Below are 72,089 nucleotides of genomic sequence, written 5' to 3' on the forward strand. Positions count from 1 at the left end.
TTCATATGCCCCAGTGTCTCACCGTGGGGAGCTCCGGTACTGTTTGTAAAGAAGAAAGATGGGACACTGAGGTTATGTGTTGACTACCAGCAGTTAAACAGAGTAACAGTGAAGAACAAGTATCCATTGCCTAGAATTGATGATCTGTTTGATCAGTTGAAGGGAGCCGGTGTGTTTTCTAAGATTGATCTCAGATCAGGGTATCATCAGCTAAGGGTTAAGGATACAGATGTGCCTAAGACTGTATTTAGAACCCGGTATGGGCATTATGAATTCCCGGTGATGCCATTTGGGTTAACAAATGCTCCAGCAGCATTCATGGAACTTATGAACCGTATCTTCCATCCATACTTAGATCGGTTTGTAGTGGTCTTCATTGATGACATCCTGGTGTATTCCAAGGATAAAGCAGAACATGATGAGCATTTGAGAATTGTTCTGCAGACTCTAAAAGAGAAGAAATTGTATGCTAAATTGTCCAAGTGTGAGTTCTGGTTGAATGAGATTGCATTCCTTGGACAAGTAGTATCAGCTGAAGGGATTAGAATGGATCCCAAGAAGATTGAAGCAGTGATGGAATGGAAGCCTCCCAGAAATACAACTGAGATCAGAAGTTTCTTGGGGTTAGCTGGATATTATAGAAGATTTGTAAAGGGATTTTCTCTAATAGCTGCTCCAATGACCAAATTACTGCACAAGAATATGAAATTTGACTGGAATGATAAGTGTCAAGCCAGTTTTGAGAGGCTGAAGGCTATGTTGACAGAGGCACCAGTGTTAACACAGCCAATGTCTGGAAAAGACTTTGTAGTCTACATTGATGCCTCACACAATGGGTTAGGGTGTGTACTCATGCAAGAAGGGAAAGTGGTCGCATATGCTTCCAGGCAGTTAAGGCCACATGAAAAGAATTACCCTACTCATGATTTAGAGTTAGCAGCAATTATCTTCGCATTGAAGATATGGAGGCATTACTTGTATGGAGAAAAATGCTACATATACACAGACCATAAGAGTATGAAGTATCTGCCAACCTAGAAGGAACTTAATTTGAGATAGAGGTGATGGATTGATTCCTGAAAGATTATGATTGTGTGATTGACTACCACCCTGGGAAGACAAATGTAGTCGCTGATGCTTTAAGCATAAAATCTTTTGTAGCATTAAGATCTCTGAATGTCCAACTATCCTTAACTCATGATGGAGTTATTTTGGCTGAGTTGCAAGTGAAGCCGAATCTGTTACAACAGATACAGGATGGGCAGAAGACAGATGAGAAATTAATGGCTGTTATGGGCAAAATCACTAAGGGGAAGGAAACTGAAAATGAAGTGAAAAAAAATGGGTGCCTGTACCATAAAGATAGAGTATGTGTACCAGATGATAAAGAGTTGAAAACCAGTATTATGAAAGAAGCACATAACAGTGTGTATGCTATGCACCCATGAAGCATAAAAATGTACCATGACCTGAAACTCCAATACTGGTGGCCAGGTATGAAGAAGGACACAGTTGACCATGTAACTAGATGCTTGACCTGTCAACAAGTCAAAGCAGAACATCAAGTTCCATCAGGTTTGTTACAGCCCATAAACATACCTGAATGGAAATGGGACCGAGTCACTATGGACTTTGTCAGTGGTCTACCTCTCACTCAGAAGAAGCATGATGCAGTATGGGTGATTGTGGATAGGTTAACCAAATCAGCACATTTTCTGCCAGTTAGAACTGACTACTCACTGGAAAAGCTAGCAGAATTGTACATCAGTGAGATAGTTAGACTACATGGAATTCCACTTTCCATTATATCTAATAGAGACCCAAGGTTTACATCTAGATTTTGGAAGAAATTACAAGAATCCTTGGGCACACAACTCCATTTTAGTACGGCTTTTCATCCTCAGACGGATGGACAGTCAGAAAGAATAATCCAGGTAAATTTTGAAACTCATTGAGTTATTGTAAATAATAATTGAACTGATAATGATAATAATAACCGAATATATGTGATAGGTCCTCGAGGATATGCTGAGAAGTTGTGTTATTGACTTTGAGGGAAGTTGGGACAGATACCTTCCACTGGCAGAATTTGCATATAACAATAGCTATCAAGCTAGCATACAGATGGAAACCTATGAAGCACTGTATGGGAGAAAATGCAGAACACCTGTATGTTGGACTGAATTGGGTGAAGATAAGCTAGTGGGGCCAGACATGATAAAACAGACAGAGGAAAAGGTGAAACTAAGAAAGGCTAATTTGAAAGTTACCTCAGACCGACAGAAATCTTATGCTGACTTGAGGAGAAAAGACATTGAGTATGAAGTTGGCGAGAAGGTATTTCTCAAAGTATCACCGTGGAAGAAAGTTCTAAGATTCGGGAAAAAGGGAAAATTAAGCCCTAGGTTTATTGGCCCATATGAAGTTATTGAACGTGTGGGACCAGTAGCCTACCGATTAGCCTTACCACTTGAGCTGGACAATATACATAATGTGTTCCATGTTTCGATGCTCAGAAGATACAAATCAGATCCTTCACATGTCATCTCAGCAGAAGAAATTGTGGTACAACCTGACCTGACATATGAAGAAGAACCAATTAAAATCTTGGCACGAGAGGTAAAAGAGCTCAGAAATAAGACAATTCCACTAGTGAAAATCCTATGGAGACACCACAACACGGAAGAGGCAACATGGGAGAGCGAGGAGGCAATGAGACAACAATTCCCTCAGCTCTTCACATCAGGTAAATTTCGAGGATGAAATTTTTATTTAGAGGGGAAGAGTTGTAACATCCCCATTGCACGTGTTCTGTACGTTTTGTTGCTCCAGTAGTCAAATAACAGTCCAGGCAAGTCAGTATATCTGGAACTACACTTCGGTGATGGTGAACAGACATATAATGATGAAATAAATAAAAAGAAAATACAAGAAAAATCAAACAAAAATGAAAGAGAGAAAACAAAGCTAAGTTAAACGAGCCGGCACCGCAGCGATAGGTGACCGCACCGGGAAGGCCGTTGCCGGCCCCGGGACCGCAGGGAACCCTCGGAATTTAAATTTGAGACATAGATAAAGGTTTATTGAAATGTAATTGACACTAGAAATTTCAAAGAAAAATTAATAAATTAGTACAAAGAAAAATGAAAAATCGAGAAACAGACAAAAATCGGTGTTACCGAAAAATCGGGAATGTAACCCGAAGTGGGGTATTTTGGTCAATTGACACCTAGAGTTGGCTTTTGACCTAAATGTCCATTAAAAATAAATGATATTACACTTTATAAATGTCATGAAAAATTAAATGGTGACACATTATGTAAATAGTGAAATAATTGAGCTAAAGGTGCAAATAATGAAAGTTTAACTAATTAAACAATTAGTTTAGAGTTAGTGCTCCACTAACTCAATCCTTGGGACATTATCTAAGACATTAGTGGGCAGAAACCACTTCTTCTTCACCAAAACACAAACCAGCCGAAACAAAACCTCCATGGAAGTCCACCATGGCCAAACTTCCTCCATCAACATGCACCATTGATCAAGCCCTCATTTTCACTTGCTTCCTTCATTAAAGCTTGCCCATTCACCTAGGGAAAGATATTGGCAACAAGAAAAACCAGATTTGGTGAAGTTTTGATAAGCATCAAAAGTGGTAAGTGTCCAAAATCCCTGCCTTGCTTTGGTAAAGCTTGTGTTTAGGTTGAGGTGAGTGTTTTGGTGAAGAGAAATGAAAGAAATAGTGAGAAATGAATTTGTCCATTTTTGGCAGCCATGAACCCTTGTTGAGCTTGAGTTATTTTTACTTCTAATGAATGAAAATGAAGGTTGATTGATTCAAATGAAAGTTAGAGTAAGTTTGTGCAAAAGTATGTACATGTAGTGTTTAGATTAAAGGTGTGAAATGGAACCTTGAAGCCTTGAGCAAACTGCCATGTTTGGCAGCCCCTAATAGGATGAATTTGTGTGTGAATATATGGTTATTAATGATATATGTTAATGTCAATTTGTGGGTAGCAAGTGTAAGTGATGTTGAAGTATGAATATGTTGAAGTATATGTGTAATATTAACATTGAAGTATGTTGAATTTTGGTGGAAGTGAATGTTGAACTTAATGATGGATTGTGTGCATTGAGCACTTGAACATTCTACCCAGAATTGTTTCTGAATTTGTGTACAACATATGTATAGAAGTGTTGTTGATTGAATATTGTAGTAATGAGGAGGAGGAGGAACATTAAATTGGAAGTGTATGAGCTTTGTGCAGGTTGTGTATTGAAGGCAGCACCTAACTGAGGCCATAAGTGCCAACCTATGAACCCAATTGGTATGAGGCCAATATGGGGTGAAAATAGACACCAAATAGGCCAACTTTCATGTAGAAAGGTTGCCAAAATTCTGCCTAGAAACTGACCTTAAAAAGTGACCAAATCCGGATTAGTGCATTTGAGGCCTGAAAACTGACCATTTGGGAAGCAGTTAGTGTTTAGGCCATAACTCACTCAAAATAGGTCCAATTGATCTGAAATTTTGACCATGAATAGTTAAGACCTATATCTACAAGTCTTATGAAGACACCAAAGCCCAGAAATGACCAGAACCAAGTCAAATGGCTTGCACAAGTTCGGGCACAAAAACTGCCGAACCAAAAGTGACGTAAAATTTGACCAAATTGTGCACTAAAAGTGCAATCTGTCCAGCTTTAGCAAATTGACCGTATCTTGGTCTATACAGCTCAGAATGACCTGAAATTTTGCCCCGCATGCAATAAGACATAGAGCTACAATTTTTCTTCTTTGACCAGAAGCTAAAAACCAAAGGAAATAGGACTTTAAGCTAGACCAATCTAGCACACAAAAATTGAGAATTTGACATTTTGCATACAATGATGCTTGAAGCATTTTGGCAATGAATGCCAACTTGTAAAAATGGTAAATTGCACTATATTGGCAGCATATTGAGATATAAATTGTGACATATTGATGCTAGAAAGAACTTGCCATATTACCTAAAAAGGTCAACATACGCATTGACTTGTGAATTATACAATAGTTAGTAAACTCCAAAGATTGAAGAATTAAACAATTAATTTATAATGTGCCCTAGTTTGCCTAGTTGACTAGTATGGATAGGTTGGCATGCCAATAGGATTCTGACAGCTGTTCTGTAAATGGATTCATGCCACACTGTGTTTTTACGGCTTATTATGCCGCACTGTGACTTTAATAGCCTACGGCTATACATATTGTGTATTTATTTTTGGCTTATCGCCAGATTAACTATATGGCTTTTTAGCCACGCTATTTGCACACCGAGAGACACTTTGTGACCGATGGTGTGACGGCCCGAGGTACTAGGTACCTAGTGCCAGTATATCCGTTTATCCAGTCTGGTCAATATATAGGCTACACGGCCAGTAATTCAAGTACTATTAAATTCAAATACCTAAATCCAATCTACTGACATACAGCACCACCAAAAATTTGTAAACACTTTATTTACTTTATTTTAGTGTATATTTCTTTACATTTGGCACCACTAAGCAAAATTGCTTAGCGCGTTGCTTTTGTAACGCGTAGGTATTGGAGACACAGCTGGGGAGCCCAGCAGACCTACTACCGAGTGAGACATCAGATCTGCACAGGAGTCCAGAGTCATCTGCACTGCATTGCATACATGGTAGGACTTAGGATATCTTGTATTTTGTACTTTTGTTGTATATTTGAAATTTGGCCTTGTATTTTGTAATATTATGAAAGCTTTAAAGTTTGTAATATTTTGTACATATTAAATAACATGGAGATTTTCTGTATATATTTAAATTATTATGGACTGTATTATGGAACTGTTTAATGACTGTAAAAGTCTATTGACTTTACTGAGAAATAGAGACTGTGAAATATTTGAGATTTTGATATCATCATATTACTCTGTTTTCAACAGGTTTGGAAGGACAGTTTGTCCTAAATATAGACGGCACCTTGCCAAATTTTTATTACCAATCTTGAAACACTGATTTTATCAAAGTATGACAATAATATCAGCATGATATGAATATTACATAAAAGACTTCTTAAAATCAAATTGAGTTCAAGAAATGAAATAATCATAGAGTAGGTGTTCCGGCACGCCGTGTAGCACGCCTTGCTCGGCTATACTGTAGACGGGTGAGGGGTGTTACAGTTGCAACCTATATCCATACCAGAGTGGAAATGGGATCGTATCATCATGGATTTTGTCACTGGACTACCATTGATAAAGAGGAAGCATGATACTATATGGGTGATTGTGGATAGATTGACCAAGTCAGCTCACTTCCTACCAGTTAAAGCTGACTACTCACTAGAGAGGTTAGCAGAGATTTACATAGATGAGATAGTCCGGCTACATAGAGTGCTAACATCGATCATATCTGGCCGAGACCCGAGATTTACTTCAAGGTTTTGGAAGAGGCTACAGGAGTCTTTAGGCACTCAATTGCACTTTAGTACAGCTTTTCATCCACAAATGAATGGACAGTCAAAAAGGTGATTAAGGTATTGGAAGATATGTTAAGAAGCTACATCATTAATTTTGAAAGAAGTTGGGAGAAGTATCTTCCTTTGGTAGAGTTTGCTTACAACAACAGCTACCAAGCCAGCATAAAAATGGCTCCATATGAAGCATTGTATGGGAGGAGATGCAGGACTCCCTTATGTTGGATAGAAATAGGGGAAGAGAAAGTAGTGGGCCCAAACTTGGTGAGGCAGACTATGGAAAAAGTGAAACTCATCAGAGACAATTTGAAAGCCGCCTTAGACAAACAGAAGTCATATGCCGACTTGAGGAGAAAGGATATAGAGTATAAGGTTGGTGATAAGGTGTTTCTCAAGGTATCACCTTGGAAGAAAGTGCTAAGATTTGGTAAGAAGGGTAAGTTAAGCCCTAGGTTTATTGGTCCATACAATGTCATTGAATGTGTGGGTCCAGTAGCCAACAGGCTAGCTTCACCACCTGAGCTGGACAAGATTCACAATGTATTCCATGTGTTGATGCTCAGGGGATACATATCAGATCCTTCACATGTCATTTCAGCAAAGGAGATAGTTGTACAACCTGATTTAACATATGAAAAAGAACCAGTCAGAATCTTGGCACAGGAAGTGAAAGAACTCAAAAAAAAGAGGATCCCATTAGTAAAAGTCTTGTGGAGACACCACAACATATAAGAAGCAACATGGGAAAGCGAGGAGACGATGAGGCAGCAGTTCCGTCAGCTATTCACATCAAATAAATTTTGAGGATGAAATTTTTATTAGAGGGGAAAAATTGTAATGTAACACCCTCACTGTATCCATTATGTACATTCTACTGTTCCAGTGACCGGTGTCAGTCCGGACAGCTAGAACGTCTAGAAAAATATTTAAACTAAAGTGAGGAACCATAATTAACTCAAATATTAACAAACAATTTTAGTCTGCTAAGCCAAACGGAAGGCATTTTGGTCATTTTGTCTTCAGAGATAATTTTTGGCCGACTTGTGCAATTAAGTAAATAATTATTATGACATAAAATGTGAATAAATATTGGTAAAAATTAAATTGAAAATGAGTAGAGAAGAAAAGAAAAGAAAATGAAAGAAAATGTCAATTATGACATCACATTATGTCACTAAAGCACTCCCACCCAATCACATTGTGACAAATGTCCATAAACCACTTAAAAAGCATAAAATGGGCAGAAAAATTGAAGAAACCAATCTGTTTCTTCCCTTTCCCATTTCCAACCTTTACTCTCTCATCTTCCCTCTCCCTAATCCATTCCTCCATGAAAGCTTAAGGCAAGCTTGAGACAACCCACCAAATCACCTCTAAACCCTAACTTCTCTTCATGAAAAATTGTCCCTACCACTAGAGCAAGCCTTGGACAGTAATTTGAAGAGGAAAAGAAATGTTTTGGCAAGCTTGGGAGTAGCTCCAACAAGGTTAGTGACCAATCTCCTTCCATTCTTGTTTAATTCATGTTTATTAACATGAGATAAATGGAAATTGTAAGAAAAACAAAATAAAAATTATGTATATTCACCTCTACAATTTTGGCAGCTTAGGGGTGGTTAGGGTTTGATGAATTTACTTGAAGTAAAGTGTTTATGAGCTGCCCATAGCATGAGATGAGTGCTTGAACCTGTAAGAGTAAGTGAAATGCAAGTGTGATGCATGTATGAAATGAAAAAAAATTGGACACTTGAACAATTCTAGGGTTTGCTCATGTGATGGTTTATTAACCTTGTAATGGTCAATTAGTGACCATTTGAATGTGGGTGAGGAGGAAATGAAGTGAGTTGTGGATTGGTATTTGAGTTTGGGTGAGCTGCCTTGGCTGACCTGCAGGACTGAGTATGAGTCCAACAGGTTTGGGCAATTATAAATGGAGTTGTAGAGGTTCAATTGGTGCAAGGCTAATTGGACATGAAACTAGACACATAATGGCACAACTTTGGTGAAGAAACCCTTCCTAAAAAACTAAACCAAGTTGACCTAAAAATTGCCCTAATCTGGGTGACTTGCATTCTGCCTGGGCAAAATGACCAAATGAATAGTGTTTATTTATTTAGTCATAACTCAGTGTAGAAAGGTCAAATCGACCTAAAATTTACCAGTAGATAGCTGAGACATGGACCTACAACTTTCATGAAGAAACCAAACCCAAATTTTGATCATAACAAGTTCAAAAACTGACCTGCAGTCAGTGTACAAAACTTGCAGAATTGGTTCTGCCCAAAAAAATCTGGAAAATTTTAATCCGGCCAGTTATGGTGTTTAGGCCATAACTTGAGTTACAAAACTCCAAATGGAGTGATTCAAAAAAAGAAATGTAACTAGACACAATAAGGAACAACTTTTATGAAGACAATTTTACTAAATTCCTACTGTACAAATGACCAATGGAACAGTAAACTTAGTGCTTGAAATCTAAAAATTGTGAATAACTAACACTAAGCTTTGAAATGGAATTGGCAACCAATGCCAACAACTTTGGAATGCAAAATGTGGTATGTTGGTGATATTTGAACCAATATACCTATTATCTATGAAAAAGTCAACATTTTAGTTGACTAATGAAATGAATAGTAACCTTACATATAAAGTATAAATATTCAAGAAATGACTTTGTAATATGTCATAGTAGGCCTAATGTGATTGGTTTGGATAGGTTGGCGTGCCAATAGGGTTCTGATAGCAGTACTGCGTATGATGTATGGCTCCATGCCATTCTGTGATGATAGCCTATGGCTATACTGATTATGATGTTATACTTGGCTTTATGCCTTATTGCTTTTATGGCTTATTAGCCATTCTGTTTGCACACCGAGAGACACATTGTGACCGATGGTGTGACGGTCCGAGGTAACTAGTACCCAGTGCTAGTTTACCCATTTATCTAGTCCGGTAAATTTGTATACGTAACTTGGGCATGGAAAAGTATAACTATAATTGAACTGATTATTAAAGAAAATAAGGAAATGAAATATCAAGATAAAGATCAAGAGTGATTACAATAAAATATAAAGAAGCTCAAAATCATCAAGAAAACAATTAACAAAATGCATGAAGAAGTTAATATCATAAAATGTAATTAGCCTTCGACTAAACAATAAGTCAGTAAATATTCATTTCTTATGAACACAATAACTAGGAAATTTTTACTTTTATTTGCATATTATATTTTCTTGTATTATTGGCACCACTAAGCTTTATGCTTAGCACATCATTTTTGCAACGCGTAGGTACTGAAGATTTGGACAGAGAGCCCAGTAGACCACAGACTAGGTAAGGCCGTTCATAGTTCTGCTTAGTGTCCGTATCACCTCACAGGCTACAGTGCATTGGTAGGCCAATAGGTCCCATTTTGTATTTTGTAATTTTTGTAAGTTTTGTAATTAAACTCTTATCTTATCGTGTATATTTGAAACAAATATAATATAATTTTGTATTAATGTAAGTATTTGTAACTTGTGATTATAAATAACATATGAGAATTTATTTATGATTTGAGCATGATGATGATGTGGAATGAATGAATGACAAATAGAGAAATTATTAAGAAATTGTTGTAAATTGATGTGATACAAATGGAGTTTGAGAATGATTGGAAATTATTGGAAGTGTTTTTCACAGGTTCCGAAGAATTATTTTCTCCATTTTTAGTCAGCACTCTGCTAGATTTTCTAAAAAATTTTCGGAACTTTAAATTAATTCATAATTTCAATAAATAAATTAAATGGCATAAATTTCACTTTGTAACTAACAAATGAATAAATAAATAAATTATCAAAGAGTAAATTGTAATGAAATAAAATAGGGTGTTCCGGTACACTGTGTGGCATATCTTGCTCGGCTACACTGTAGACGGGTAAGGGGTGTCACATGTAACGCCCTTTATAATATCCCTATGCTCGGTAGTGCGTTCTACTATTCCTGTGACCAGTGTTGTCCGGACAACTAGGATGCCTAGAACTACACTTAAATATTGGTGAGGAGACATAAAATAATAAAATACAAGAAAAGAAAATATAAGAAAAACAAAAATAATAGCAATGAAATATAACCAAGTTAAACGAGCCGAGAACCATAGCGATGGGTGACCGCACCGGGAAGTTACGGCGTGGATCGTTGACTAGCCCTGGACCGTGGGGAACCCTAGAAAATATTTTTAAGACTTCAATAAACATCTATTGAAGTATAAATATCATTAGAAATATTAAAGAAAAATTAATTAATTAGTACAAAGAAAGACGAGAAATCGAGAAAACGACAAAACTCGGTATTACTGAAAAATCAGGAATGCAACCCGAACAGGGGTATTATGGTCATTTGACACCCTGAGTTGTCTTTTGACCAAAATGCCCATTAAAAATAAATGATATTAAACTTTGAAAATACCATGAAAAATTAAAATGAGATACATTATGTAAATAGTGAAAGTGTGGTGGCCAAATTGCAAAAATTAGAAAGCTTAACATTAAAATAGATTTTTAATCAATTACTGCTCCACTAACATCACTTAAGTGGATAGCCAACTCCACTAACTCCATCTTCTTCTTCTTCTACATACTTCTCCAAGCCAAACCAAATTCTCTCAAAAATTCTTCCATGGCTGCACCATACCACAAGCTCCATCTACCATGATTAAGCCATGGTTTCTTGCAAATTTCTTGATTAAAAGTAGTGTATACCTCTTGGGCAGATTATTGGGAGCAAGAAAGTTAAGTTTTGGTGAGGTTTTGAAGAACTTCAAAAGTGGTAAGTGAATTTTTTCAATTCTTGTTTCATTAAAAGTGTAACCAAGGTTGTGGGTAGTGGATTTATGGAAGAATTTTTGAAGTTTGATGTTTTAATGAAGATGTACATTTTGGCAGCCATAGAAATTCAGTATATGTAGCTTGTTTTTACTTGTTTATGGTTGTCTAAGATATTGTTATTGATGGCAGCATGGATATGTGTATAATGGTTTGAATTTGGACATGTAAATGAGGTATGTCATGTGGTTAATTATTGTAATTGGACTTGGGAAAATTCTGAGTTATAATGTGTTTGTTGAGATTGGTTACAAGCTGCCAAAATGACCAAAAATGTGAAGCAAAGTGTGTTAATGTTATGGTACAAATCAGAATTGGCATGGAAGAATTAATTTGGTAAGTGTTGGATGTGTAATTGGTAAGGATAAACAATGTATAATAGGGCAGTGTACATTTTAGCTTAGAACCTTAAGTGTGTGACTCTAATTGGTATGAGACCAATTGGAGGTGAAACTAGGCACAAAATGTGCCAACTTTCATGAAGGAAGCTTACTAAAATTCTGCCTAGAAGGTGACTTGAAAAATGACCAAATCCGAATTAGTGACTTGAAAGCCTGAAAATTGACCATTTGGGCAGTAGTTAGTGTTTTGACCATAAATCACTCAAAACAGGTCTAAATGACCTGAAATTTTTACCATGAATAGTTTAGACATATATCTACAATTCTTATGAAGACACTAAAGCCCAGAAATGGCCAGAACCAAGAAAAATAGCTTGCACAAATTCAGGTACCAAAACTGGCCGAACCAAAAGTGACTTAAAAATGACCTAAAGTTACCATTTTGGTGCATTCTGTCCAGCATTGGTAAATTGATCATAACTTGGTCTACACAACTCAGAATGGCCTGAAATTTTGCCCCATGTGCAATAAGACATAGACCTACAAGTTTGTAGTTTGGACCGAAACCCGAAAATTGAGGGAACTAGGTTGTCCGGCTAGGTCAAAATAGTATACCGAAATCCAGCAAATTGCAATAAAATGCAATATACTTGAAAGTGAATTTGGTAACATGTACCAACACTAAAAGGCTATAAAATGTGACATATTGGTAACATTAAACCTAATTCATCTAGAGTACATCGAGGGTCAATATTTTAGGTTGACTAAGGAAAATAATAGAATTCAATAAATTAATTATTAAGCCTTATTGTTAGAGACAGTTTAAATGAGTACTGTAATACTTCAAATTGTGTGTTTCAGTTAGCAAAGACTCAGGGGAGGGGAAGGAAACACTAAGTCAGGACCAAGAGACATTTATTAGAGGTTTGTGCACAACTAGTTTTTAACTGATTTTGTTTTGAATATTTCATATGATTAAATGACATATTTTTCTTATGTATTATGTTTAACAAGCATTGGATTTAATTCAATGATTATTGAAATTGTTATAGTATGTATGAATTTAGCTTTGTGAAATGGTATTTCCACAACTATTAAGAATTATTGTGAATTGAATAAATTATGTTTTTGGAAAATTGTGATAGAACATGTTTTGAATTGTGATGCAATTTGCATGGAAAAATGCAAATTTATGATTTGAATTGTGATGAGCATAAAAATTATTGGATATTGGAATTGACTTTGAATCGAATTGTATTGTGATTTATGCTCACTAAAAGGATTGTGATATTATTTTATATCTCACTATAGATGCTTGACTAGGTTATTACCCATCTCTCTCATTTGTTGAGAAGAAAATGGAGTTAGTTGTGTTTTGATTACCATGGTAAATGCACAGGCTTAGATTCTCCTCTTATTAGAGGTTAGATCTAAGTTTTATGTTATGGCCCTTGTGGAAGATTCATTATTGTGATGTGTACTGTGCACAATGATTCGACCTCCCCGACCATAGGGAGTTAGAATCCGATTCGACCTCCCTGACCATAGGGAGTTAGATTCACCCCGAATATGGCCCTTTCAGATTAGTCTTGCATAGTTAGTGAGATACAAAATGGTTTTTGAGATACAGAATGGTTTTTGAATAGTAAAGAATTGTGATTTCAATTATGATTTATGTATAATTGATTTTGTTGGAATTACCTTAAATGGTTAGTTATGATTTGATAAATTGAATTTCGAGATCAAAGTCATTTTATACAAATGATTTATATTATTGGCAATGAATATTTTGAGTTTTGGAATTTGATGAGTATTCATATTTCCAAATTATTTGCTGTAAATTTTGTCAATATATATTGTACTATGTTTTAAATTATAGTTGTGCACCACTGAGTTCATCACTCAGCGATAGCTTTGTATGCTGTCGTAGGTGAAAAGAGCATAAAGCAATTGAGTAAGCTTCTTTGAAGACACATTCAGATCAGCTCCAGGTATATCATAGGTATACCCATGTGCACAGGTTTTGATGTATGCATATAATAATATGTACGTATGTTATTTGAGCAGTTGTATAATAACTCTTGTCAAATATTTTGGTATGTAATTAAATGTAAATTATTGTAAATGTAAATTTGAGATTTCATTTACCTAAATAGTTTTGTAATATAAATTTTGAGTCTTGTAATCAATGAAATGTTTCTTTATGATGAGATTGGTTTGAAAATGAATTAATTGTTTATTGAGATTTGAATTGTAAATTGAAATGAAGTTATTGGAGTTGTATTTGAGAAAAAATATTGGGAGTATTTTCTTTTGCAGGATTGAAGAACTATTTTCTCAAAATACAGCTGGCATTTTGCCGAAATTTTTAAAAAAATTTATAACACCAGATTTTAATCGATGATTTAAATTTCAGGAAAATTGTTTTAAAATCCCTTGTAGTATATCTAATGGGTTATCGGTAGGCTAAGTACAGTAATTCATTAGGTGTACTACAGGATCATGTTACATCTTACGGGGGAGTAGGATGTGACATGTTTTGTGGTATCAGAGCAATGGTTTTAAAGTAAATTTCGAATTGTGAATTTGAAATCTTTTTATCGGTAACTACAACTGCTCAAATGTTTGATACATATAGTACATTTACATTATAAATATGAATTAATGAAGAGGAATCTCCTTGTGTTGGTTGTACAGGAATAGAAAATCCTGTGAAAAGATATGGAAGAGAAAAATAAGACAATAGAACAGTCTGTGAAGGCGAAAGTACAAGGTGAGGCCCCAGCCCTTCAGAAAGTTGGAAGTTCGACTTTATCAGCCCACCTGTACAAATTACTACACAAATGGCCACTTTCTTTCAACAAATGATTGATAATTTGTCAGCCCAAGCCCAAGTATAAAACCCAACCCCACAAGGGCAATGTGAAATAGAGAAGAGGGAGAAACCTATGAGTCAGAGCTCGAATAGTCATCTAGAAAATAAAAGCAAGACATAAAAGAACAATTTCCTTTTAGGAAATGGGGCCAAACAGTGGCCACAAACTGTCCAAAGTGATATGCAAAGTTAAAATCTCGAAATTGAACCTAAAGAAAGGTTCTTGAAAAACATTATTGGCTTATCCCTACTAAGTCACTATATACTAAATTACTTGAAACATATATGTGGGACCCACTTTCCCACTGTACATTGACATGGAAATTTTGTTATCACTACATGCTAAATCATATAAAATAGTGATGTGGGACCCACCTTTTCCACAATACATGGACATGAAGATTTTGTTAGACAATTGATAATGCTTAATTGCTCAAAGTAAACTTAGGCTTATGTATATTGTATAGATCAATTGGTATACCAATTAGGGATTACAGATAGCAGTACTGCCTACATGGAAAGTCATGGATTAACAATATATGGTTGATATGATTTTAAAAGACAATGAATATCGGTATCAGGGGGCTTGCAGGGATGGCGATACATAACGCCTGCAAAGTGCTCTGATAGGTACCACCCAAGGGCTTGCAAGGATGGCGATACGTAATGCCTGTAAGTGATTTGATAGGTACCCTTAATTGCCACCAAAGACAGAGAAGAGGCTTGTGGGGACGGCGATATGTAACGCCTGCAAGTGCTTTGATAGGTTACTTGAGCATAAATATAAGTAATGCATTTTAAATTTAAATAATTACTTGAAGAGACCACTGATATGACTTTAAAAGACAGAGAATGAAATAAGTGTACAGATAATATGTTAGAAAACCTAGTCCATGAGGTTATAACGTAGTGACTATATAATATTCTCGATGTTTGTATTGTAAGCTGCAGATTACAGTACCGACACGGGATTATTGTGTAGAGCTATGTGCTTTCTCGTGGTACAATAAAATAAAAATGTTTGTAAGTAATCTATAAATTGATACAGTTACGCCCGAATAGAGTACTATTACGGGAAATAAATGTGAAAATTTTAGTCAGAAATTTAAAACTTCAGAATTAGCCTGTCGAAAGACTATGATTGTTTAATAGACTATCAGCCAGGAAAAGCAAATGTGGTGGCTGACGCCTTAAGTCGCAAGACTATGGCAAGTCTCAGAGTTTCTCCTTTATCCATGGTACATGAATTAAAAGCACAGCATGCCAGTTTGGAGATAGATGATGAGGGATAGACAGTAGTTGCATGGCATCTACAGCCAGTGTTGATTGATCAGATCAGAATGGCTACTCAGAGTGATGAAAAATATCAAAAGCTACTGAAAGAAGTCCAGCAGGGCAAGAAACCTGAATTCTCTGTGAGAGATGATGGTTTACTACTACATCAGGGCAGAATGTGCATTCCTAATGATGTGGAATTAAGACAGATCATTATGAAGGAAGCACATGAGTCTTATCACACCCTACCCCTCTGTAAGGCATAACATGATCCCGTAGTATACCTAATGAATTACCAACTTCGTCTACTGATAACCCATTAAATACACTACAAGGGATTTTAAAACTTTTCTTACTTCTTTTTACAGTGGTGAGCACTATTTACAGGTGTTAAAAAATTTTTTGAACTGAATTGAAACAGCTAACACATTTGGACTATTAGGAATTTCTGTAAAAATTTTGGCGGAGTGCCCTCTGTATTTTGAATAAAACAGTTCTTCAGAAAACCTGTAAAAGCACTTCAAATATATTCCTCAATCTCAAACTCCAACATAATTCAACACAATATGTTTTTCAACTCAAATCCACAATAATTTTTCAAAGACTGAGATAAAAGAAATACAGTACAAATTTTACAAGCCAAAATAACTCATAATTTATTTTACAACTTCAATGTACAATTTTAATTTACAACTGCTCAAAACTAAGAACAATATATACATACAGTGAACATACATTACAGTACAAAATGCAAAATGTGGTATACTCAATATACCCGATGATTTCTCGCTGAATGTACTAGCAGCCTAGTCTGCTGCCCTGTCAATCTGTCTACCTGCGACAGCAATGAAAAGCTATCGCTGAGACAATGTCTCAGTGGTGCACAACATTAACCAAATACAACTTTAAATCACAATTCATAAATCATATAAATGATGGATACATAAAACCATAGTTAAATTCAAGACAATGAATGTCATAAGGAATTTAACACAATATCACATTAAATCTCAGTAATCAAAACATAGTTAAATTCAAAAGACCGTGAATGTCAATAAGAATTTAAACTCCATTTCACAATATCACAATAAATCTCAATAGTCAAAACATGGTTAAATTCAAAAGACAGTAAATGTCAATAAGAATTTAAACTCCATTTCACAAATTATCAAATCGCATAATAACACAATTTAGTCGAATAATTTAAGAATACAGTGTTGCCAATTCATTCACAACTTAAGCCATGACACAAAATTTCCGATCAATGCCGCGTTGTACACCACGACAAAGCAATCACAACCCCACTAATCGAAATCAATGAGGAAGGGAGCTAGCTATATAATGAGTACTCATCCGATCACCTCAACTGGTAAACCAGAGAGGAAGAAAAATAAACGATCACGACTCCATAAATGGAGAAGGAAAATAAACGATCACAACTCCATAAATGGAGAAGGAATGATATGATACTGTCATGCTAAGTGTGAACACAAAATCAATTCCAAACATTTTATTCAAATGATTCGTGAGAATCCAATAAATTTCTAAAGTCATAAATTCATTCACAAAATGGCAACACAATTCATAATTAACTTCAAATTTTCACAAATCACACTAAATCAATTTTTCCATAGTTTCAAACTATTTACAATGCTTTTCTAGCAATAAGTATCCATTCAACCACATTTCCATAATTGAAAACAATAATATACAAATAGTCATAATTTATTTCAATTGAAAAATTCAAAAGAAAAAACTGTTGTGCACAAACACAATTTAAAACAATAACACACAAGTAATCATAATTTATTTCAATTGAAAATTTCAAAAGGAATAGCTATTGTGCACAAACACAATTTAAAATAATAACATATAAATAATCGTAATTTATTTCAATTGAAAAATTCTAAAGAAATACTTATTGTGCACAAACACAATTTAAAACAATAATGTACAATAGTCATAATTCATTTCAATTGAAAAATTCAAAAGAAATAGCCGTTGTGCACAAACCTCAGATAACTGTCTCCTGGTCTTGACTCATTGTTTTCTTCCCTTTCCCTGAGTCTTTGCTAACTGAGAAACACAATTTGAGGTGTTTCAGTACTCATTTAAACTGTCTCTAACAATAATGCTTGATAATTAATTCACTGAATTCTATTATTTGCTTAGTCAACCTAATATGTCGACCCTCGATGCGTTCTAAGTAAATTAGGTTTTAATGTTACTAACATGTCACATTCGATAGCCTTTTAGGGTTGGTACATATTACCAAGTTCATTTCCATGTATCTTGCATTTTCTTGCAATTTGTTGGATTCCGGGATACTAGTTTGACCTAGCCGGACGACCTAGTTCCCTCGGTTTTCGGGTTTCGGTCAAAACTACAAACTTGTAGATCTATGTCTTATTGCATGTGGGGAAAAATTTCAGGTCATTCTGAGTTATGTAGACCAAGTTATGGTCATTTTACTATTGCTGGTCAAAGTGCATCAAAATTGGTTACTTTAGGTCATTTTAGGTTCAGCCAGTTTTTGGACCCGAACTTGTGCAAGCTGTTTGACTTGCTTTTGGTCATTTCTGGGCTTTGGTGTCTTCATAAGACTTGTAGATATATGTCTTAACTATTCATGGTCAAAATTTCAGGTCAATTGGACCTGTTTGAGTGAGTTATGGCCAAAATACTAACTGCTGCCCAAATGGTCAATTTTCAGGCCTTATTTGCACTTATGCGGATTTGGTTACTTTTCAAGTTACCTTACAAGAAGATTTTTGGTAAGTTTTCTTCATGAAAGTTGGCACATTTTGTGCCTAGTTTCACCTCCAATTGGTCTCATACCAATTGGAGCCACACTCTTAAGGTTCTAGGCCCAAAACACAAACTGCCCTATTGCATTTTGTTCATACTCATCAAAGATCACTTTTAACACCTACCAAACTCCACATTCATGCCCATTTCTGGTTTGTACCATAACCTAAACATATTTTACCACATATTTTTGATCATTTTGGCAGCTTACAATCACATTCAATATGCACATTATAGTCCAGAATTTATCAACTTCAATTTACACACAATTTAACTACATAACAAGCTCATTTACATGCCTAAACTCAAACCCTTGTACACATATACAATCTGCCATAGCAAGCACTACAATTCAACCATGCAATTTCATAAACCAACCCATGAAATAACAATTTTTTGGTTCACAATGCAAGCTGCCAATTCATACATCACACCCCATTAATTTCCAAGCTTCCAAATTCAAATAACATTCACAATATACTTAGTATACATCACCCAATTTATTCCTACACATATAAACACATAATCAACCCTTTAATCTACCATTTACAAGCAAGAATAAACTGCCCTCAAGTAGTTTCCATGGCCGCCAAAAATAAACATCTCCCTTAGAACATTAAACTCCAAAATTCTTTCTACAATTCAAGTACCCATAACCTCCTTACTAACTTTAATGAAGCACTAACCAAAAACACAAACTTACCACTTTGGAAACTCTTCAAAATCTCTCCAAAACTTAGTCTTCTTGCTGCCAATCTACTGCCCAAGTGGTGTAGACTAACTTTGATGAAGGAACTTAGGAAGAAATTGGCTTACTTCATGCATGCATGGAGTTTGGCCATGGATGGCCATGGAGGAACTTGAGAGAAAAAGAAGAATTTGGCTGGTTCTGGTTTGGGAGGTTGAAGATGGTAGTTTCAGTCCACTAATATGGGTCCCTTAAGAGGTCACTAGTGGAGCACTAACTTGGTTAAATAAGTCATAAATCTTAATTTCCTTAATTTTGCTCATTTGCCACTAATCTTTTACTATTTACATAATGTATCTCAATTTAATTTTTCATGTCATTTCTAAAGTGTTATATCATTTATTTTTAATGGACATTAAGGTCAAAAGGCAACTCGGGGTGTCAAATGACCATAATGCCCCTGTTTGGGTTGTATTCCCGATTTTTCAGTAACACCGGGTTTTGTCCATTTTTCGATTTCTCACTTTTCTTTGTACAAATTAATTAATTTTTCTTTGATATTTTTAATGGCATTTATACTTCAATTGATGTCTCTATAAGTCTTAAAAATGTTTTCCAGGGTTCCTCGCAGTCCAGGGCTAGTCAACGGTCCACGCCGTGACTTCCCGGTGCGGTCACCCATCGCTAGGGTTCTCGGCTCGCTTAACTTGGCTACATTTCTTTGCTATTATTTTTCCTTTGTTTTTCTTGTATTTTCTTTTCTTGTATTTCATTATTTTATGTCTCCTCAATCATAACGAAGTGTAGTTCTAGGCATCCTAGCTGTCGGGACAACACTGGCCACTGGAATAGTAGAATGCACTACCGAACATAGGGGTGTTACAATTCTCCCCCCCCCCCCCCCTAAATAAATTTCGTCCACGAAATTTTACCCAATAGCCATCTTACAATAGTCATACGTTTATTTCTCCTTTCTATACGATCGTATAATCTTCTTTTCCTCAAATTTGTATAAGACTTTTAACAATCTAATACAACGTTTAATTTGTTTGGATAACACCAATCTCCTCTTACTATTGTGCAATCTAATATTTCAGTTCATGTTCCTTCTTGAATGACCCTTGAGGTCATGTTATAATCATTTATCTAGTCAATGGTCCTCTGACCATTCTAGTCCATAGTCTTCCTCACATTCGTAGCACTTCTTTGTTATATCTGAACCAACTGTTTGAATTTTTACTTCCATAACTCTTTTTATCTGTCAATATTCTATAACTTACTTCCTTTTGTACTGAACTATAACCTTTCGATATTCTAACTTTTGAGTTTTAGATCCCTAAGTAGGATTTCCAAACTTATTCCTAACAATTAAATTATGTCCTGGCATAACTATACCAAAAGAGATGCCGTTGGCAACTATTCTCATCTAGGTGTACTATCGGGTAGTACGTAGCTCTACACAATAATCTCAAGTTAGCATCAGAATCTGCACTACAGATAAACATCAAGAACATTGCATAGTTACTACGATACATTCCAATAGATCAAACTTTCCTATCTTTTATCCTTTTCGAATTCACTGATATCCGAACTTATTCTTATTACAATGTCCATTAGCAATTACTAACAGTAACATCCTTGCCCTCATCTAGAGTAATTCTATTACTGCATCTTACTTTTACGTCCTCTTGCCTTACATTAAGTAGGCTCGCCAATTAGCTTTATAATTTATGGTGTGTCAGAAAATACTTTTCGCCGATAAACTCTTCCAAAACTTATTTCACTTATTATCACAATCCTTATCCTAAAGCACTAATCACTAATGCATCAAAATTTATTCCCCTGTAAAGGAATAACAACAAAACATATAATTCTAACACTAACATAAAAGTATTCAGACTCCTTCAACTCTGCTGGTGCCATTCTGTATGGTGTTATGGAGATTGGATCCACACCAGGCATAACATTAATTTCAAACTGCACTTCTTTCTGGAGGTAATCCTGGCAATTCATCAGGAAACACATCTGGAAAGTCATGTACTGTAGGGATGTCTTTCAATACTGGACTCTCCACTTGGGCATCTACCACATGTACCAAGTATGCTTCACACCCCTTTCTGATCATTTTTTTGGCTAGTGCAGCCGAAATGATGTTTGATGGCAATAGCTGCCTCTTCTCATGTATTACCACATCACTGTACTGGGGGAGACCAAAAGTGACTATCTTCAATCTACAGTCAATCATGGCATGATGCCTAGCTAACCAATCCATGCCCAAAATGATATCATAATCCCTGAAGAGCATTTCAATGAAATTAGATAGAAAAGTGTGTCCTTGGATCACCAAAGGACAATCCCTATACATTCTATTAACCCTGACCTCCTGTCCTAACGGACTTGTTACTAGCACCTCAAGGTCCATTTTTGTACATGGAACAGCAATGCAATCAATGATGCTAGCACTCACATAAGAATGGGTAGAACCCGGATCAAATAACACAAACATATCTTGGTTAAAAGTTGAGAAGGTACCAGCCACAACATCAGATGTCTCGCCCTCTTCCCTTTGTCTCATTGCATAGACTCTGACCGGAGCACTGTCTTGCTCTGAATGTTTCACTGTGCCTTGGCTACCTGCTGGGCTACCTCTACCCCTTCCTCTACCTCTACTAGGTGGTTGTGAACTTCTGGTGACAGGGCTCTGAACTGACCCTTCTGCAGTAGTAGGAGGTGGTCCAACTCTGCGACTACTGGTGCAGTCCTTGGCAAAATGTCCTGTGCCTCCACAGTTATAACAGGCTCCAATAGCCTTATAGCATACCCCACCATGATTTCTACCACAAGTTTCACATTGGCGGGGAGGGTAGGAACTTCTAGTTGTTCGATGACTGGACCTTGGTGGTCTCTGCCTTAATGATCCACCTCTATTATATCCCTGAGCTCGGGGCTCCTCATATTCTTTTCTCTTTCTCAAATCACTGCTTGAGCTCTGATCCATACGTTTCTCCCTCTTCTCTATTTCATGTTGCCCTTGTGGGGGTTGGGTCTGTACTTGGGCTTGGGCTGACAGATTATCAGCCATTTGTTGGAAGAAAGTGGCCATTTGCTGGGCCATTTGTGCTGTAATTTATACCGTTAAAACTGGTACAATCAGGCTTTCGACACTTTGTGGAGCTGGGGCCTCAACTTACACCTCAGCATCTATCGATTCATCGACTGAACGATCACCTTCTTCCATAGTCAATTCGAGGATCTTAGACCTCCTGAACAATTAACACAAGGAGATTTCCTCTCGTTAGTTCATATTTATAATGTAATGTACTGTATGTATCAAACAATGACATTGAGAAGTTGTACTATGAAGAAAGAATATTCAAATTATAGGTGAAAACAGAATTTAAAAACTTGCTCTGATACCACTAAAATATGTCACACCCTACTCCTCTGTAAGGCATAACATGATCCCGTAGTATACCTAATGAATTACCAACTTCGTCTACTGATAACCCATTAAATACACTACAAGGGATTTTAAAACTTTTCTTACTTCTTTTTACGGTGGTGAGCACTATTTACAGGTGTTAAAAAATTTTTTGAACTGAATAGAAACAGCTAACACATTTGGACTATTAGGAATTTCTGTAAAAATTTTGGCGGAGTGCCCTCTGTATTTTGAATAAAACAGTTCTTCAGAAAACCTGTAAAAGCACTTCAAATATATTCCTCAATCTCAAACTCCAATATAATTCAACACAATATGTTTTTCAACTCAAATCCACAATAATTTTTCAAAGACTGAGATAAAAGAAATACAGTACAAATTTTACAAGCCAAAATAACTCATAATTTATTTTACAACTTCAATGTACAATTTTAATTTACAACTGCTCAAAACCAAGAACAATATATACATACAGTGAACATACATTACAGTACAAAATGCAAAATGTGGTATACTCAATATACCCAATGATTTCTCGCTGAATGTACTAGCAGCCTAGTCTGCTGCCTTGTCAATCTGTCTACCTGCGACAACAATGAAAAGCTATCACTGAGACAATGTCTCAGTGGTGCACAACATTAACCAAATACAACTTTAAATCACAATTCATAAATCATATAAATTATGGATACATAAAACCATAGTTAAATTCAAGACAATGAATGTCATAAGGAATTTAACACAATATCACATTAAATCTCAGTAATCAAAACATAGTTAAATTCAAAAGACCGTGAATGTCAATAAGAATTTAAACTCCATTTCACAATATCACAATAAATCTCAATAGTCAAAACATGGTTAAATTCAAAAGACAGTGAATGTCAATAAGAATTTAAACTCCATTTCACAAATTATCAAATCGCATAATAACACAATTTAGTCGAATAATTTAAGAATACAGTGTTGCCAATTCATTCACAACTTAAGCCGTGTGTCACACCTTACCCCTCTGTAAGGCATAATATGATCCCGTAGTATACCTAATGAATTACCAACTTCATCTACTGATAACCCATTAAATACACTACAAGGGATTTTCAAAACTTTTCTTACTTCTTTTACAGTGGTGAGCACTATTTACAGGTGTTAAAACCTTTTTGAATTGAAGTGATAGAATTGACACATTTGAATTATTTGGAATTTTTGTAAAAAATTTGGCAGAGTGCCCTCTGTATTTTGGATAAAACAGTTCTTCAAAAAAACCTGTAAAAAGCACTTCAATATGTATTTGCAAATCTCAACTCCAATTGATTTCTCAACACAACATTTTTCTCAACTCAAATCCGCAGTAATTTTTTTCAAAGACTGAGATACAAGAAATATAATACAAAACTATTCAAGTAAATGAAATCTCAAATTTACATTTACAATAATTTACATTTAATTACATACCAAAATATTTTACAAGAGTTTCTATACAACTGCTCAAATAATTTACATACATATTATTACATGCATACATCAAAACCTATGTACATGGGTATACCTATGATATACCTGGAGCTGATCTGACTATATCTTCAAGGAAATTTACTTATCGCTTTATGCTCTTCTTACTGCGACAAAGATACAAAGCTATCACTGAGTGGTGAACTCAGTGGTGCACAACTATAATTTAAAACATAGTACAATATACATTGACAAAATTTACAGTAAATAATTTGGAAATCTGAATACTCATCAAATTCCACAACTCAAAATATTCATTGCCAATAATGTAAATCATTTGTATAAATGACTTGGTTCTAACTGTGTGAATTGTTGGCAACACCCTTAAATTGTGAATATTTTGAATAAAATGTGATTGAAATGAATGAATTACAATTATTGAAAATTGTGATTTCAGTTTCATGAATTGTGGTAAATTTGAATATATTTCAAATTCCTTGTTATGATTTGATAAAATATGTCTTATATTGTGTCTTAAAATTTAGTTGTGCACCACTGAGTGTTATGCTCAGCAATAGCTGTTTCATGATGTCGTAGGTAAGGAGAAAGAAAAAGCTGCAGAGTGAGCAGCGTGGAGCAATACTGGATATAGTTTTAGGTATATATTAGGAATACCCTTTTGTAGATTTATTTTGATGTAATTTGACCTGCATGTATATAGAAGGCAAATGAGCAGTTGTACAAAGGAAATTAAATTGTAATAATATTTTGTTCACTTTTGATTATAAATTTGTATAGAACATTTATTTTGATTTGTATATGAGAAATATATATTTCTTTGATGTTGGTTGAATTAAAGAAGATGACTTGAGTTGATTGAGTTTCAAATTGTGTATGATGTATTTCTATAAATTGATTTTATCTATTTTAGAAGAACTATTTTTATCTAGTTTTAGCCGTCACCACGTGAAATTTTCGTAAAATTTTAAAAATACTAAATTATTTCTAAATAAATTTTATGACATAAAACCAACCCAAAGACCCTTTAATAATTTTTTTTTATCCTCATTTTCATTTAAAATATGAAATGGAATTATTTTAAAATCCCTTGTAGTATATTTAATGGGTTATCGGTAGGTGAAGTTTAGTAATTCATTAGGTATACTACGGGATCATATTATGCCCTACAGAGGGGTAAGGTGTGACATGTTTTAGTGGTATCAGAGCATGTTTTTTAAATGAGTTTTGAATTTTGATTTTGAATTATTTTGATTAGTACAACTGCTCAATTGTCATTGATTGATACATATAGTATATTTACATCTTGAATATAGACTAATGGAAAGGAATCTCCTTTTTGTTGGTTGTTCAAGAGGTAGAAACTTTGTGATTGAAATGGAAGAAGGGGATTGTTCCATAAAACAATCAGTTGTGGCTGAGGCACAGGGGGAAGGCCCAGCTCCTCAGAATGCCAGTGGGTCAGCTGCCCCAATTCCCCCTCTGCAGTTTCCTGCTCAGTTCGCTCAGCTGATGGCTTCATTATTCTAACAAATGGCTGGCAATGTACTAGTCCAAGCTCCAGTACAAGCACCAACAGTGTAACTCCAACCCCAGGCAAGACAATATGACAAGTTGATTAAGTATGGGCCAACAGAGTTCAAGGGTACAGTAGACCCATTGGAAGCCGAGCAATGGTTAGAACGGATAGAGAGGGCATTCAAGAAGCTATACTACACAGATGATTTGAAGTTCGAATACTCAGTTTCTTTGTTGGAAGGGGATGTGTATGAATGCTAAAAGATCATCCCCAACAGTCTGGTAGAGCCCTCTATTCTGACTTAGGATGATTTCCTCAAAGAATTCAGGCAAAAGTACATCCCAGAAACATATGTTGATATGAAGCTTCAAGAGTTTTTGGGTTTGAAGCAGGGAAACAGAACTGTAGTGGAGTATGAGAGGGAATTTTCTCGCTTAAGCCACTATGCGGGGAACTTGCTTACCACCAGTAGATACCGATACCAGCAGTTTAAAGCTGCATTGAGGCCCAATTTGAGGTTACAAGTAGTTAGGTTCCGGCATGAGAACTTTTCTGAACTGATATCCTAAGCCCTTGAGTTAGAGAGAATAAAATCCTGAGAAGGGAATAACTAAAAAGGAGAAGAGTGAAAGACTTCAGGTCAAGCTTCTGGTAGTAGTTCGGGAAAGAGGAAATATTTTGGGGGATCTAATTCTCACAAATCTAGTAGAGGGAGCTTTTCAGGACAGAGGCCACCTAGATCCAGTTAGCAGACACCCAGGAGTTCCTTTCCTATTCGTCTCTGTGAGACGTGTTGCAAGACTAATGGAGGGTATGCTACAAGGCCATTGGTACCTTATAACTGTGGTGGTACGTGGCATTTTTCTAAGGATTGCACTAGTGCTCGCAGATCTGGGTCACCTACCACTACTGAAGGATCGATTCAAGGTTCTGCCACTAGAGGTTCATAGTCAGCCAGCAGAGGCAAAGGCTGTCACACCTGATCCCTTTGTAAGGTATAATATATTCCCGTAGTATACCCAATGAATTACCAAACTACACCTACCGATAACCCATTGAATATACTATAAGAGATTTTAAACGGATCATAGCATTTTATTGTATTTTTATATTGTGGAAAAACTGCATGGTGATGGTTAAAACTTAGCAAAACCCAAAATTTACAACCTGTTGAAAATGTAATATAAATTAAGTAAAAGATTTACCCTCAATCCATTTCACAAGCATAATGACGATAATTCATTAGAGATAAGAAACTTAATAGTACAAAAATTACATTTACGTAAGTCTCAAAATAATATTACAAATATTTACAATCTCAAAATGTTATAGCAATGTAATGCTTTTTTTTAATACAACTGCTCAATGTCCATATAACCATACATATAGCTACAAAATACATTAAAAGAATTCACAAAGGGTATACCTACTATATACCCAACGAGAACCTGAAAAGAGCTACTCTAGATAAGATCCCAATAAGCTCACTCAATAACCTTTCCTTTCTCTTTACCTGCGACAGCATACAAAGCTATCGCTGAGTATAACACTCAGTGGTGCACAACTAAGAATTTAATAACTTGAAATAAAGCACAACTTGCCAAAATATAATAAATCACATTTTTCATAATCATGAAAACATCACAATAATTTCTAAGTCCATAACATCCATTTATTGAAATCACCTTTCAATTAAGAATTCATAATTCACAATTCATAAATCACAAATCATAAGTGTTACTAACAACAACACACAGTTTAAACCATGATACAAAATTTCACGATCAATGTCTTGTTGTACACTATGACAAAGCAAATCAACCTCATTAACCGTTATTAATGAGGGAAGGGCTAGCTAGCTAATGAGTACTCATATAGTCTCACCCCACTAACCGTTATTAATGAGAGACATAATCAAAATCAATTATCAAATCCCAAATAGTCGTTACTATTGAGGAATTCCGAAAGGGACTATCATGCTAACTGTGGTTTTAAAACAAATTTTCAAGAGTTTCTGTTAGTAGTACGCCCTAGAGCATATCATTTAGTATGTATCTTGTACATGTTTTATTAATAAAAGGCATTTTCACTTTTCCGTTTACATAATATATTTATGTGTAATAGAAAAGGTCCATTGATATTTTATTAGAAATTCTATTCTTAAGTTGTTAAGAATATGAGTGACAATATTTCTAGCACAAAGTATCATAAATAGGTTCACAATCGAGGATACTTCATAATAAGGACATGATTTATCCAGAAAGATTGTATTCATGTTTGTTCCCAAGTTATTTATATGAGATATAAATAAGATGGAATGGTGAGTCTCATGCCATAAAACAAACATGATAGGCACTTATACATGATAAGTAGGTCGAACTAGTGACATTTATGACAAGCACATGGAGTTTACTCTTGTCAATATATTTTCATAAATCATATCAGTGCATATAATCTTTAGACCTGAGATAGCACAGTTATCTTGTATATAGGTGGTTTGAGTTTGATACTGCTTTCATACTTGTACTGTGTATGGGTATATGGGCATGTGTTGGCTCTTACTAGTTATATATGGAGGTAGGTGTTGATCAAGATGGAATATGTTCCTCTAAGTAAATAGGGATAAAATCCTATGTTCATTTAATTGTTCTTGATATTTCAAGTTCCTAGCCAGGACAGATAGATTTAATCAGAAAATAGTTTCTGATGAGAAAAATCTTTTTAATTAAGATGTAGCACCCCTATATTCGGTAGTGCGTTCTACTGTCCCAGTGACCAGTGTTGTCCGGACAGCTAGAATTCCTAGAACTACACTTACATATTGATGAGGAGACATAAAATAATAAAATACAAGAAAATAAAATACAAGAAAAACAAAGGAAAAATAATAGCAATGAAATGTAACCAAGTTAAACGAGCCGAGAACCCTAGCGATGGGTGACCGCATCGGAAAGTCGCGGCGTGGACCGTTGACTAGCCCTGGACGGCGAGAAACCCTAGAAAATATTTTTAGGACCTAAATAGACACCTATTGAAGTATAGATACCATTAGAAATATCAAAGAAAATTTAATTAATTAGTACCAAGAAAAGTGAGAAATTGAAAAACGGACAAAATCCAGTGTTACCGAAAAATCGGGAATGCAACCCGAACAGGGGCATTGAGGTCATTTGACACTCTGAGTTGTCTTTTGACCTAAATGTCCATTAAAAATACATGATATTACACTTGGAAAATATCATGAAAAATTAAATTAGTGGTACCTAATGTAAATAGCAAAAATGGGGAGTTAAATGTGGGAAAATGAAACTTATGAATAAACTAATATTAAACAATACTTAGTGCTCCACTCACCCACCAAAGTGGACCACTTATTCATCAATTTGGATAGCAGATTCAACTTCATCTTCATGCTCTCAAATTCAGCCGAAATTGCTCCCAAGAAACTCCATTGCCGCATGGTTTGAAGCTCCATGCAAGTGTGATCCATGCTCCTTTCTTGGCACTTCCCTTCACTAAAAGTTGTCCATACACCTTGGGCAATAGATAGGCAACAAGAAGACCAAGTTTTGGAGAGATTTTGATGAGTTTCCAAAGTGGTAAGTATGTATTTTTTATTATTACTTCATTAAAGTTTGTGAGGATGTTATGGGTACTTGAATTGTGGAGAGATTTTTGGAGTTTGATGTTTAAAGGGAGATGTGTATTTTTGGCAGCCATGGAAATTCCTTAAGGGCAGTTTATTCTTGCTTGTAAATGGTAGATTAAAGGGTTGATTAAGTGTTTATGTGTGTAGGAATTAATTTGGGTGATGTATACTAAGTATATGTGAATGTGTACTTGAATTTGGAAGCTTGGAAATTAATGGAGAGAGGTGTATGAATCGGCAGCTTGAATGGTGAACCATAAAAATGTTATTTCATGTTTGGTTTATGAAATATTAATGTTGAATTGTGGTACTTGATATGGCAACTTGTGTATATGTATGAAGGTGTGAGGTTGGACATGTAAATGAGCTAGGTTAGGTGATTGAATTGTTTGTAATTTGAGCTTAAAAAATTCTATACTATATGGTGCATATTGAGTGTGATTATAAGCTGCCAAAATGACCAACAATGTGTTGTGAAATGTTTTTGTGTTATGGTACAAAATAGAAATGGCATGAATGTGCAACTTGGTAAGTGTTAAAAGTGTATTTGGTATGTAATGAAGAGTGTTGTTATAGGGCAGTGTGCATTTTGGCCTAGAACTTAAGTGTGTGGCTCCAATTGGTATGAGACCAATTGGAGGTGAAACTAGGCACAAAATGTACCAACTTTCATGAAGGAAGCTTACTAAAATTCTGCTTGTAAGGTAACTTGAAAAATGACCAAATCCGCATTAGTGCATTTAAGGCCTGAGAATTGACCATTTGGGTAGCAGTTAGTGTTTTGGCCATAACTCACTCAAAACAGGTCCAATTGACCTAAACTTTTAACAATGAATAGATGAGACACATATCTACAAGTCTTATGAAGACACCAAAGCCCATAAATGACCATAAGCAAGTCAAATATCTTGCACAAATTCAGATCCAAAAACTGGCCGAACCTAAATTGACCTAAAAATGACCTAAAGTGACCAATTTGATGCATTTTGACCAGCAATAGTAAAATGACCATAACTTGGTCTAGTAAACTGAAAATGACCTGAAATTTTGCCCCGCGTGCAATAAGATATAGATCTACAAGTTTGTAGTTTTGACCGAAACTCGAAAACCGAGGGAACTAGGTCATCCGACTACGTCAAATTAGTATACCGGGATCCGACAAATTGTAATAAAACGCAATATACATGGAAATGAATTTGGTAACATGTACCAATACTAAAAGGCTACAAATGTGACATATTGGTAACATTAAAACCTAATTCACCTAGACTGCATCGAGGGTCAACATATTAGGTTGACTAAGGAAATAATAGAATTCAATAAATTAATTATTGAACCTTATTCTTAGAAACAGTTTAAATAAGTACTGAAACACTTCAAATTATGTTTCTTAGTTAGCAAAGACTCAGGGAAAGGGAAGGAAACACTGAGTCAAGGCCAGGAGATAGTTATCAGAGGTTTGTGCACAACAATTATTTCTTTTGAAAATTTTCAATTGGAATAAATTATGACTATTTGTATATTATTGTTTTAAATTGTGGAAATGTGTTTGAATGGATACTTATTGCTTGAAAAGCATTGTAAATGATTTAAAACTGTGAAAAATTGTTTAATTGATATTGATGGATACTTATTGATTGAAAAGCATTGCAAATGGTTTGAAACCATAGCTATCATGTATATTGATTGAATTCCTCACTAGCTTGTCTAGTGGGACGAATTGAATTCCCTCTGTGGCTGAAGTGTTGAGGTGTGTGCCTGTTGAGGACGAATAGAATGAGTACTCATATTTTGATAGCTAGCTATGTTATTCCTCATTGGCCATTGACTTTTGGGACGAATTGAATTCCTCATTAGCCATCGGCTTTTGGGACGAATTGAACTTTGGAACATGATTAAGCTGTGTGTGATTTATTGATATATATTGTGAGATTGTGAAATGGAGTTTAAATTCTTATTGACATTCACTGTCTTTAGAATTTAACTATGTTTTGACTTATTGAGATTTATTTTGATATTGTGAAATGGAGTTTAAATTCTTTATGACACTCATTGTCTTGAATTTAACTATGGTTTAAGTATCCACTATTTATATGACTTATGATTTGTGATTTAAAGTTGTATTTGGTTAATGTTGTGCACCACTGAGATATTGTCTCAGCGATGGCTTTTTATTACTATCGCAGGTAGGCAGACTGACAGGGCAGCAGACTAGGCTGCTAGTGCATTCAGTGAGAGATCATCGGGTATATTGAGTATACCATATTCTGCATTTTATACTGTAATGTATGTTCACTGTATGTATATAGTGTTCTTGGTTTGAGCAGTTGTAAATTAAAATTGTACATTGAAGTTGTAAAATAAATTATGAGTTATTTTGGCTTGTAAAATTTGTACTATATTTCTTTTATTTCAGCCTTTAGAAATATTGAAAAGTTATTGTAGATTTGAGTTAAGAAATATATTGTGTTAATTAAATGTTGGAGTTTGAGATTGAGAAATATATTTGAAGTGCTTTTTACAGGTTTTTGAAGAACTATTTTATTCAAAATACAGAAGGCATTCTGCCAAAATTTTTATAGAAATTCCTAATAATTCAGATGTGTTAGCTGTTCCCTTTAGTTCAAAAAATTTTTTAACACCTGTAAATAGTGCTCATCACTGTAAAAAGAAGTATGAAAAGTTTTAAAATCCCTTGTAGTGTATTTAATGGGTTATCAGTAGACAAAGTGGGTAATTCATTAGGTATACTGCGGGATCATGTTATGCCTTACAGAGGGGTAGGGTGTGACATGTTTTAGTGGTATCAGAGCAAATTTTTAAATTTTGTTTTCACCTGTAATTTGAATATTCTTTCTTCATAGTACAACTGCTCAATGTCATTGTTTGATACATGCAGTACATTATATTATAAATATGCACTAACGGGAGGAAATCTCCTTGTGTTATTGTTCAGAAGGTCTAAGATCCTCGCATTGACTATGGAAGAGGGTGATCGTTCAGTTGATCAATCTATAGAGGCTGAGGTACAAGGGGATGCCCCAGCCCTACACAATGTCAGTGGTTCTACAGCACCAGCCCCTACAGTATTGCAGTTTCCTGCTCAGTTTGCTCAGCAGATGGCTGCAATGTTCTAACAAATGGCTGGTAATGTGCCTACTCAAGTCCCAATACAGACACCAGTGGTACAACCACAGTCTTCTACTAGGCAGTATGATAAATTGATGAAATATGGGGCTACAGAGTTCAAGGGGACAGTAGATCCTCTAAAGGCAGAACAGTGGTTAGAAAGAATGGATAGGGTATTCAAGAAGCTACATTGTACAGAGGAGCTCAGATTTGAATATTCAGTATCTCTGTTACAGGGGGATGCATATGACTGGTGGAAAACCATTCCCCACAGTCTGGTTGTAACACCCCTAAGTTCGGTAGTGCGTTCTGCTGCTCCGGTGACCAGTGTTGTCCGGACAGCTAGGATGCCTAGAACTATACTTCAATATGAGTGAGGAGACATAAAATAATGAAATACAAGAAAAGAAAATACAAGAAAAACAAAGGAAAAATAATAGCAAAGAAATGTAACCAAGTTAAGCGAGCCGAGAACCCTAGCGATGGGTGATCATGCAGGAAGTCACGGCGTGGACCGTTGACTAGCTGCGGGAACCCTGGAAAATATTTTTAGGACTTAAATAGACCCTTATTGAAGAATAAATATCATTAGAAAGATCAAAGAAAAATTAAATAATTTGTACAAAGAAAAGGGAGAAATCGAAAAATAGACAAAACCCGGTGTTACCGAAAAATCGGGAATGCAACCCGAACAGGGGCATTATGGTCATTTGACATCCCGAATTGTCTTTTGACCTAAAATTCCATTAAAAATAAATAATATTACACTTAGAAAATAAAATGAAAAATTAATTTGGTGGTACCTAAAGTAAATAACAAGAATTAAGGGTTTAATGTGGAATAAGTGGGAATTTAACTTATAATATGATTATTTGTGTGAGTGGGCCACTAATGAATAAACTAAACATAAAATGGGGCAGATGTAAGTCCACTATACCAGCTGAATACTTCATCTTCTCCATTTCCCTTAACCTAGCCGAATTGAAGGAAATGAAATCCACCATTGCCGTTTTTGCATGAGCTTGATCCACTCCTCCATTTCAACTCCAATCACTTGGATAGCTTCATAAAAAATTGTCTACACATCATAAGGGAGAGCTTGATACCAAAATCAAGAAGTTTAATCAAGGTTTAGCAAGTTCCAACCATAGGTAAGTTTACATTTTTTGAATATTGTTTTGTTAAACTTTGTGTACATGTTATGGGTGTTGGATTTGTGAAGAAAATTTTCAAGTTTGAGGAGTTATTGATATGTTCATTTTGGACAGCCATGGAGTTATGTATTTAAGGAAATATTTATACATATATTTGATGAGAAATGATGTTGATTAGGGTGATTTAATATGCTAGTAAATTATTCCACATGTATATGGTGATTGTGCACTTGGAATGGAAATTGATGAATTGTAGGACACTTTGGCATGGTGAAGATTTTCGGCAGCCTTGGGACTCTTGGATAAATGTATGTGTTTATGAAGGTATTGGCAGAATATGGACATTGAGGATTGATGGATATGTATATAGAGTGATTGTGTAAAGTGTATGTAAGAATTAGTAATGTTTAGGTTTATATGTGATTGTATTTAGACTTTGTAAATTTGAGTTGTAATTGGTGTATTGAGGATAATTGTAATCTGCCCAAAGTGACTTTAAAGTGAAGTGGTATATGGTTTTGGTAATGTACCAAAACAGAATTGGTAAGGGAAGTGAACATATAGTAAGGTAAATGTGTCATTGATGTATGTTTAAGCAAGGTAATTAAGGGCAGTATGCATTTTAGCCTATAACTTTAAATGTGTAACCTCAATTGGTATGAGACCAATTGGAGGTAAAACTAGGCACAAAATGTGCCAACTTTCATTGAGAAAGCATACCAAAATTCTGCTTGCAAGGTGATATGAAAAATGACCAATTCGGATTAGGTACAATTGAGACCTGAAAATTGACCAATTGGGCGGCAGTTAGTGTTTATGCCATAACTCACTCAAAATAGGTCCAATTGACCTGAAATTTTAACCATTAATAGTTAAGACCCATACCTACAAGTCTTATGAAGACACCAAAGGCCAGAAATGACCAGAAGCAAGTCAAAACGCTTGCACAAGTTCGGGTCCAAAAACTGGCCGAACCAGAGTTGACCAAATTGACCTAAAATTGACCTAATTTGATGCCATTTGACCAGCAATAGTATAATGACCATAACTTGGTCTACTTAACTCAGAATAACCTAAACTTTTGCCCCACGTTCCATAAGACATAGATCTACAAGTTTGTAGTTTTGACCGAAACCCGAAAACAGAGGGAACTAGGTCGTCCGGCTAGGTCAAACTAGTATCCCGGAATCCAGCAAGTTGCATTAAAATGCACTAAACAAGGAAATGAGTTTGGTAAAACGTACCAACCCTAAAACCCTATCGAATGTGACATATTAATGACATTAAAACCTAATTTACCTAAAACGCATCGAGGGTCGGTATATTAGGTGATTGAGCAAATAATAGCCTTCAGTGAATTACTTATCGAACATTATCGTTAGAGACAATTTAATTTAGTACTGAAACACTTCAAATTGTGTTTCTCAGTTAGCAAAGACTCAGGAAAAGGGAAGGAAATCGAGTCGGACAGAGACAGTTATCAGAGGTTTGTGCACAACAACTATTACTTTTGAATTATTTTCAATTGAAATAAATTATGACTATTTGCATATTATTGTATTAAGTTGTGAAATTGTGAAAAATGGTTTGAATGATATTTGATGGATATTTATTGATTGAAAAGCATCAGAATTGGTTTGAAACCACAGCTATCATGTACATTGATTGTATTCCTCGCTAGCTTGTCTAGTGGGATGAATTGAATTCCCTCTCTGGCTGAAGTGTTGAGGTGTGTGCCTGTTGAGGACGAATAGAATGAGTACTCATATTTTTGCTAGCTAGCTATGTTATTCCTCATTAGTCATTGACTTTTGGGATGAATTGAATACCTCATTAGCCATCGGCTTTTGGGATGAATTGAACTTGGGAACATGATTAAAGCTGTGTGTGATTTATTGATGCATATTGTAAGATTGTAAAATGAGTTTAAATTCTTATTGACATTCACTGTCTTTTGAATTTAGCTATGTTTTGATTACTGAGATTTATTGTAATATTGTGTTAAATTCCTTATGACATTATTGTCTTGAATTTAACTATAGTTTTAAGTATCCACTATTTACATGACTTATGAATTGTGATTTAAATTGTATTTGATTAATGTTGTGCACCACTGAGACATTGTCTCAGCGATAGCTTTTTATTGCTGTCGCAGGTAGACAGACAGACAGGGCAGCAGACTAGGCTGCTATTACCTCCAGCGAGAGATTACCGGGTATAATGAGTATACCAACATTTTGCATTTTGTACTGTAATGTATGATCACTGTATGTACATATTGTTTTTGGTTTTGAGCAGTTGTAAATAAAAATTGTACATTGAAGTTGTAAAATAATTATGAGTTATATTTCTTTTATCTCAGTCTTTGAAAAATCACTATGGATTTGAGTTGAGAAATGTGTTGTGTTGAGAAATATGTTGGAGTTGAGATTTGGAAATCTATTGAAGTGTTTTTCTGAGTTTTCAAGAAATTTGTTTTATCCAAAATACAGATGGCACTCTGCCAAAATTTTTATAGAAATTCCAAATAATTCAAATATGTTAGTTCTATCACTTCAGTTCAAAAAGGTTTTTAACACCTGTAAATAGTGCTCACCACTGTAAAAGAAGTAAGAAAAGTTTTTAAAATCCCTTGTAGTGTATTTAATGGATTATCAGTAGACGGAGTTGGTAATTCATTAGGTATACTACGGGATCATGTTATGCCTTACAGAGGGGTAGGGTGTGACACTGGTAGAACCTGCAGTGCTAACATGGAATGATTTTCTAAGGGAGTTCAGACAAAAATATGTCCCTGATGCTTATGTGGACCAGAAGCTATTAGAGTTCCTAAGTTTGAAACAGGGGAGTAGATCAGTGGCTGAATATGAAAGGAAATTTTCCCGCCTGAGCCATTATGCAGTAAGTCTACTTGCTACCAGTAGGGAGAGATGCAAGAGGTTTGAAACCGGCTTGAAGCCCAGTATCAGATTACAATTGGTCGGATTCAAACACACTAACTTCTCTGAACTTATTTCTCAAGCCCTAGAGTTAGAAAGAATTGAATCTGAAGCTGCCCTTGAGAAAAAGAAATCAAAGAAGACAGAGAAAGAGGGGAAATCAGTAGAACAGAATTCCAGTGGTCCTACTGGAAAGAGGAAGAATCATGGGGGACACAGCAGAGGTGGCAAGAAGTCTGGTAGGGGAAGATATTCAGGACATAAACCTCCTCTATCTGGTCAGCAGAGTACCAGAGGTTCCTACCCTCCCCGTCAATGTGAAACTTATGGAAGAAATCATGGTGGGGTATGCTACAAGGCTATTGGAGCCTGTTATAACTGTGGAGGCATAGGATACTTTGCCAAGGACTGCACCAGTAGTCGCAAAGTTGGACCACCTCCTACTGCTGCAGAAGGGTCAGTTCAGAGCCCTGTCACCAGAAGTTCACAATCACCCAGCAGAGGTAGAGTAAGGGGTAGAGGTAGCCCAACAGGTAGCCAAGGCATAGTGAAACAATCAGAGCAAGACAGTGCTCTAGTCAGAGTCTATGCAATGAGACAGAGAGAAGAGGCCGAGACATCTGATGTTGTGGCTGGTACCTTCTCAACTTTTAATCAAGATGTGTTTGTGTTATTTGATCCGGGTTCTACCCATTCTTATTTGAGTGCTAGCATCATTGATTGCATTACTGTTCCATGTACAAAAATGGACTTTGAGGTGCTAGTAACAAATCCGTTAGGACAGGAGGTCAGGGTTAATAGAATGTATAGGGATTGTCCTTTGGTGATCCAAGGACACACTTTTCTATATGATCTCATTGAAATGCCCTTCAGAGATTATGATATCATCTTGGGCATGGATTGGTTAGCCAGGCATCACGCCATGATTGACTGTAGGCTGAAGACAGTCACTTTTGGTCTCCCTTAGTACAGTGATGTGGTAATACATGGGGAGAGGCAGCTATTGCCATCAAACATCATTTCGGTTGCACTGGCCAGAAAAATGATCAAAAAAGGGTATGAAGCATACTTAGCACATGTGGTAAACACCCAAGTGGGGAGTCCAGCATTGAGGGACATCCCTACAGTATATGACTTTCCAGATGTGTTTCCTGATGAATTGCTAGGATTACCTCCAGAAAGAGAGGTGCAGTTTGAAATTAATCTTATGCCTGATGTGGATCCAATCTCCATAACACCATACAGAATGGCACCAACAGAGTTGAAGGAGTTAAAGGTATAATTATAAGAACTACTTGAAAAGGGCTTCATCCGCCCTAGTGTGTCACCTTGGGGAGCACCAGTGTTGTTTGTTAAGAAGAAAGATAGTACTCTCCGCTAATGTATTGACTATCGGCAGTTGAATAAGGTGACAATAAAGAATAGATATCCATTGCCTCGCATTGATGATCTGTTTGACCAGTTGAAGGGTGCAGCTGTATTCTCCAAAATTGATTTGCAATCTGGTTATTATCAGTTGAAGGTGCAAGAGCAAAGTATTCCAAAAACTGCTTTTAGAGCTCGGTATGGCCACTATGAGTTTCTAGTAATGCCATTCGGGTTAACTAATGCTCCAGCTACTTTTATGGATCTGATGAACACTATCTTCAGACCATATCTTGACCAGTTTGTGGTGGTGTTTATTAATGATATTTTGATATATTCGAGGAATGCAGAGGAGCATGACAGACATCTGCGGATTGTATGCAGACTTTAAGGGAGAAACAGCTATATGCCAAATTGTCGAAATGTGAATTTTGGCTGAGAGAAATCTCCTTTTTGGGACATGTTGTGTCAGCTGAAGGGATCAAGGTAGATTCCAACAAGGTAGAACCTATCCTTAACTGGAAGCCACCCAGGAATATCACAGAAATTCGCAGTTTTCTGGGTTGAGCTGGATATTACCATCGATTTGTGAAAGGGTTTTCTATGTTATCTTCTCCACTGACTAAGCTGCTTCGGAAAGATATAAAATTTCAGTGGACAGATAAATACCAGCAAAGTTTTGATGAGTTGAAGAGGTGTTTGACTGAAGCTCCAGTCCTTACTTTACCTACTCCGGGTAAAGAATATACAGTTTATAGTGATGCTTCTCACAATGGGTTAGGCTGTGTACTGATGCAAGATCGGAATGTCATTACTTATGCATCACGCCAGCTGAAACTGCATGAGAGGAACTACACAACACATGATTTGGAGCTAGCAGCTATTGTTTTTGCTCTGAAGATCTGGAGACACTATTTGTATGGGGAGAAATGCTACATTTACACAGATCACAAGAGCTTGAAGTACTTAGGCACCCAGAAGGAATTGAACTTGAGGCAGAGGAGATGGTTAGAACTCATTAAAGACTATGACTGCTTAATAGACTATCAGCCAAGGAAAGCAAATGTGGTGGCTGACGCCTTAAGTCGCAAGACTATGACAAGTCTCAGAGTTTCTCCTTTGTCCATGGTATATGAATTGAAAGCACAACATGCCAGTTTAGAGGTTGACGAAGAAGGACAAACAGTAGTTGCATGGCATGTACAGCCAGTGTTGATTGATCAGATCAGAATGGCTGCTCAGAGTGATGAAAAATATCAGAAGCTACTGAAAGAAGTCCAGCAGGGCAAGAAACCTGAATTCTCTGTGAGAAATGATGGTTTATTGCTACATCAGGGCAAAATGTGCATTCCTAGTGATGTGGAATTAAGACAGTTCATTATGAAGGAAGCACATGAGTCTCTTTTTGCTATGCACCCTGGTGAAACTAAAATGTACAGAGGGCTAAAAGAGCATTACTGGTGGATGGGTATGAAAAGGGATATAGCTGAAATCCAAATGCCTAACTTGTCAGTAAGTAAAGGCAGAACATCAAGTTCCAACTGGTTTATTACATCCATTGCCAGTACTAGAGTGGAAATGGGAACGGATAACTATGGATTTTGTTACGGGACTTCCAAGGACATAGAATAGTCATGATGCAGTATGAGTTATAGTTGACAGACTGACCAAGTCTGCTCACTTTTTGCCAGTCTGGATGGACTATAGCCTGGAGAGATTGGCCAAATTGTACATATATGAGATTGTATAGTTGCATGGAGTGCCAGTATCGATTGTATCTGACAGAGATCCTAGGTTCACTTCTAGATTCTGGGGTAGTCTTCAGAAAGCCCTAGGAACTAGATTGAACTTTAGCACAGCATTCCACCCACGCATGATGGCCACCCGAAAGGGTAATTCAGATATTGGAGGATATGCTGCGGGCTTGTGTGATTGAGTTTGAAGGTAGTTGGGATACACACTTGCCTTTGATTGAGTTTGCTTATAACAAAAGCTACCAATCAAGCATTGGGATGCCTCCATATGAAGCTTTGTATGGTAGAAAGTGTAAAACTCCCTTATATTGGGATGAAGTAGGTGAAAGGAAGATGATTGGGCTAGAAATTGTTCAGCAGACAGAGAAAAAGATCATATTGATCAAAGATAGACTCAAGGCTGCATCAGATCGTCAGAAGTCCTATGTTGATCTGAAGAGAAGAGACATTGAATATGCAGTGGGTGATAAAGTATTCCTCAAAGTTTCTCCTTGGAAGAGGATTATGAGATTTGGCAGAAAGGGGAGTCCTCGCTTTATCGGACCATATGAGGTTCTGGAAAGAGTGGGTCCTTTGGCATATCGATTGGCATTACCTTCGGAGTTAGCAAGGATACACAGTGTCTTCCATGTGTCCATGTTAAGGAGGTACAGATCAGACCCATCTTATATACTATTAGTTGAAGAGATTGAGGTAAATCCAGACCTCTCACACGAGGAAGAACCCATAGAAATTCTGGCATATGAGGTGAAGCAGCTGAGGAACAAACAAATACACCTAGTTAAAGTGCTATGGAACCATCATTCAGGCCAGGAAGCTACTTGGGAACGTGAAGAGGATATGAGGAGACAGCACCCACAGCTGTTCAGAGACTAATGCCAGGTAAAATTTCGAGATGAAATTTATTTTAAGGGGGGGGGGGGAGAATTGTAACACCCCTATGTTTGGTAGTGCGTTCTACTGTCCCCGTGACCAGTGTTGTCCGAATAGCTAGGATGCCTAGAACTACACTTACATATTGATGAGGAGACATAAAATAATGAAATACAAGAAAAGAAAATACAAGAAAAACAAAGGAAAAATAATAGCAATGAAATGTAACCAAGTTAAACGAGCCAAGAACCCTAGTGATCGGTGACCGCACCAGGAAGTCGTGGCGTGACCCGTTGACTAGCCCTGGACCTCGAGGAACCGTGGAAAATATATTTAGGACCTAAATAGACACCTATTGAAGTATAAATACTATTAGAAATATCAAAGAAAAATTAATTAATTAGTACAAAGAAAAGTGAGAAATCGAAAAACAGACAAAACCCGGTGTTACCGAAAAATAGGGAATAATGCAACCCGAACAGGGGCATTGTGGTCATTTGACACTCCGAGTTGTCTTTTGACCTAAATGTCCATGAAAAATACATGATATTACACTTGGAAAATATCATGAAAAATTAAATTAGTGGTACCTAATGTAAATAGCAAAAATAGGGAGTTAAATGTGGGAAAATGAAACTTATGAATAAACTAATATTAAACAACACTTAGTGCTCCACTCACCCACCAAAGTGGACCACTTATTCATCAATTTGGACAGCAGATTCAACTTCATCTTCAAGCTCTTAAATTCAGCCGAAATTGATCCCAAGAAACTCCATTGCCGCATGGTTTGAAGCTCCATGCAATTGTGATCCAAGCTCCTTTCTTGGCACTTCCCTTCAGTAAAAGTTGTCCATACACCTTGGGCAGTAGATAGGCAACAAGAAGACCAAGTTTTGGAGAGGTTTTGAAGAGTTTCCAAAGTGGTAAATATGTGTTTTTTATTATTACTTCATTAAAGTTTGTGAGGATGTTATGGGTACTTGAATTGTGGAGAGATTTTTGGAGTTTGATGTTTAAAGGGAGATGTGTATTTTTGGCAGCCATGGAAACTCCTTAAGGGCAGTTTATTCTTGCTTGTAAATGGTAGATTAAAGGGTTGATTAAGTGTTTATGTGTGAAGAAATTAATTTGGGTGATGTATACTAAGTATATGTGAATGTGTACTTGAATTTGGAAGCTTGGAAATTAATGGAGAGAGGTGTATGAATCGGCAGCTTGAATGGTGAACCATAAAAATGTTATTTCATGTTTGGTTTATGGAATATTAATGTTGAATTGTGGTACTTGATATGGCAGCTTATGTATATGTATGAAGGTGTGAGGTTGGACATGTAAATGAGCTAGGTTAGGTGATTGAATTGTTTGTAATTTGAGCTTGAAAAATTCTGTACTATATGGTGCATATTGAGTGTGATTATAAGCTGCCAAAATGACCAACAATGTGTTATGAAATGTGTTTGTGTTATGGTACAAAACAGAAATGGCATGAATGTGCAACTTGGTAAGTGTTAAAAGTGTATTTGGTATGTAATGAAGAGTGTTGTTATAGGGCAGTGTGCATTTTGGCCTGGAACCTTTAGTGTGTGGCTCCAATTGGTATGAGACCAATTGGAGGTGAAACTAGGCACAAAATGTGCCAACTTTCATGAAGGAAGCTTACCAAAATTCTGCTTGTAAGGTAACTTGAAAAATGACCAAATCCAAATTAGTGCATTTAAGGCCTGAAAATTGACCATTTGGGCAGCAGTTAGTGTTTTGGCCATAACTCACTCAAAACAGGTCCAATTGACTTGAAATTTTTACCATGAATATTTGAGACATATATCTACAAGTCTTATGAAGACACCAAAGCCCATAAATGACCATAAGCAAGTCAAATAGCTTGCACAAGTTCGGGTCTAAAAACTGGCCGAACCTAAATTGACCTAAAAATGACCTAAAGTGACCAATTTGATGCATTTTGACCAGCAATAGTAAAATGACCATAACTTGGTCTAGTAAACTCAGAATGACCTAAAATGTTTTTCCGCGTGCAATAAGACATAGATCTACAAGTTTGTAGTTTTGACCAAAACCCAAAAACTGAGGGAACTAGGTCATCCGGCTAGGTCAAATTAGTATACCGAGATCCGACAAATTGCAATAAAACGCAATATACATGGAAATGAATTTGGTAACATGTACGAATACTAAAAGGCTACAAATGTGACATATTGGTAATATTAAAACCTAATTCACCTAGACTGCATCGAGGGTCAACATATTAGTTGACTTAGGAAATAATAGAATTCAATAAATTAATTATTGAACCTTATTCTTAGAAACAGTTTAAATGAGTACTGAAACACTTCAAATTGTGTTTCTCAGTTAGCAAAGACTCAGGGAAAGGGAAGGAAACACTGAGTCAAGGCCAGGATACAGTTATCAGAGGTTTGTGCACAATATTTATTGCTTTTGAAATTTTTCAATTGGAATAAATTATGACTATTTGTATATTATTGTTTTAAATTGTGGAAATGTGTTTGAATGGATACTTATTGCTTAAAAAGCATTGTAAATGATTTGAAATTGTGAAAAATTGTTTGATTGATATTGATGGATACTTATTGATTGAAAAGCATTGCAAATGGTTTGAAACCACAGCTATCATGTATATTGATTGAATTCCTCGCTAGCTTATCTAGTGGGACGAATTGAATTCCCCCTCTGGCTGAAGTGTTGAGGTGTGTGCCCATTGAGGACGAATAGAAAGAGTACTCATATTTTTGCTAGCTAGCTATTTTATTCCTCATTAACCATTGGCTTTTGGGACGAATTGAATTCCTCATTAGCCATCGGCTTTTGGGACGAATTGAACTTTGGAACATGATTAAGCTGTGTGTGATTTATTGATATATATTGTGAGATTGTGAAATGGAGTTTAAATTCTTATTGACATTCACTGTCTTTTGAATTTAATCATGTTTTAACTTATTAAGATTTATTGTGATACTGTGAAATGGAGTTTAAATTCTTTATGATATTCATTGTCTTAAATTTAACTATGGTTTAAGTATCCACTATTTATATGACTTATGATTTGTGATTTAAAGTTGTATTTGGTTAATGTTGTGCACCACTGAGACATTGTCTCAGCGATAGCTTTTTATTGCTGTCTCAGGTAAGCAGACTGACAGGGCAGCAGACTAGGCTGCTAGTGCATTCAGTGAGAGATCATCGGATATATTGAGTATACCATATTCTGCATTTTGTACTATAATGTATGTTCACTGTGTGTATATAGTGTTCTTGGTTTGAGCAGTTGTAAATTAAAATTATACATTGAAGTTGTAAAATAAATTATGAGTTATTTTGGCTTGTAAAATTTGTACTATATTTCTTTTATTTCAGCCTTTGGAAATATTGAAAAGTTATTGTAGATTTGAGTTGAGAAATATATTGTGTTGATTAAATGTTGGAGTTTGAGATTGAGAAATATATTTGAAGTGCTTTTTACAGGTTTTTGAAGAATTGTTTTATTCAAAATACAGAGGGCACTCCGCCAAAATTTTTACAGAAATTCCTAATAATTCATATGTGTTAGTTGTTCCCTTCAGTTCAAAAAAATTTTTAATACCTGTAAATAGTGCTCATCACTGTAAAAAGAAGTAAGAAAAGTTTTAAAATCCCTTGTAGTGTATTTAATGGGTTATCAGTAGACAAAGTGGGTAATTCATTAGGTATACTACGGGATCATGTTATGCCTTACAGAGGGGTAGGGTGTGACGCAAGAACTGGAATTAAAAGAGAACATAATATTCATAGCAAATGGGGTTTGACATAAACCAGGACTCCAGCTCGAATTGGGATTTTGTAACAAAGAGATTCCAGTGCATGGTAATATATGATTATAGGTTCATTTAAGGTAAACCTTATTACTAATTGGGTGGTTATGGCATGCTATGCTAGGTGTTAACCATAGTCTATGAGGTGCATAAAATGATTCAGAGAAATAATTTATAATAAGAAAGAGTTCTGATGATATTAAGAGTTGATATCATGTCCCATTGCCAATTAGTGATGAGCCTAGTTAGTCACACACATACACAAGTAATCACCAAATTAAATATAATTGAATTAATTAATTAATTAAAGAGTTTAATTGATTAATTAAATAGGTTTGGTTTGCAATTAGATTGCAAAGTCCCTAGCATGGCTTGAAACCAAATCTAGGTTATTGGATATATAGTATAAGTTAAATTTATATTTAAAGTGTTTAAATATGAGTTTAATTAATGAGAAATTAATTAATAGAGATTAATTAATTAATCTATATTTGATATAAATTGATTAGAAGAAGAGAAATAATTATTTTGAGTTGAGAACTCAAAATTAAAACACAGGGGTATTTTTGTCATTTCACAGAGTGACATGTGGCACCATGAGATGGTGACACATGGCACTACACATAAGCTTGCCATATGTCTTTTAATCATGTAAGATAATTAAAGTCAAGATTTAATACAGGTTTGACACTTGGCACAATGTGATTGGGTCAATTAAACCTATAGCCAATCGGAAAGTGACATGTGGCAAGGGTTTTAAGTGGTGACCTAGCTATATAAGTGTAAGGATGAAAGAACAAAAACACAAGCTGCCATTCATCTCTTTGTGCCACCACCCTTGGCTGTTCTTCGTTCTCTTCTTCTTCATCTCTCATCAATTCAAAGAGATTAGCAAACAATCTCTTGAATTAAAAATACTAGAAATTGTTTCTAGTGTCCTGTTTACATCTGTAATCTCTCAAAAGGCAAAACTTGATTTTCTAATTCATAGAAAAAGCTTTAGAAGCTTTTCAAGGGCTTCCATAGGTGATCTTGGTGTGGACAAGCTAGAGGGACAACATCTGGTGTCCTAAAGACGCATCCCAAAGGTGTCAAATACACTACAGTGCATCAAAAGTTTAGTGCACTTGTTCTTGATCTGATCTAGGGTTCTAATGAATTAATCTGTTAATTCTAAAATCTTAAATGGAAAATATAGATCCAAAAATATATTGAAAGAGTTTTAATATGCTGTTTTTCATTGAAATCAAATAGGCAAAAATAAATCTTGCATGATGCATGTGACCCTAGATGAAAAATTTTTAAATTTCAATGATCTAAACTTGTGTTTTTCATACTTCCGCTCCTTCAATTGGTATCAGAGCCACTATATTTTCCATTTAGATTGTTGATTATATGATTTAATTGTGTGGTATGATCATGAGATGAAAGATCCATTGCTGGTTGCAATGAAAAAGGTGGCGGCTTGGATGGGACACCATGTGTACGCAAGGTTTGTTCATCCCTTATGGTGCGCATGGTTTTGGGCAATATTTGTGCAATTGCTGTATGATCTAATGCTCATAATTATGTCCATTTTATATCTAATTAAATTGTTTAATTAGAGTTTTATTTACACAATTAAATTTTGATTCAAATCTGAATTTTAAAAATTGTTTGAATGTGATTCAAATCTGAATTTTTAAAGTTGTTTAAATGTGATTCAAATCTGAATTTTTAAAATTGTTTGAATGTGATTTGAATCTGAATTTTTAAACTTGTTTGAATCATATTCAAATCTGGATTTTTAAGTTGAATATGAGATATTCAATTTAATTTAAGTATGTATATTTTATTTAATTGTTAAATAGTGATATGCATGATGGATGATCATGGACTATAAAAGACCAATGTGATTGGATTTATTTCTTTTATGTTTCTTTGGGTTGTAAATTAATTAATTTATTTTAATTTATTTTTGGGCATGTATTATTAAGGTTGTAATAATTTTGGGTTGTAATTTCATTTATTTAGCTCTTGTAAATTTGCCTTGGTATGCCAAGGATTACTATGTAATTGGATTGCAAAAAGATCAAGGAGGTCAAGAATATTGGTGGGACCAGTGGGAGGAATTCAATATCAAGTGTTGGTTATGTACTCCTTCAGCAACTCTTGTAATATGAATGAATGAAATGCACTTAGAAATGCCCTGATTCAATTCTTAGTGGCTCAGAATTAAATCCCTTAGAAAAGTCCATGATCATACCATATTTATTTATTATCCATGAATGCATGAGATGTATGGGAATGTATGCAAGTATATGATGTATGCATGCTAATAGGATAATGTGCAAAGTGAGAACTTAATAGTAATTAGAACGACCACAAAATCTTCCAAACAAATGATTAAGTTGGATATGTTATAATTAAAATAATTATAATATGGGCCCTCCATTGAGGTAATTATTTTAAGAAATTTTAAATACTTGCATATGATGTAATTAATTTAAGAGATTTTCTTAAGAATAATTGTTAAGCATGAGATGTTGTAAATATGTAAATGGTTTGGTGGCCAATAATGGATGTACCTGAGGATATTAAAATTATTTGCATAATTACTGGCTCAATGGGATCAACTTAACTAATGCAAGATAAGTCAATAATGGATGTACCTGAGATTTTGAGCATTAGGGGCTAGGTAATGGATTGAACCTCACATGAGATGTGATGGGCAAGGAGTTGCTCACTTATTGTAACACCCTCGTTTGCATAGCCTGGTAGATTTCACTGTTCCAGTGACCGGTGTCTGTCCAGACAATTAAGGGGATTAGAACCACACTTAAGACAACTAGAGAAGCTATAAACACAAATAATTAGTAATGTCTAATTAGTTAAGTATAAACAAGAAAAATAGAACAGAAGAAGTTAAACGAGCCGAGAGTCACAGCGATGGGTGACCTTCTCGGGAACGACTGCGAAGTCATTTTAAACTCAAATTTCGAACCGTTAAAAGTGACGCTGCAGTCCTTAGGACCCTTATGAACACAGTGGAAAAGAGAAAATCACGAAAAATAACTGTTAAGCCAGTCAAATAATTAGGTCAGAGAGCTGAAAGAAATATGGAATTAATTGCAAACCGGGATGAATCGGCGAGGGGCAATTTGGTCAATTGACCCCGAGAGCTGACTCCTGACCTAACTGTTAAATAAAATCGGAGAAAAGAAAACTTCGGGATCGAGAATTAAATTAAAGAACTAATAGAGAAAAAAAAGAACAGAAAATGAAAAAGGTGTAGGGAGATGACATCATGCATGATATCATGCATGATGCCATAAAGAATATAATTAATAAGTTTACTTAAATTGATTTTTGGTCTTCTTAAGACATAAAAGAAAAGAAAAAAAAAACACAAAAGTCTTCTTCAAAAACATCACTCTCCCTCTCCCACACCAAAACCTCCATTAAAGCTCAATTTTGAGCTTGCATATTATAAGATTTTACCATAGAAAAGTAAGCCACCATAGTTAAAGCTTGTCTAGGGAACTTGAGAAGAAGATTGGTCATCAAAGAAAGAAGAAAAGAAGAAAGAAAATTGGAGAAAAGGGGAGTTAGAAGTTGCTACACAAAGGTTAGTGATTTAAGTTGAAAATAAGTTTATTACTTGTGTTTATAACTTAGTTAACTTAGAAATATGCTTAAAATGAAATAAAAATATTTGTGAGGGACTAAACTGAATTTTGGCCAGCAGGTGATGGGAGTATAATTGAATGGTTTGATGTATTTAATTAGGTATATAAACCTTAATTAGTTGAATGACTAAGGTTAAAGGCATAGAATCAAGTAAATGCAAGAGTTTGTGTAGTTAGGGTTTTGGACATTAGGGTTTAGAGACCAAAAATGTGAAAAACTTGTAAATGGTGACTTTGACCTAATTTGAAGTAAAAAATGGTCATTTGTGACTAAATGAGGTGTGTTAGAAGTGTTGGAATTAAAAGCCAATTCGGATTGGATAAGGTCATGTGCTGGTAGCATGACCAAAATCTCCTTTGAGGGACCAAAAATGAAATTTTAAAAATCTATTGGATATGGACAAATTGGGGATGAAAATAGGCACTAAATGACACAATTTTCATTTAGGAAGCATGCCCAAAAAGTGACTGAAACCTAGTGAACAAATTGATCAAAGTTAAAAAATTGCAGGCTGCCACTGCACAAATTGACCAAATAAACAATATTTATTCCTTTAGTCATAACTCGAGCTAGGAAGGTCTAAATGACCTGAAATTTTACCAGTGGTTAGATGAGATATAGACCTAAAACTTTCATGAAGAACATAAACCCAAATTATGCCATTAACCCACTCAAATTACTGAGCAAAGTTGGGTCACTGAATCTGCAGACTGCAGATTTGCCATTTGAATAGTAAAGTTTCAATGGCTATAACTCTCTCTAGAAAACTCCGATTTAGGCGATTCTTGAACCGATGGAAACCTAAGACATGGTAGAACATTTCATATGAAGAAAATTAGACCAAATTATGAAATTAACTTGATCAAATTACTAAATAAAGTTGGATTAACAAATCTGCAGAACCAAAATTCTGCAGCATGAATTGTAAATGTAATTTGCTTATAACTTGAGCTACAAAACTCCAATTGGGGTGATTCAAAAAGGAGAATAAACTTAAGACAATAAGGAACATTTTCTATGAAGAAAGTTTTGTCAAATTCCAACAGTAAACTGACCAATGAAATAGTAAAATTAAGGACACCAAAACTGAAATTTTGGCAATTTTGCCTAAAATACCTAAGTTTTGAGAAAATGACCAAAACTAACAAGTTTGGTGACCAAAATGTGGTATGTGGGTAAAGTTTGAATTCCCATACCTATTAAGCCTTAGAAAGTCAATAATTTGACTTGAATAGTACAGTAAATAGTAACCCGAAACACAAAATTTCAAGAACGTCAAATTTAGCACATTAGAGCTAGATAAAAGTAAAGTTAAATTTATTTTTGGATTTATGCTAAGTTATGATACTGAAACACTGTAAAATTGTGTGTTTCAGTTGAAAAGAATACCGGAAAAGAACTCGAGGAACTGAGTTAAGGCCAAGAGGTGACTCGCTTGAGGTTTGTGCACAACGTATACTTTTTATAATTATCTTCTGCATACTATTTTGAATAATGTAAAATATTGAATTATGGCATTCTTATGATGTTTGATTTAAATTTTGAAAGTTATTGTGTATATTTGAAATGACAATGTTTAGCAAATTGTTAAGATAAGTTTTGAAACCACAGTGTCATGACCATATATTTGAACACCTCACTAGCACGACTAGTGGGGGTAATTAGTTTCGAATTTTGATTCCTTCTCTAAAGAAGTTTTGAGGTGTGCCAGTAGAAGAGGATGTGAATGGATATCCATATATTTGAGCTAGCTAGCCTTGTGATGTGATTTCTCTTTAGCCTCTGGCTATTGAGATTCTATTTGTTTCGAATGGCATGATCTAACTGTGGGTTTTATGAAATGTGTTTTGATACTTTAAAATGAACTTGGTTTGCATTAAAATCTCATAATTCATGTTTTGGGTTTAATGCTCATGTTTAGTCAAATTTTTTTGAATAAATGTGATTTAAGTTTTGTATAAAGATTATTTTAGTATGTTGTGCACCACTGAGTCCTAGTACTTAGCGATAGCTTCTATTGCTGTCGTAGATACAGAGACTAGAGGAGCAGCAGACTGAGCTGCTGAGGTGTGAGGAGCTATTAGCTTGAGGTCACTGGGTATAATTTATACCCCAATTGTAAATATTTCTTTTGATGTATGTATTGCATATAAATGTATGGACATATAAATGGGTCTTGAGCAGCTTGTACAAAATTAGTATGAAGTCTGTAATAATGTTTAGTTTGTAATTCTTTTGATGTAAATTTTGTAAGGATGTATATAAATTGTTTTGTCTCTAATGAAATATGAGTGGAACTATTTTATTTAATTTGAATGAAATGTATTGCTAGTATTTTGAGGATTATTAAATTTTGAACTTGAGAAATTGATTGAAATGATTATGGAGTTGTTGAAATGGATTGAGTTTCATTGTGAAATTGAAGTAGTTATTGAGAAAAAATTTTAGAAGTGCTTTTTACAGGTATTTGAAGAACTGGTTTTTCAAAATACAGATAGAACTCTGTCAAAATTTTTATAAAATTTGCGGAAAAATAAAATGAGCCAAAAGTTTTAACTAGTTTTTAATTTTAATTAAATGTTTTAAATACCTATTGGAAAATGCTCACCACTTTTCAAAAATAAGAAAATTATTTTAAAATTCCTTGTAGGGTACTTAATGAGTTATCGGTAAGTGAAGTTCGGTAGTTCATTAGGTATTCTACAGGATCATGTTATGCCTTACAGAGGGGTAAGGTGTGACATGTTTTAGTGGTATCATAGCAAAATTTTTGAAGTATGTTTTAACTTGAGAATTTGTGTCTTTCTTGTTAAGTACAACTGCTCAATGTCCATATTTGTTACATACAGTGCATTATATCATGAATATGAACTAACGGAGAGAAATCTCCATGTGTTACTTGTTCAGGAGATACCCTAACTTCAGCCTGAAATGGAAGAAGGGGATCGCTCAGTTGAGCAATCTGTTGAAGCTGAGGCACAAGGGGAAGCCCCAGTTTTACCGAATATCAGTGGGTCAGTAGCACCAGCCTCGCAAATGCCGCAGTTTCCTGCACAGTTCGCACAGCAGATGGCTGCGATGTTCCAACAAATGGCTGGGGGTATGCCTGCTCAAGCTCCACCCCAGACACCTGTGGCACAACCACTACCTCCAGCCAGACAGTATGATAAATTACTGAAGTATGAGGCTACAGAATTTAAGGGTACAGTGGACCCTTTAGAGGCAGAGCAATGGCTAGAAAGAATGGACAGAGTATTTAAGAAGCTGCACTGCCAAGATGAACTGAAGTTTGAGTATTCTGTGTCGCTACTGCAAGGGGATGCGTATGATTGGTGGAAGACCATCCCCCATAGCTTGGCTGAACCACCAGTGCTGACCTGGGATGACTTCATCAGAGAGTTCAGACAGAAATACATCCCATATGCATATGTTGATCAGAAACTGCAAGAATTTTTGAGTTTGAAACAAGGCAACAGAACAGTGGCATAGTATGAGAGGGAGTTCTCCTGCTTAAGTCATTATGCAGGGAGTCTCCTTACTACTAGCAAGGCAAGGTGCAAGAGATTTGAGAAGGGTTTGAAGCCCAGCATAAGGATGCAAGTTATGGGATTCCGACACAGCAAATTCTCAGAGCTCATGTCTCAAGCACTTGAGTTGGAAAGAATAGAATCAGAAGCAACCCCAGTGAAAGAAAAATCAGAGAAAGCTGTGAAATCAGAAAAAGACAAGGGGGAAAAGTCAGTAGAGCTGAGTTTTGGTGGTACCTCTGGAAAGAAGAAGAAATTTAGTGGACCCAACAGGGGTCAAGGTGGAAGATTTGGTAGAGGCAGATTTTCTGGACAGATACCCCCTAGGTCTGGTCAGCAGTCAAGCAAGGGTTCACATCCTGCTCGCCCCTGTGAGACTTGTGGCGAGATTCTTGGGGGGGAATGCTATTGGGCCACTGGAGCCTGCTTTAACTGCGGAGACAAGGGTCATTTAGCAAGAGACTGCACTAGTACTCCGTCTTCGAGATATGGTCCAGCTCCTACTACTGTCGAGGGATCTATTGCAGTCCCGCTCCCAGGTTCACGATCGGTTGGCGGAGGAAGAGGCAGAGGTAGAGGCACCGCTTGCCAGCACGAGTACGATTGGTCAATCAAAGACAAGGAAGTGCTTCAGCCAGAGTCTACACGATGAGACAGCGAGAAGAGGCTGAGACTTTCGATGTGGTAGCTGGTACATTCTCTATCTCTAATCAAGATGTATTTGTGTTGTTTGATCCGGGTTCAACCCATTCATATGTTAGTGCTAGCATAGTCAGTTCACTTGCTGTTCCATGTGTGCAAATGGGTTTTGAAGTGCTAGTAACTAGTCCGTTAGGACAAGAAGTCTGGGTCAACAGAATTTATAGAGACTGTCCTTTGGTGATCCAAGGACATGTTTTCCTGTCAGACTTGATTGAAATGCCCTTCAGAGAGTATGATATCATTTTGGGCATAGATTGGTTAGCCAGGCATCACGCCATGATTGACTGTAGACTGAAGACAGTCACTTTTGGTCTTCCTTTGTACGGTGATGTGGTAATACACGGGGAGAGGCATCATCAAACATCATTTCGGCTGCACTAGCCAGAAGAATGATCAGAAAGGGGTGTGAAGCATACTTGGCACATGTGATAGACACCCAAGTGGGGAGTCCAGCACTAAGGGACATCCCTACTGTATGTGATTTTCCGGATGTATTTCCTGATGAATTGCCAAGATTACCTCCAGAAAGAGAGGTGCAGTTTGAAATTGATGTTATGCCTGGTGTGGACCCAATCTCCATAATGCCATATAGAATAGCACCTGCGGAATTAAAAGAGTTGAAAGTGCAGTTGCAAGAGTTGCTTGACAAGGGCTTCATCCGCCCTAGTGTGTCACCTTGGGGAGCGCTAGTATTGTTTGTAAAGAAGAAGGATAGCACTCTCCGTTCGTGTATTGATTATCGGCAGTTGAATAAGGTGACAATAAAGAACAGATATCCATTGCCCCGCATTGATGACTTGTTTGATCAGTTGAGGGGTGCAGCTGTGTTCTCCAAAATTGAACTGAGATCAGGTTATTATCAGCTGAAAGTACAAGAGCAGAGTATTCCTAAAACTGCCTTCAGAACCCGCTATGGCCATTATGAGTTTTTGGTTATGCCATTCGAGTTAACTAATGCTCTGGCTGCTTTTATGGATCTGATGAACACTATCTTCAGACCATATCTCGACCAGTTTGTTGTGGTATTCATAGATGATATATTGGTCTATTCGAGGAATGCAGAAGAGCATGATAGACATCTGCGGATTGTACTGTAGACTTTGAGGGAGAAACAGCTATACGCCAAATTTTCGAAGTGTGAATTTTGGCTGAAGGAAATATCTTTCTTGGGGCATGTAGTATCAGAAGAGGGCATTAAGGTAGATCCAAGTAAGATTGAAGTTGTCCTTAATTGGAGGCCACCCAGAAATGTCAGAGAAATTCATAGTTTTCTGAGTTTGGCTGGATACTACCATAGATTTGTGAAGGGATTCTCCTTGTTGGCATCTCCATTGACCAAGTTGCTTAGAAAAGATGTAAAATTTCAGTGGATGGATAAATGCCAATAGAGTTTTGATAAATTGAAGAAATGTTTGACTAAAGCTCTAGTCCTGACTTTACCTACTTCGGGTAAAGAATACACAGTTTACAGTGACGCTTCTCACAATGGGTTAAGCTGTGTATTTATGCAAGATCAAAATGTCATTGCCTATTCATCGCGCCAGCTAAAACCGTATGAGAGGAATTATCCGACACATGATTTGGAGCTTGCAGCTATAGTGTTTGCTCTTAATATCTGGAGACACTATTTGTATGGGGAAAAGTGTTACATCTACACAGATCATAAGAATTTGAAATATTTGGGCACCCAGAAAGAGTTGAATTTGAGACAGAGGAGATGGTTAGAGTTGATAAAAGACTATGATTATCTGATAGACTATCAGCCAGGGAAAGCTAATGTGGTGGCTGACGCCTTAAGTCGCAAGACTATGGCAAGTCTACGGGTTACTCCTTTGTCTTTGGTACATGAGTTAAGATCATTGCATGCCAGCTTAGAGATTAATGATGATGGGCAAACAGCAGTTGCATGGCATGTACAGCCAGTGTTAATTGATCAGATTATAATGGCTGCTCAGAATGATCAGAAGTATCAGAAGCTGATGGAAGAAGTCCGGCAGGGCAAGAAACCAGAATTTTCAATCAGAGATGATGGTCCACTGCTACACCAGGGCAGAATATGTGTTCCTAATGATGTTGATTTGAGACAGATCATTTTGAAGGAAGCACATGAGTCTCTTTTTGCCATGCATCCTGGTGGCACAAAAATGTATAGGGGGCTAAAGGAGCATTACTGGTGGATGGTTATGAAAAGAGATGTGGCAGAGTTTGTATCCAAATGCCTAACTTGTCAGCAAGTGAAGGCAGAGCATCAAGTACCCACTGGATTTTTACATCCACTACCAGTACCAGAATGGAAATGGGAGAGAATAACAATGGATTTTGTGATGGGACTTCTAAGGACACAGAAGAGTCATGATGCAGTATGGGTCATTGTTGACAGACTAACCAAGTATGCTCATTTTCTGCCAGTTCGGATGGACTACAGTTTAGAAAGATTGGCCAAGTTGTACATTGATGAGATTGTGAGACTACATGGAGTGCCAGTATCCATTGTATCAGACAGAGATCCTAGGTTCACTTCTAGATTCTGGGGTAGTCTTCAGAGAGCCCTAGGAACTAGATTGAACTTCAGTACAGCATTCCACCCACAGACAGATGGCCAGTCTGAGAGGGTAATTCAGATATTGGAGGATATGCTACGGGCTTGTGTGATTGAATTTGAAGGCAGTTGGGATACACACTTGCCTTTGATTGAGTTTGCTTACAACAACAGCTACCAATCAAGCATTGGAATGCCTCCATATGAAGCTTTCTATGGCAGAAAATGTAGAACCCCGTTGTGTTGGGATGACATGGGTGAAAGAAAGATGATTGGGCGCGAAATTGTTCAGCAGACTGAGGAGAAGATCAGGGTGATCAGAGATCGATTTAAGACTGCATCAGACCGTCAGAAGTCCTATATTGATTTGAAAAGGAGGGATATTGAGTATGCAGTGGGTGAGAAAGTATTCCTTAAGGTTTCTCCTTGGAAGAGAATTATGAGATTCGGTAGAAAGGGGAAACTGAGTCCTCGTTTCATTGGGCCATATGAGGTTCTAGAAAGAGTGGGTCCTTTGGCATATTGTTTGGCACTACCTCTAGAGTTAGAGAAGATACATAATGTCTTCCATGTGTCTATGTTGAGGAGGTATCGATCAGACCCATCTCATGTACTACCAGTAGAGGAAATTGAAGTGAATCCAGACCTCACATATGAAGAAGAACCCATAGGGATTCTGGCTTATGAGGTGAAGCAGCTACGGAACAAGCAAATACCGTTGGTAAAACTGCTATGGAACCATCATTCGGGCCAGGAGGCTACTTGGGAACGAGAAGAGGACATGAGGAGACAGCACCCATAGCTGTTCAAAGATTGATACCAGGTAAAATTTCGAGATGAAATTTATTTTAAGGGGGGGAGAATTGTAACACCCCCATTTGCATAGCCTGGTAGATTTCACTGTTCCGGTGACCGGTGTCGGTCCAGACAATTAAGGGGATTAGAACCACACTTAAGACAACTAGAGAAGCTATAAACACAAATAATTAGTAATGTCCAATTAGTTAAGTATAAACAAGAAAAATAGAACAGAAGAAGTTAAACGAGTGGAGAGTCACAACGATGGGTGATCTTCTCGGGAATGACTGCGAAGTCATTTTAAACTCAAATTTCGAACGATAAAAAGTGACGCTGTGGTCCTTAGGACCCTTATGAACACAGTGGAAAAGAGAAAATCACGAAAAATAACTGTTAAGCCAGTCAAATAATTAGGTCAGGGAGCTGGAAGAAATATGGAATTAATTGTAAACCGGGATGAACCGGCGAGGGGCAATTTGGTCAATTGACCCCGAGAGCTGACTCCTGACCTAAGTGTTAAATAAAATCGGAGAAAAGAAAACTTCGGGATCGAGAATTAAATTAAAGAACTAATAGAAATAAAAAAAAAAAAGAAGAGAAAATGAAAAAGGTGTAGGGAGATGACATCATGCATGACATCATGCATGATGCCATAAAGAATATAATTTATAAATTTACTTAAATTGATTTTTGGTCTTCTTAAGACAAAAGAAAAGAAAAAAAAAAAAACACAAAAGTCTTCTTCAAAAACGTCACTCTCCCTCTCCCACACCAAAACCTCCATTAAAGCTCAATTTTGAGCTTGCATATTATAAGATTTCACCATAGAAAAGTAAGCCACCATAGTTAAAGCTTGTCTAGGCAAGTTGAGAAGAAGATTGGTCATCAAAGAAAGAAGAAAAGAAAAAAGAAAATTGGAGAAAAGGGGAGTTAGAAGTTGCTACACAAAGGTTAGTGATTTAAGTTGCAAATAAGTTTATTACTTGTGTTTATAACTTAGTTAACTTAGAAATATGCTTAAAATGAAATAAAAATATTTGTGAGGGACTAAACTGAATTTTGGCCAGCAGGTGATGGGAGTATAATTGCATGGTTTGATGGATTTAATTAGGTATATAAACCTTAATTAGTTGAATGACTAAGGTTAAAGGCATAAAATCAAGTAAATGCAAGAGTTTGTGTAGTTAGGGTTTTGGACATTAGGGTTTAGAGACAAAAAATGTGAAAAACTTATAAATGGTGACTTTGACCTAATTTGAAGTGAAAAATGGTCATTTGTGACTAAATGAGGTGTGTTAGAAGTGTTGGAATTAAAAGCCAATTCGGATTGGATAAGGTCATGTGCTGGTAGCATGACCAAAATCTCCTTTGAGGGACCAAAAATGAAATTTTAAAAATCTAATGGATATGGACAAATTGGGGATGAAAATAGGCACTAAATGACACAATTTTCATTTAGGAAGCATGCCCAAAAAGTGACTAAAACCTAGTGAACAAATTGATCAAAGTTAAAAAATTGCAGGCTACCACTGCATAAATTGACCAAATAAACAGTATTTATTCCTTTAGTCATAACTCGAGCTAGGAAGGTCTAAATGACCTGAAATTTTACCAGTGGTTAGATGAGATATAGACCTAAAACTTTCATGAAGAATATAAACCCAAATTATGCCATTAACCCACTCAAATTACTGAGCAAAGTTGGGTCACTGAATCTGCAGACTGCAGATTTGCCATTTGAATAGTAAAGTTTCAATGGCTATAACTCTCTCTAGAAAACTCCCATTTAGGCGATTCTTAAACCGATGGAAACCTAAGACATGGTAGAACATTTCATATGAAGAAAATTAGACCAAATTATGAACTTAACTTGATCAAATTACTGAATGAAGTTGGATCAACAAATCTGTAGAACCAAAATTTTGTAGCATGAACTATAAACGTAATTTGCTTATAACTTGAGCTACAAAATTCCAATTGGGGTGATTCAAAAAGGAGAATAAATTTAAGACAGTAAGGAACATTTTCTATGAAGAAATTTTTGCCAAATTCCAACAGCAAACTGACTAATGAAACAGTACAATTAAGGACACCAAAACTGAAAATTTGGCAATTTTGCCTAAAAGACCTAAGTTTTGAGAAAATGACCAAAACCAACAAGTTTGCTGACCAAAATGTGGTATGTGGGTAAAGTTGGAATTTCCATACCTATTAAGCCTTAGAAAGTCAATAATTTGACTTGAATAGTGTAGTGAATAGTAACCCGAAACACAAAATTTCAAGAACGTCGAATTTAGCACGTTAGAGCTACGTAAAAGTGAAGTTAAATTTATTTTTGGATTTATGCTAAGTTATGGTACTGAAACACTTTAAAATTGTGTGTTTCAGTTGAAAAGAATACCGGGAAAGAACTCGAGGAACCGAGTTAAGGCCAAGAGGCGACTCGCTTGAGGTTTGTGCACAACGTATACTTTTAATAATTATCTTCTGCATACTGTTTTGAATAATGTGAAATATTGAATTATGGCATTCTTATGATGTTTGATTTAAATTGTGAAAGTTATTGTGTATATTTGAAATGACAATGTTTAGCAAATTGTTAAGATAAGTTTTGAAACCACAGTGTCATGACCATATATTTAAACACCTCACTAGCACGACTAGTGGGGGTAATTAGTTTCGAATTTTGATTCCTTCTTTGGAGAAGTGTTGAGGTGTGCGATGTGAGAGGATGTGAATGGATATCCATATATTTGAGCTAGCTAGCCTTGTGATGTGATTTCTCTTTAGCCTCTGGCTATTGAGATTCTATTTGTTTCGAATGGCATGATCTAACTGTGGGTTTTATGAAATGTGTTTTGATACTTTGAAATGAACTTGGTTTGCATTAAAATCTCATAATTCATGTTTTGTGTTTAATGCTCATGTTTAGTCAAATTTTTTTGAATAAATGTGATTTAAGTTTTGCATAAAGATTATTTTAGTATGTTGTGCACCACTGAGTCCTAGTACTTAGCAATAGCTTCTATTGCTGTCGTAGATACAGAGACTAGAGGAGCAGCAGACTGAGCTGCTGAGGTGTGAGGAGCTATTAGCTTGAGGTCACTGGGTATAATTTATACCATAATTATAAATATTTCTTTTGATGTATGTATTGCATATAAATGTATGGACATGTAAATGGGTCTTGAGCAGCTTGTACAAAATTCGTATGAAGTCTGTAATAAAGTTTAGTTTGTAATTCTTTTGATGTAAATTTTGTAAGGATGTATATAAATTGTTTTGTCTCTAATGAAATATGAGTGGAACTATTTTATTTAATTTGAATGAAATGTATTGCTAGTATTTTGAGGATTATTAAATTTTGAACTTGAGAAATTGATTGAAATGATTATGGAGTTGTTGAAATGGATTGAGTTTCATTGTGAAATTGAAGTAGTTATTGAGAAAAAATTTTAGAAGTACTTTTTACAGGTATTTGAAGAACTGGTTTTTCAAAATACAAACAGAACTCTGTCAAAATTTTTATAAAATTTGCGGAAAAATAAAATGGGCCAAAAGTTTTAACTAGTTTTTAATTTCAATTAAATGTTTTAAATACCTATTGGAAAATGCTCACCACTTGTCAAAAATAAGAAAATTGTTTTAAAATCCCTTGTAGGGTACTTAGTGAGTTATCAGTAGGTGAAGTTCGGTAGTTCATTAGGTATTCTACGGGATCATGTTATGCCTTACAGAGGGGTAAGGCGTGACACTTATAGTTTATTGTAATTCCAATAATGGATGTACTTGAGGATGATCAATAGAATTATAAGAATTTAATCACCCACTAGAAATCTATCCAACTGGGATTTCCATTTTCTACTTTGGAAGTGTGGGATTTGCTAAGTTAGTGGGAGGACCAATTTAATTAAAAGACCATAATCATTTTGGTTAATTACATAATACATTTACTAATTAATCTGGCTATTTTTTGCAATTAATTTTCCAATAATAATGAGCACACCACAACCACCACTATCCAATATCCTTGCAAGCATACTTGATCGCAATAGATTGACAGGACCTAATTTATCTGATTGGCTAAGAAATTTGAAACTTGTCCTAAACCTTGAACATATGGGATATGTTCTAGACTCAAATGTTCCTGGTCCCTTACCTCTAGAGGCCACTCAAGAGGAACATGAAACGTTGGACAAGTGGAAGAAGCATGATATGAGAGCCAAGTGTTACATGCTTGCTTCTATGAGTAATGAGTTACAGAAGCAGTATGAGAACATGCAAAGTGCGAGTGAGATCCTTCTTCACCTATAAGAGTTGTATGGTGAACACAGCAGGAATGCTAGGTATGAGATATCTAGGCAGCTATTCCGCTTGAGGATGTCTAAGGGACAGAATGTTGGTGATCATGTCCACAAGATGATTTGATTGATTGAGTAGCTGGAACATTTTGACTTTAACATGGATTTCCAACTGCAGGCGGATTTGATCGTTCAGTCCCTACCTGAGACATTTGGGAATTTTGTGACAAATTTTCATATGACTAAACAGGAATACACCTTGGCTGGTTTACTCAACATGCTGGTTATTGCCCAAAAGAATATGCCGGGCAATAAAGGAGAAGAGGTAGCTTTGATTGCATCTTCTTCTGCTGGAAAGTCCAACAAGAAGAAGGGCAATTAGAAAAAGAAACCTCAAGTTCCAGGATCTTCCAAGAAGATAGCCAAACAGAAAAACAAAGATCAAAGCTGACAAAGGCAAAGGAAAATGTTTCCACTACCAGCAGGATGGGCACTGGAAAGGGAACTGCCCAGAGTATAGCAATCTAAAAGAATGCAATGCCATGATGAAAATCAACTCAAGTTCACAATATATTTAGCACTTAAGATTAGGTCATGTTGCATAAGATAGGATTGCAAAACTGAAGAAAATGGGGATTTTATCCTCATTGGGCTTTGAGCCTACTCCAACTTGTGAATCCTGCCTTCAGGGTAAAATGACTAGATCACCCTTTGTTTGACAAGGACTAAGAGCTGAAAATATTTAGGAACTAATGCATAGTGATGTATGTGGCCCATTTAGAGAAATGGCTAGAGGCGATTTTCATTACTTTATTACCTTTACTGATGATAAATCAAAGTTTGGGTATTCGTATTTGATGAAATACAAACATGAATCCTTTGAAAAGTTCAAAGAATTTAAATCTGAAGTAGAAAATCAAACAGGAAAAAGTATTAAAGCTCTTCGATCAGATCGTGGAGGTGAATACTTGAGTACTGAATTTGATGAATACTTGAGAGAGCATGGCATTGTCTCTCAGCTGACTCCTCCAGGAACACCATAGCTGAATAGTATATCTGAAAGGAGAAATCGTACCCTATTGGATATGATACGTACTATGATGAGCTATACTGATATGCCAATCTCCTTTTGGGGATTTGCATTAGAATCAACTTTGTATATTCTGAATAGGATTCCAACAAAATCAGTATCTTCCACACCTTATGAGATCTGGCATGGAAGAAAACCAAGTCTTAAGCATGTTAAGATTTGGGGTTGTCCAGCTTATATCAAAAAGCTGAACACTAATAAATTGGAAACTAGATCAGAAAAGGGTCGATTTGTTGGATATCCAAAAGATAGTTTTGGATAGTATTTTCCTACATCACAAAAGGTTATGATAAGTAGAGATGCCACATTTCTTGAACAACAGTTTGTTTAAGAAGGAGGCAAAGGAAGGCAAATAGAGTTGAAATTGGAGAATTATGACCAACCAACAGATCAAATGGATATAGATTTATCTAGTCAACCTACATCTATTGATGAAGCATCTACAGCTATTCCTCTTAGAACAACCAGGGTATCTCACCCACTTGTGAGATATGGTTTCCTTTATAAAGAAGAACAAGAGTTGTTTACTCATGAAGAAGTAGATCATGGAGATGATCCACTTACCTTTGAAGAAGCTATATTAGATATAGACTCTTCAAAATGGATTGATGCTATGAAATCCGAGATTGATTCCATGTATAAGAATCAAGTTTGGGATCTTGTTGACCCACCTGAAGGTATTGTACCTACAAAGAACAAATGGATTTTCAAGAAGAAAATTGGTTCTGATGGAAAGGTAGAGACCTATAAAGCAAGGCTAGTAGCGAAAGGGTTTCACCAAAAGTAAGGAATCGACTATGAGGAGACTTTCTCACCTGTTGCCATGCTTAAATCAATTAGGATTCTATTAGCAATAGCTGCATACTATGATTATGAGATTTGGCAGATGGATGTCAAAACAGCTTTTCTCAATGGATACATTGAAGAAAACATTTTCATGGAACAACCTAGGGGTTTTGAATCCCAAGATGGTTCCAAAGTGCGCAAGCTAAAGCGATCTATTTACGGGTTAAAACAAGCTTCGAGGAGTTGGAACATCCATTTTGATAAAGCCATTAAGTCATTTAGTTTTATCAAAAATGAGAATGAGCCATGTGTATATAAAAAGTTTAGTGATAGTGCTATCACTTTCCTTGTCTTATATGTGGATAATATTCTGTTAATAGGTAATAACACAGGTATATTGACAACTATGAAGGTATGGTTGTCAAATACATTCTCCATGAAAGACTTAGGGGAGGCAACCTATATTCTTGGGATTCTCATCTATAGAAATAGAGCGAAAAGAATAATTAGTTTATCCCAAAGTCTATACTTGAAAAAGGTGTTAAAGAGGTTTAATATGCATTGATTCCAAGAGAGGATTGTTACCAGTGAGACATGGTATCCATCTTTCTAAAGAGATGTCTACAAAGACACCTAAAGAAAGAGATAAAATAGCCAGGATTCCATATGCTTTGGCTATTGGAAGTTTGATGTATGCAATATTGTGTACTAGGCTAGATATTGCATATGCTGTTAGTTTAACTAACAGGTATCAATCTAATCCAGGTTTGGAATACTGGATAGCTGTCAAGAATATCTTTAAGTACTTGAGAAGAACTAAGGATTTATTCTTGATATATGGAGGTGGAGACTTGCAATTGGATGGTTATACTGATTCTGATTTCCAATCAGATATCGATGATAGAAAGTCTACCTCTAGGCATGTGTTTATTTGTAATGGAGGTGCAGTTAGTTAAAAGAGTTCCAAACAGAGTATGACTGTAAATTCCACTACTGAGGCTGAGTATATTACTGCATCAAATGCTGCAAAAGAAACTGTTTGGATATAAGGAACCCCGGTCTCACTAGAAATCCAAACACATAAAAAGGTGCTACCGCATTATCAGAGAGATAGTTGGGCAAGGCAATACAGTCATGCAGAAAATAACATCAGCTGAAAATCCAGCTGATTCGTTCACTAAGCCTTTATCACAAGCTCAGTTAAACCGACATCTAGAGAAGATGGGTCTAAGATATTATAATGAATGGCTCTAGTGCTAGTGGGAGATTGTTAGTAGTATGCCCTAAAGCATATTATTTAGTATGTATCTTGTACATGTTTTATTAATAAAAGGCATTTTCACTTTTCTGTTTACATAATACATTTATGTGTAATAGAAAAGGTCCATTGATATTTTGTTAGAAATTCTATTCTTAAGTTGTTAAGAATATGAGTGACAGTATTTTTAGCACAAAGTATCATAAATAGGTTCACAATCGAGAATACTTATAACACCCCTCACCCGACTACAGTGTAGCCGATCAAGGCGTGCTATATTCGGTGCCAGAGTACCCTAACTTATCTTTATTTCTTTAAAAATTTTGTTCTCATTATATTTAATATTGATTATTTTTCAACGGAGAAACTAACAGAGTTTCCCTATTTTATTATCGTTTGACGTGTTTTACTATTCACCTGTTTGAAAATTTCAATAATATTTTACAATAAAAATCTCATCAATTATTCTCATTATTCACATCTCATTCATATATCTCAATTTCATATTCATTTTCATGCATTTTCATTCATGCACAATTTATATATATAAGTTCTTAAGTTTCATTAATTTACATGATTTACAGACTGATTACATAAATTCATAATTTACATGATCCACAAATTAATTACAATTCCATAATCTATATTTCAACATACAATTCATAGTTTACATTACAAATAATAACTAATTATAATGTACAAAATACATAATATGATCTATATGGGCCCCATCTACATGCATTGCTAAGGAGATGACAACCTTAAACACTCTGCAGATCAGAACTCCAAATTCTCTGTTTGGTATTCGCTGGGCTTTAACTTCAGTACCTGGGTGAGGAAACAAATCCATTGCGCTAAGCATTGCTGCTTAGTAGTGCAATAATATAACAAGGAAATAATATAACAAGTAAAAATAATTGGAGCATATTTTCTATACTCAAGAATTTTACTGGGTTCATATGAAATTTTCCATACAATATATCTTCCGTCATTTATGTTGCTCTCTAGAATCACTTCTTTCATAAGTTTACAATAATCATTTATATAATGTACAAATAAATCTAAAATTTATACTTATATTGATATTCTTATGAAAGTCACATTTATAATGTTATTTAAGTTATAATTCTTCTACTAGTCTTTTTATCACTTCCTTGATACTTTCTAAGTTATTTACAATCATTTTGTAATATTTAAAATTTTTAAAACTAGTTTAATTTACATCAAATCATTCTAAGGAATAAATTTTTGGAGCTAATCTAATTTATTTCAGAACTTCTTCTCATTTATTTACTTTCTAGCATTTTTAATTGCTAATATTCATAACTTATTTTAATACATTAGACTGCCCAAGTAACCTACGACAGGCTTGTCACACCTTACTCCTCCGTAAGGCATAACATGATCCCGTAGCATACCTAATGAATTACCAAACTTCGTCTAATGATAACCCATTAAATATACTACAAGGGATTTTAAACATTTTCTTATTCCTTCTTACAATGGTGAGCACTTTAGACAGGTGTTAGAAATTTTTTTTTTTAACTGAAGTGAACCCAAATAACAAATATGAAGTATCAGTAATTTCTGTGAAAATTTTGGTAGAGTGTCATCTATATTTTGATTAAAACAGTTCTTCAAAAATCTGTAAAAAATACTTCCAATCTATTTGTTCAATCCCAAACTCCAGTATGGCTCAACACAAATCAATTTTCTCAACATTTTTCAAACTCAATTCAACATCAATTTCCAGTATTTCCAAAGATAGACTACAAAATGACTGAGTAGTTCAAAAGCTAAGATAAGAGAAATACATTACAACTTTAGTTTACAACTACTCAAGATCAAGTACAATATATACATACAGTTCACATACATTACAAAAAAAATTACAAAAATATGGTATACTCAATATACCCGGCAGAATCTTAAAATGTAGTACAAGCAGCCTACTCTGCTGCTCTGTCTGTCTGTCTACCTGTGACAGCAATGAAAAAGCTATCGCTGAGCCAATGTCTCAGTGGTGCACAACATTAAGAAAATGCAATTTTAAACTATAAACCATAAATCATATAAACTGTGGATACTTAAAATCATAGTTAAGTTCAAAAGACAGAGAATGTCATAAAGAATTAAACTCCATTTCACAATGTCTCAATAAATATCAATAAATCACACACACAGCCTAATCATGTTTCCAAAGTCCAATTCGTCCCAAAAGCCAATGGCTAATGAGGAATAACACAGCTAGCTAGCAATTATATGAGTACTCATCCTATTCATCCTCAAAAGGCATACACCTCAACACTTCAGTTAAAGAGGGAATTCAAAGTCAATTCATCCCACTGGACAAACTAGCGAGGAATTCAATCAAATATACATGATAGCTGTGGTTTCAAAACATTTGCAATATTTTTCAAGTAATAATTATCTATCAAATATCATTCAAACAAATTTTCCACAATTTAAGCAATAACATACAAATTGTCATAATTTATTTCAATTGAAAATTTAAAAGAAATAACTGTTGTGCACAAACCTCTGATGAGTAGCCTCTTAACCTTGACTCAGTATTTCCTTCCCCTTCTTTGAGTCTTTGCTAACTGAAACACACAATTTTAAAGTGTTTCAGTACTCATTTAAATTGTCTCTAACAATAAGGTTCAATAATTAATTTATTTAATACTGTTGTTTTCATTAGTCAACCTATAATGTTGACCTTTGAAGCACTCTAGGGGAATAAATTTTAATGTTACCAATATGTCACATTTTATAGTCCTTTAGTGTTGGTACATGTTACCAAATTCATTTTCAAGTGTATTGCATTTTATTGTAATTTATCGGATTTTGGTATATTATTTTGACCTAGTCGGATGACCTAGTTCCCTCGATTTTCAGGTTCTGGTCCAAATTACAAACTTGTAGGTCTATGTCTTAGTGAACTTTTGGCACAAATTTTAGGTCATTTGGAGTTTACTAGACCAAGTTATGGTCATTTTACCAATGCTGGATAGATTGCACTAAAATGGCAAACTTAGGTCATTTTTAGGTCATTTCTGATTCTGGCAGTTTTTATACCCAAACTTGTGCAAGCATTTTGACTTGCTTATGGTCATTTTTGGGTTTTGGTGTCTTCATAAGAGTTGTAGCACTATGTGTAAGCTTTCTATGGTATAAATTTCAGGTCATTTGGACCTGTTTTGAGTGAGTTATGGCCAAAATACTGACTGCTGTTCAAATGGTCAGTTTTCAGATTTGCAATGTCACTAATCTGGATTTGGCCAATTCTCATGTCACTTTCTGGACAAAATTTAGGTAGACTTTCTTCATGAAAGTTGGCACATTTTGTGCCAAGTTTTACCTCCAATTGGCGTCATACCAATTGGAGTCACACACTTAAGGTTATAGGCTTATTTGCATACTACCCTTTACATGTCTGTCAAACACCAAACTAATCACACATTCACCAACTATATCTTCACTTCCTAAACAATTCTGCACTTGCACCATACCATACCCATTCATTAGTTTACATTATAGTAACTTTGGACAGAATACAATGACCTTATATACACCAAATACAACTCCTATGTCACACCCTACCCCTCCGTAAGGCATAACATGATCCCGTAGTATACCTAATGAATTACCAACTTCATCTACTGATAACCCATTAAATACACTACAAGAGATTTTAAAACTTTTCTTACTTCTTTTTATAGTGGTGAGCACTATTTACAAGTGTTAAAAAAAATTTTTAAACTGAAGTGAAACAGCTAACACATTTGAAGAAATAATAATTTCTATAAAAATTTTGGCAGAGTGCCATTTGTATTTTGAATAAAGCAGTTCTTCAAAAACCTGTAAAAAGCACTTCAAATATATTTCTCAATCTCAAACTCCAACATTTAATCAACATAATATGTTTCTCAACATTTGTCAACTCAAATCCATAATAATTTTTCAGTGTTTTCAAAAGCTGAGATAAAAGAAATATATCACAATATTTACAAACCAAAATAATTTACAAATTTAGTTTACAACTTTAATGTACAATTTTAATTTACAACTGTTCAAAACCAAGAACAATATATACGTACAATGAACAAACATTACAATACAAAATGCAAAATATGGTATACTCAATATACCCGATGAACTCTCAATATAGCATTAGCAGCCTAGTCTGCTGCCCTGTCAGTCTGTCTACCTGCGACAGCAATGAAAAGCTATCGCTGAGTAAAATTTACTCAGTGGTGCACAATAACAATTTGAAATGCGATATATAAATCTTTTATTGATAATTCACAAATCAAATAATTCACAATTCCATTTCACAATTTACAAAGTTCATATAACACCATTTGATCAAATAACTGAATAATACAGTTTTGCCAATCAATAATACTATTTGATCAAATAACTGAATAATACAGTTTTGCCAATCAATAACACAATTTGATCAAATAACTGAATAATACAGTTTTGCCAATCAATAACACAATTTAGGCCATGACACAATTTTTCCGCACATGCCATGTTGTACACCACGACAAGACACACTCACCCCAATAATCGAAATCAATGAGGGAGGAAGCTAGCTAAATAATGAGTACTCATCCACACTCACCTCAGACTGGCAAGTCAAAGAGGGAGGAACATAATCACACTCACCCCAGACTGATAAGTCAAAGAGGGAGGAATATAATAACAGTGTCATGCCAAGTGTGAATCAAAACAATTCCAAATCACAATATTTCATACAATTCCCAAATCACATTTTATCTCAAAATTTCCATTTGCAAAGTAGGCAACACAATAATTTCCAAATAAGATTCTCAAAGCCAAAACAATAAAAAATTATTCATAACTCATTTCTCTAGATAAATTTTCTAGTAAAAGCAGTGAATATAAAAGTATTGTGCACGGACACAATTTAAAACTATAATGTTCAATTAAATTTTTAAGTAGAAAATGAGAAGTCAAAATTATTGTGCACAAACACAATTTAAAACAATAAAATACAAATAATCATAGTTTATTTCAATTGAAAAATTCAAAAGAAATAACTATTGTGCACAAACCTCTAATATATGCCTCTTGGTCCTGACTCAGTGTTCCTTATGCTTCTCAATATCCTTTTTAACTGAAACACACAATTTAAAGTGTTTCAGTACTCAATGAATTTGTTTCTAATAATAAAATCCAATATTTAAATTTTCTTGGTATTATTCCCTTCAATTCATTTCATTAGTCAACCTATAATGTTGACCCTTGATGCACTCTAAGTGAGTTAATTCTAATGTTATCAATATGTCACATTTTATAGCCTTTTAGTGTTGGTACATGTTACAAAATTTATTTTCAAGTATATTGCATTTTATTGCAATTTTCCGGATTTCGGTATACTAATTTGACCTAGCCGAATGACCTAGTTCCCTCGGTTTTCAAGTTTCGGTCCAAACTAAAAACTTGTAGGTCTATGTCTTATTGCACGCAGGGCAAAATTTCAGGTCATTCTGAGTTATGTAGACCAAGTTATGGTCAATCTACTAATGCTAGTCAAAATGCATCAAAATGGTCACTTTAGGTCATTTTTAGGTCACTTTTGGTTCGGCCAGTTTTTGGACCCGAATTTGTGCAAGCTATTTGGCTTGGTTCTGGCCATTTCTAGGCTTTGGTGTCTTCATAAGAATTGTAGATATATGTCTAAACTATTCATGGTAAAAAGTTCAGGTCAATTGAACCTATTTTGAGTGAGTTATAGCCAAAACATCAACTGCTGCCCAAATACTCAATTTTCAGGCCTTAAATGCTCTAATCCGGATTTGGTCATTTATCAAGTTACCTTCCAAGCAGAATTTTGGTAAGTTTTCTTCATGAAAGTTGGCACATTTTATGCCTAGTTTCACCTCCAATTGGTCTCATACCAATTGGAGTCACACACTTAAGGTTCTAAGCCCAAAACATACACTGCCCTATTGTACATTATTCACCACTCATCAATTACACATTTAACACTTACCAAATCATTTCCTTCATGCCATTTTTGGTTTTTACCATAACATAAACACATTTCACAACACATTTTTGGTCATTTTGGCAGCTTATAACCACACTCAATATGCACACTATAGTCCAGAATTTTCCAAGTTCAATTTACAAATAATTTAACCACATGACAAGCTCATTTACATGTTCAAACTCAAACCTTTATACACATATACAAGTTGCCATAACAAGCACCACAATTCAACCATATAATTCTATAAACCAAACCATGAAATAACATATTTTGATCCACACTTCAAGTTTGCCGAATTGTACATCTCTTTCAATTACTTCAAAGCTTCCAAAATCAAGTGTACAATCACACACACATTTAGTATACATTATCTAATTTATTCCTACACACATCAACACTTCATCAACACTTTAATCTACCATTTACATGCAAGGATAAACTGCCCTTATTGAAGTTCCATGGCTGCCAAAAATGTACCTCTCCCTTAACTCATTAAACTTCAAAAATCCTTCCACAATTCAACTACCCATAACATCCATACAAAGTTTAATGAAACAAGCATCAAAAATACATACTTACCACTTTTGAAACTCTTCAAAACCTCACCAAAACTTGATCTTCTTGCTGCCTAACTACTGCCCAAGTTGTGTAGAACAATTTTAGTGAAGGGATCAAGTGGAATGGAGGTGGAATTCATGCTTGCATGGAGCTTGTAAACAATGCGGCCATGGAGGAAATTTGGGACTTCAATTCGGCATGAAGAAGATGAACTAGAAAATGAATCACTTAGTGGACATACACATGTCCCTTAATGAGTTTAAACACCCCTTAGTGCTCCACTTTAGTTTAATTAACAATATTATATGTTAAGATTTTAGTTATTCAAATTATACCCCATTTCTTGCACTATTATTATAATATACCACAATTTAATTTTTCATGACATTTTCTAAGTGTAACATCATTTATTTTTAATGGAAATTTAGGTCAAAAGACAACTCGGGATGTTAAATGACCATAATGCTCCTATTCGGGTTGCATTTTCAATTTTTTGGTAACACTGAGTTTTATCATTTTCTTGATTTTCCGTTTTTCTTTGTATTAATTAATTAATTTTTCTTTGATATTTCTAATGATATTTATACTCTATTTAAGTCTTAAAAATATTTTCTAAGGTTTCCCATGGTCCAGGGCTAGTCAACGGTCCACGCCGCAACTTCCCGGTGCGGTCACCCATCGTTAGGGTTCTCGACTCGTTTAGCTTGGTTACATTTCATTGCTATTATTTTTATTTTATTTTTCTTATCTTTTCTTTTCTTGTATTTCATTATTCTATGTCTTCTCATTAATATTTAAATATAGTTCTAGGCATTCTAGCTATCCGGACAGACACTGGTCACCGGAGTAGTAGAACGCACTACCGAACATAGGGGTGTTACATCCTAATTTACAATATCCAATTCTAAATAATTTTTCCACATAATACTCCTAACCAATACATATAATTTCCACTATCAAATTACATACATTATCACTACTATTTTATATACGTATATGAAGGAACAGAAGTGTGAAAAACACAAGTTTATACCATTGAATTCAAAAATTTTCACATAGGGTCACATGCATCATGCAAGATTTATTTTTATCTATTTGATTTCAATGATAAACAACATATTAAAACTCTTTTAATATGTTTTTGGATCTGTATTTGCTATTTAAGATTTTAAAATTAATCAGAATAATTTTAGAACCCTAGATTAAATCAAGAACGATTACACTAACCTCTTAATGCACTGCAAATGTGTTCGCGCTTTGAGATTCGTCTTGAGACACGGATGTTGTCCCTCTAGCTTGTCCACACCAAGAACACCTATAGCAGCCCTTGAACAGCTTCTAAAGCCTTTTTTATTAATTAGAAATTCAAGTTCTGCCTTTTAAGAGATTAGAGATGTAAACAGGACACTAGAAACAATTTCTAGTGTTCTTAATTCAAGAGATTGATGGCTAATCTCTTTGAATTGATGAGAGATGAAGAAGAATAGATGAAAAGCCTCAAAGTGGCGTGAAAAAGGAGAGGAGTGGCTGCTGATTATTTTTTTCTTTTCATAACCACACTTAAATAGCCAGGTTAACACATTAAACCCTTGCCACATGTCACCCTTTGATTAGCTCTAGGTTTAAGTGACCCAATCACATTGTGCCAAGTGTCAAACCTATATTTAATCTTGATTTTAGTCATCTTACATGATTAAAAAAAAACATTTGGCAAGCTTATGTGTAATCCCATGTGTCACCATCTCATGGTGCCACGTGTCACACTGTGAAATGACCAAAATGCCCCTGTGTCTTAATTTTGAGTTCTTAACTCAAAATAGTTATTTTTCTTCTTCTAATTAATTTATATCAAATATAAATTAATTAATTAATCTCTATTAATTAATTTCTCATTAATTAAATTCATATTTAAACACTTTAAATATAAATTTAATTTATACTACACATCCAATAATCTAGATTTGGTTTCAAGTCATGCTAGGGACTTTGCAATTTAATTGCAAACCAAACTTATTTAATTAATCAATTAAACTCTTTAATTAATTAATTAAATCATATTTAAATAGGTGATAACTTGTGTATGTGTGTGACTTACTAGGCTCATCACTAATTGGCAATGAGACATGATATCAACTCTTAATATCATCAGAACTCTTTCTTACCATAAATGATTTCTCTAAATCATTTTATGCACCTCATAGACCATGGTTAACACCTAGCATAGCATGCCATGGCCACCCAATTAGTAATAAGGTTTACTTTAAATGAACCTATAATCATATGTTACCATGCACTAGAATCTCTCTGTTACAAAATCCCAACTCAAGCTGGAGTCATGGTTTTTATCAAACTCTATTTGCTATGAATATTATGTTCTCTTTTAATTCCA

The sequence above is a fragment of the Hevea brasiliensis genome, chromosome 3, assembly GCF_030052815.1.
Source record: "Hevea brasiliensis isolate MT/VB/25A 57/8 chromosome 3, ASM3005281v1, whole genome shotgun sequence".
Lineage (NCBI taxonomy): Eukaryota > Viridiplantae > Streptophyta > Magnoliopsida > Malpighiales > Euphorbiaceae > Hevea > Hevea brasiliensis.